The sequence below is a fragment of the Camellia sinensis genome, chromosome 5, assembly GCF_055761805.1.
Source record: "Camellia sinensis isolate YWXY chromosome 5, ASM5576180v1, whole genome shotgun sequence".
NCBI lineage: Eukaryota > Viridiplantae > Streptophyta > Magnoliopsida > Ericales > Theaceae > Camellia > Camellia sinensis.
In genome coordinates this window covers 209,799,298-209,870,113 of record NC_138965.1, presented here as the reverse complement: position 1 = coordinate 209,870,113, position 70,816 = coordinate 209,799,298, and the positions used below count along the sequence as shown (strand labels likewise).

The window sequence follows — 70,816 nt, the reverse complement described above, 5'->3', positions numbered from 1 at the left end:
AACCATACTTCTGACCAGTTAGCTATTTATAAAACTCAATACTATCAACATCTTGAGTTACATCAGAAATTAATACCCTTTGTTGAATGGTATAATACAGTCACCCAACCAAAAGTAACAGTTATTGAAGACCAGTACAAAGCCTGGACTAATGTCGAAGGCCAAGTTATTCATTCTTTACATCCACCAGCACAAGCCTTAGAACTTGTTCCTAATGGCGAAATCACAAAACAACCCTTATCAGCTACCGCTTATATTGATGCACAATCTACCAAATTTACCAAGGCTGAATCTTCTTTAGCCCGACAAAATAATTATACAAATCTTATCTGTCAAACCATCAGTAAACAGCTAACCCGAATTGAAGAAGCTGTTTCTACCTTTAAGGATAGAACTCTAGCTCCACCTGTAACTGGCGTTTCAGCCCTCCATCCTGTATCCATTAAACCATTTTTAGACATCACTAACTTTAAGTTAAAATCGTCTAATATTGAGTTTATGGACACTCTTCTTCAGAAAATGCAAACGCTTAATATTCGTCCTCCAGAACCTCCTAAGCCTCCCGGACAATCTAGCAGTGGTTCTATCCATATGCTACGAGCTGAATCTAGTCCTGACCAGGATATTTTATCACCAGAACAAATTCAAGAACTTCAAATAAATTTTCAGGAACCCTCATCTGTAAACAAGCTAAACTATTACAGTTCTGCCAAACTAGGATTTTTACCACATACCAGAAATTATTATTCCCGACCTACTCTTCCAGATATTCTTTATGAAGAAGCTTATCTGAATGAACAGAATAGTTACCATGGTAAAACCATTTATGAATGGAATATTGATGGTGAATCAGAATTTGGCATCTATAAGAAATTGCAACAAATGATGATGTATGCTACCGTTTGCCGCCAATACAGTAATAACGACCAAGCCATTGCTAAATTTATTATTAATGCTTTACCGGTATTCTCAAAGGTTGGTGGGATAATATCATCACTCCCATTCAACAAACCGAAGTTCTAACCGCTATTAAGCTTGAGCTTGATCCGACTACCAACCAACAGGTTCAACAGTCTGATGCTGTTTACACCCTTATTCAGACAATCATTTATCATTTTATTGGTACCAGTACTTCCTCTCAGGATCGCGGCCGAGAACTTCTCCAGAATTTGCGTTGTCCATCCTTAACCCATTTCCGATGGTATAAGGATGTTTTCCTTCTTAAGGTTACCCAACGCCCTGATGCTAACAGTACTCATTGGAAAGCCAAATTTATTGATGGCCTTCCTACCCTCTTCGCCGAACGCGTTAGGAAAAAACTTCGGGACCGCCATGACCGGATGTCTATTCCTTATGAGCAGTATACCTATGGACAATTGGTGTCCATTGTCACCGATGAAGGTCTTTCGTTATGTAATGACCTTAAACTCCAGTATCAAATGAAACAGCAAAACTTAACAGGACGAAAAGAATTAGGCGAATTCTGCGACCAATTTGCCTATGAGCCCGGTATTAAATACCCAGCCAAAACCAGAAAAATTGTTCATAAAAAATCCCCCAAACCTTACAGAAAGAAGTCTTATCCAAAGACTAATCATCCGAAACCTACCAGGAAGTTTTATCCAAAGAAATCAATTGGTAAAACAAAAGGAAAATCTAAATCAGAAGTTAAATGCTACAAATGTGGCCAAACAGGACACTATGCTAATAGATGCAGATCTAAAGCTAAATCCAAGGTCAATGAATTAAACCTTGATCCCGACATTAAAGATCAGTTAATCCAAGCCTTAGCAGCTGAAGAAATTTCAACAGAAGATGAAATCCCTTCTGATGATGAGCTTAATCAGTTATACTCTTCCTCCTCTGATGAAGATGATCCAGAAGAACCATGTCCCTGTAGTACCAATCAGGAACAAATATCAGAAATCAACTACTGGAAATCCATAGTAGAAATGAATGGTTTGAATATAGGAGAACCCAGTAGTATCAATGTTTTAACAGATACTCAAAAGGATATGCTTGCTGTTGCAGACCAAATCCAAGATCCAGAAATAAAAATAAAATATTTAAAAATGTGTTATGAACACCAACAGACTATAACAGAAGCCCCTCCTATCCCAGACTATTCTTATAATCTTCAAACAGTAATTAACAGAATTCAAACTAAATCTGTAGTGGAACAACCAACTACTCTTCAGGATTTAAAAATGGAAATTAATGTCCTAAAGACCGAAGTCAAACACTTGCAAACTGCTAGTGAAGCTGCCATCAAAGATATTAAATATCTCCATACACAAATTCCCAAACAGAAAGCCAAAGAAACTGAACAAAAACTTGATCTCAACAAGGAAGAACCTGAAGCCTCAACCCCTTATTTATTACTTGTTAATCAAGTTACTTTCCAGAAATGGTACATCAAAATTTCTTTTATGATCAAACGGGATTTTATCATTAAGGATGCCATTGCCTTAGTTGATAGTGGAGCAGATATGAACTGTATCCAAGAAGGTATAGTTCCAACCAGGTATTTTGAAAAAACTACCCAGAGTCTTACCAGTGCAAGTGGAAATTCTCTCCAAATCAGGTATAAAATTCCAGAAGCTTATATTTGTAATGAAGATCTTTGCCTTCCTACATCTTTTGTGTTAGTCAGAAATCTTGCTACAAATATTATTTTAGGCACACCTTTCCTTTGTCTTTTGATGCCTATTCAGAAAATTGATTCAACAGGTATTTATTCCCAATTACAAGGAAAAACAGTTAATTTTGAATTTATCACTCAACCGTATACTAAAGAACTAGATCAAATTCGTGATTTAATTTCTGTTAAACAAAACCAGATAAATTTAATTCAAAAAGAAGTTTCTTTTTTGACAACAGAACAGAGATTACAACAATCTTCTTTTCAACAGAAAATTAAATTAATTGAAAAAGAATTTCAATCAGAAGTCTGTGGTACTGTTCCCAATGCTTTTTGGAATCGTAAAAAATACATTGTTACATTGCCATATGAACCAGATTTTGATGAAAAATATATTCCAACTAGAGCTCGCCCAAGTCAAATGAAAAAGGAATATATGGAAATGTGTAAAACAGAAATTCAAGATCTTCTCATGAAGAAACTCATCCGTCCTAGTCACTCCCCGTGGAGTTGTACCGCCTTTTATGTGAATAAAAATGCAGAGTTAGAACGAGGTGTTCCTCGCCTTGTTATTAACTATAAACCGTTAAATGATAAATTGAAATGGATTCGATATCCTATTCCGAACAAAAAGGATCTTTTAGACCGTCTCCGGGATGCTATAATTTTTTCTAAATTTGATCTTAAATCAGGATATTGGCAAGTTGAAATTGCAGAACAGGATCGTTATAAGACAGCTTTTACAGTACCCTTTGGGCATTATGAATGGAATGTTATGCCTTTTGGCTTGAAAAATGCCCCTTCAGAATTTCAACATATCATGAATGATATTTTTAACCCATTTACAGAATTTACTCTCTCTTATATTGATGATGTTTTAATTTTCTCCTCATCAATTGACCAGCATGTCAAACATCTTAATATTTTTAAGAATGTTATTATCAGAAATGGTTTGGTTTTATCTGCCCCAAAGATGCAATTATTTCAGACCACTATCAGATATTTAGGACATAATATTTCCAATGGTAGTATTATTCCTATTAACAGAAGTATGGAGTTTGCCTCTAAATTTCCAGATGAAATTAAAGACAAAACTCAATTACAGAGATTTTTAGGTAGTCTAAATTATATCCGTGACTATTACCAGAACTTATCTGCAGATGCTAACATCTTGTATACCAGGTTGAAAAAGAATCCACCTCCATGGTCTCCAGAACATACTTTAGCCGTTCAGAAAATTAAAGCTAAAGTTCAACAGTTACCTTGTTTACATTTACCTAATCCTGAATGGAAGAAAATTGTTGAAACCGATGCCTCCAATGAAGGATTTGGTGGTATTTTAAAACAGTTTAATCCCAAAACTTAGAAAGAAGAACTTCTACGTTTTCATTCTGGGCATTGGAATCAAGCTGCTTTAAACTATCCGACTATTAAATAGGAATGTTTAGCCATTGTAAAATGTGTTATGAAATTCCAGGATGATTTATTAAACCAGCATTTTATCATCAGAGTTGATTGCTCTGCTGCTAGACAGATATTTAAACAGGATGTTAAAAATCTTGTTTCTAAACAGATATTCGTAAGCTGGCAAGGTTATTTATCCAATTTTGATTTTGATATTCAATATATTAAGGGAGAAACTAACTCTTTGCCTGACTTTTTGACCCGTGAATATTTGCAGAAATCAGCAAATGACCAGTAGAGGCCAAAGAGGTCGAGGTCGTGGCCAGGGTTCTAACCCTCGCTATGATCCATCCGAATATCCACCCCTCTCTCGCGGAGGTCAAACCAGTAATCCAACGGCTAAGGATGTTCTCCTTAGACCTGAAGATCCGTATACTCCAAACAGTCTTTCTGACGAAACTGTTCTTTGGATTGAACCATCTGATGAACAGTGGATGACAGATCCGTGGGAGATCAAACGCCGTTATCTCACCACTCAACAGTCACCCCCTCATTTTGATCAATATAGATATATTTACGAACAGATACTTGTTGAAACTGGCGCTGCTGAAATCAAGCATACTTTGCATGATGCCAACAAGACTGCCAGTCCTATCCAATTCAGTAAAATGGTCATCCGTAACATTATGCCCATTTCTACTTGGGGCATCCACCCGCATACTACCCGAGATATTGATCTACGGAACAAACAGACCAAATACTCTTACTGGGATTATATAGATGCCTTTACTCAGGTGTTCTACTACCAGAACCCCATCAAGAATCATTCTTGGTTTATCCGTATCACGTCCGATGTTCTCAAAACCGATGTCCCTTCTTGGTTCCTCGTTTGGTGGGATAAGTTCGGACTTTCTCTTGACATTTTACCAGTATCCGTAAGAACAGAATTTGATGAATGGCATGTTGCCTATTCCCGGGCCTATTCATATTTAAATAAAAACAGAGAATTATCAATCAGAAAAGCTATAGTCCATTTCTCTATCCGTTTTAGCATTCCATGGATTTGGAAATGGGACTTTGCTTGTGACTATCAGAATAAGATCCCCCGGCTAAAAAGAATTTATTTTATCAAATGGTGGGATAAAATGGATCTTAAAGATCTTCTTCCGAAAATTCAACAGCATACCAAGGCTTGTTGGGAGTCAGTTAAACAACCAGCCTTACCAGCACCCTCTTCTCCAGTTACCAATCCCTTTGTCCAGATGCAAAAGGAGTTAAAACAGAAGTTCCCTAACCTTTCAGATAATGAATTAATTCTTAAAAGCATGGATTATCTGAAAGAACAATTTCTTCAATCAGTTAATCCAGATGATGACACCTTCATGAGGTCAGGCACCAGTCATACCCAATCCGAATCAGAGGCTGACCCAACCGACCAAGTGTTAGCAGGAGAGTCTCAATCCGAAGATGAAACGGAACCCACTCTTGGTGATTGGTCTTCAATAACTGTTACTTTTGGTTGGGTGACTGTATTATACCATTCAACAAAGGGTATTAATTTCTGATGTAACTCAAGATGTTGATAGTATTGAGTTTTATAAATAGCTAACTGGTCAGAAGTATGGTTGGTAAAATACCAATCCCTAAATTCTTTGTATTGTTTCTGGTTAAATTCCTGGTTTAAAATTTTTCTATTTTCACTACCTGGTGTAAAATCCATTAAATATCAAAATTCATATCACTGGCTGTAGGGCTATCTGGAGATGGTGTTGAAACTGGGGGTGCAGTATAAACACCATGAGGAATACGATTTTGGGAAAGACGGATTCCTTGAATTTCTGATGTCATAGGATCTTCTTGTGGATCACTAGGTGGTCTACTAGGAGGCCTAGAGGGTATCTGTTGAAGAATATTTTCTATTTGTCTTCTGGTTGGTTGGTTGTCAACAGATTGACGGCTAGATTCTGGATAGTCCACTTGGTAGGGAGGGACATATCGGAAACTATTATTTGAAAAGCTTCTTGGTGCGGTTCTGAAACTAGCATTAGAAGAATTACTTCTGGTAAGCATGGGTTTCTGGAATTGGAGGTACACATTACCTCCTTGAGTCTGGATAACATCGTTGATGTTATGTTGAATCATAGGTTTGGGTGGTACAGCATTAGGAATTTCCCACCTATCTGGAAAAGTGATGTCTTTCCAAGCAATCATCTTGGGGACAGCAACTTGGCTACTGTAAAGGTTAGTCTCAATTAAGACTGTTTGACCTGTTTCAGTTTTCTTTTTTACATAAGGATTTAAAGTAGTTAAAGCCTTTATGTAGATTCGGGAATGTACAGAAAAGAGTGGAGTACCTGGTTTATAATTATATCCATGAGTGAGAACTCTGAGTTCTAAGACATTGGATAAATTAGCATCGCATAAAGCAACACTAAGATTTGGATAAATATCAAAATATACTGGTCCATGAGACAAACTTGTCTCAATAGCTCCCATAAGTGAAGCTCGCCAATCAAGGCAGCGTCCATCACGAAGGGTGCATTGGATACTGGTGTTTTGACCAAGAAGGGTCAAGGGTTTAAAAGCGATTTGTACTAATCCTATATGGATGTACTTATAATCTTTCAGAAAGGGGACAAAATCATTAACATGAATTAGTCTAATGATTTCATCATTATTCTGGATACAAGAGGCATGTTCAAATGTCTTGATAATTGTTCTACTGAGGAATTGGAATTTTCCTTTTCTGTATATGGTATATGGATCTACTGATGGTATGGTCCATTTATCTAGGGCCTGTTTAACATCCTGGTATGCAACTAATTCTGCAGCTTCGGCTAATGAGGAAACAGTATTTCCTACAGTTGTTACTGATTCAGTTCCTGGTATTTCTACGGTAGTTTCATTTTGTTCAGACATGGTTGTATTGTGATCATATATGTCTAATTTATTAAATTTATATTATTATTATATGTGCATTAAAACTTGGCTCTGATACCATGAAAGGTGCTCACTAAAGGTAAGATTAGCACGTCTGTCAACGGCTCACGGGCATCATACGGTCTAGCAAACTTTTATTGAGGAACTAAAATATTTTACAAGAGAGGGTTGGAAGAAGATAGATAGCAAATTCAGAAGAAATGAGAGGGTGAATACATTGAGTTTGGTGGAGCATAATAAAAGTAGGATGGCAATCACAACTGATATGCGGACTGCTAGCAATCAAAATAAAGGATTTATGGCTGTCACCGCACACTTTATTGATGGTTCATGGACATTGCAAAGTCAAATTTTGAGGTATATTTTCGTAAATTTACGAATCATTTAAAAATTCTATCTTATTCCGTTCAATTTGCATGTTATTAATACTTGTTTATGAATATCATATTTTAGGTTTATTTATGTTCCATGTCCACATACAAAAGAAGTTCTTTGTGATACTTTGCTTGAGTGTATGATGGACTGGAATATTGATAGAAAAATCTCTACTGTGACTATTGATAATTGCTCTACAAATGATGCCATGATTACCATGTTGATGGATAAGTTAAGTAATACATCACTTTTGTTGGGTGGTACTTTGTTTCATATGCGTTGTTGTGCGCATATTTTGAATTTGATAGTGAAAGATGGATTGGATGTCATACGAGTGGGTGTGGAGAAAATTCGAGAGAGTGTAGCTTATTGGACAACAACACCAAAAAGACTAGAAAAATTTGAAGAAATAGTCAACCAATTGCGTATTCCACATACTAAAAAATTAGGACTTGATTGTGCAACTAGGTGGAATTCAACCTACTTGATACTTCAGACAGCCTTGTTGTATAAGGATGTCTTTTCTAGGTTGAAAATTAGAGAGCCACAATATAAGACTGTGCCAACTGAGCAAGAATGAGAGTTTGCTAGAGAGATTAGTGGGAGGTTTAAGATTTTTTTTTCTATCACAGAGTTGTTTTCTGGTACAAAGTATCCCACAGCCAATGTTTGTTTCCCTACTTTATGTGAGATTAGGATGACATTGTCTCAATGGCTCTCTTGTGAAATTGAAGTGATTAGAACAATGGCATAAAAAATGGTAGAAAATTTTGATAAATATTGGTTAGTGATACATGGTGTTATTGGAGTTGCAGTTGTACTTGATCCTAGGTATAAGATGAGTGTATTGGAGTTTTATTTTGAAAAACTTTATGGAGACAAAGCTGAAGATGAAGTTGATAGGGTTCGTCAGATTTGTTGCAAGAGTATCAGCACCGAGTTGGTGTGGAGATGGATGTTATTGGTGACTCTTCTACTCATCCAGAAATTGTTACAGAGGCCCTTTCAGAATTTGATTTGTTTATTAGTAGAAAGAGAAGTAAAAAAATGAAGAACGTAAGATCAGAGTTGGACCATTATCTAGAAGATGATGTTTTGCCAAGAACTTCAGGTTTTGATGTTTTGAATTGGTGGAAAGCTAATGGACCAAAGTATCCGACTTTACAGGCAATAGCTAGGGACATTTTAGCTATTCCTGTATCCACTGTTACTTCTGAGTCAGCATTTAGTACTAGTGGAAGGTTGGTGAGTCCACATCGTAGTAGACTTCATCCAAACACATTAGAAGCATTAATGTGTGCACAAAGTTGGTTGTGGGTGCGGAGATGAAAGGTATTATTTCATCTAATTTACATATTATTATTTCACTTTTATTATTTATATTACCATGGAATAATTTCAATACTGAATTTATATTCTTTACTTTTTAGAAAATTCAACATTGGAATCGGTGGGCTATGCAACTATATACGATGATGATGAGATCGACTCGGAAGAGTCATGTGCCACTTTTGTGTTAGTTGTCATCTTTTTTGTTTAAATTGTTAACATTTTTTGCATTTTATTATTAGTATTAATTATTTGTTTCTTTCCTTTTGTTATTTAACAGGAATTCAAGTTGAAGGAGATGATGAAAGTAGTTGTGTGGTTTGTATGAGAATTGGAGAAACAATTCATTTGATTTTTTATGTTATAATGGAATTTTTTTTTTTAAATTTCAATTTTTGGGTAACCTATCCCTTGCGGGTTGTGCTTGGGACTAATTATTCTCTTTGCAACTTGTTGAATTTTCTTGTGTGGGGCTGCTAGACATCTGTTTTGTTGTTTGTGTTATTTTGTTGAATATGATGCTTTTCTCTCTGCTATGCTAAATGCTGCTGGACAGATTCTTTTGTTTAGAATACTGCTGGACAGATTCTTTTTTTTTTTGAGAACGGCTGGACAGATTTATTGATTTGTATATATTGATTTGAATAGGACTATTCTGCTAGACAGAGTTATTCATAGATGTTATTTTGTTCTTTACAGATACAAAATATGTTGACAAATATCATATTTGAAATATGTTTGAATTAGATGTTTATAGATTTTTTTAATTTGAAAATGTCACAAATATGTTTGAATAGGATTGTTTGAAGAGTTACAAATATATTTGAAAATATATTTCAGATTTACAAATATGAAAATATGCTGGACAGAGTTATAAATATGTTTACAGAAAATATGATGGACGGAGTTACAAATATGTTTGAAAATATATTTCAATAGGATTGTTTACAAATAAAAAATATATATATATATATATATCACCGGGGATTTTTCGGGATCGGGGATCCCCGATCCCGATCGGGGGTGGGGACGGGGGCGGGCTATGGGTCCCCATTGGGGATCGGGGGCGGGGACGGGGACGGGGAATATCTCACTTTCGGAGATCAGGGTCGGGGAGTGTGGTCCCCGGCCCCGCCCCCCCTCGTTGCCATTCCTAGTACGGTGGGCAGAGTAGTGTATAGGAGAAGTTTGCTTCCTTTTCGGACATTAAATTGGACGGTGCTATTCAGCCCGTGGGGGCCCACCATGGATCCCGTTTTGCTAATTGGAACCGTGCAATGTGTAGAACTCGTTGAGTACTATGTGCTTGTAAAATATCAGGTTAATCGAATATCGCTAGCTATCTGATCATATTAGTTTTTTTGTCAATTGTTAACTATAACACCATCCATTTTTATACAAAACTGATTTGATCATGCAGTTAGCGATATCTGATCAACGTGATTTTTTACAGGCATATATTAATCGACGAGTTCTACATATTGAACGGTTCAGATTGTACCGTCTTGTTTTCTTCTCCGCTTGTTCCCTTTGTACAAACGGTGGGCAGCTAAAGTACAACTCACGTGACATGTGAGTTGTATTTTTTTTTTTGTAAAATTAATTTTTTTATATTTTTTTTGGGTGAATAGTGATAACTTTTTAACCTTTTTAGTAAATTTTTGATTTTTTGACTTTTTTTGAGGTATGCCAAACCAGTCCTAAGTTAGATAGTGTGAAAATAAAAATGAACAAAGATAGAATATATATTTTGTGCCCATTTGGAAACCAAGATTAAGGGCTAGTTTGGCATATACTAAATAAGTCAAAAAGTCAAAAAGTCACTATCTTATTTAAGTCACATCATCTTATTTAAATCACATCACCTCTCTAACACATCACATCAAACCCAACCCAAACCCACCAATAAGTCAAAAAGTGCACTTTTTTAGGACATCCCAAACCAACCCTAAAAGTTGCGTTTTGCAGCTTGGTGGTAAAAAGTTAGATTGACTTTTTTAGCAAGAAGTCATTGGAAAGTCTAAAAAAGCTACATGTGAAATTACCGTTATACCCTTCATGTTGTTTAGGGTTATACATGCGTGAAAATGTAAATTTACTAAATTTGGTGGGGGTATTTTGGCCATTTGATTGTGATGTGACATCATAAACAAATATTAATTAAAAAAGCCAAAAGCAGTTTTTTACCAACTTCCCAAATCATTTTCTAAAAAAATTTAAAAAACTTGGTAAAAAATCAAAAGTAAACTTTTTATCATCTTTCCAAAACACCCTTTTATCGTGAGCCGCTTTTCGTTTGTTTTAGTCCAAATGTCGTGAGGTTGGACTAACAATCTAGTGATGACTTGTTTGGGAAGATTAATTTTTAGTTAAAAAGTTAAAAATTTATTATAAGTTATCATATTATTCTTTATATTTTTTTATACATTTTTTCATAAACTTTTTATAAAAAAAATATGTAATTTATATTTAATTCTTGTATGGTGGAGATTAATGCATTATTTTTCTTAATACTTTTTCAATATCAAATTTAGGGTAAGTTTGGGTACTTCCAAAAAAGTCAAAAAGCCAAAAAGTTACTCAAAAAGTTAAAAAGTTAACACTATTCACCAAAAGTCAACAATTACGGCTGCACAACTCCCAATTCAAATTTTTTCCTACAAATCAATTTTTACAATTTTTTATTACACATTTTTCAATAAAAAGTCAAAAAGTTAACCCAAACATCCATATTTTCAACCTCAATTTTTTAGTCCAAAAAGACAAAAAGTGCACTTTTTTAGTCTTCCCAAACTTGGCCTTATTTGTTTTTAACATTATTGTACAATATATATCATCATTTTTATTCACCCGCTACATGAAAAATGACTTAGACCCCAGTGGGGATGCTGAGAGTCTTTCCTGATTGGCCAAAAAAATTATTATTATTTTTTTTTTAATTTTAGCCAATAACCAACTGCCATGTGACACCGAGAGGTCACCGGGGGTCACCCCACTGGGGTCCCCAGCATTGTTGCCCGAATGCTACATATTTCTATGCTTTTTATTAGATCCTCATTCTCCACTCACCTCTTAAATGAGTGCAATGATAAAGACTTTATAAACATTCATTTTATATTACTGTAGTAACATATTTTATTAATATCAATTATAATTTATATTTTAAAAAATCAATAAAATTATGGTATTTTTTTAAGAGGATATGAATACCATAGTTTGTTATTATTATATAATTAACATCATGAATATTACAAGACTTAAATCTAAGAAAAAAAATAATCAAAACAAACAGTATTAAATAATAATACGTAACATAATAAAATATATATACATCAATTAGGCTTTTAAAATTGTATTGTTGTAAAAAATATATATTATCAGAAGAATCTGAAGGAGAATATATATTTTGGCCCTCTCAATTCAAAATCTTGATTTCCCCCCTAATCAAAGCTAAAATGACTAATTTGATAACTAATTTGGTAGAGATGAAATTTAGTGTTTTGTTCACTATTTTAGTTAAAAAAAATAAAAATAACCAGTTTGATGTTGATGTTCTGACAAAATAAATTTTTAATTTTTAATTTTATCAATTTAAATATATATTTTTTAATTTTTTTCAACATAAACCATCTATTTATTTTTGTTAAATAAAATTGATGAAAAATGAATATTTGAGCCATTAAACTTAATATAAAAATGCATAAAATATCTTAAATATCAATTTCAATGGATTTAATGACATTAATGACAAAAATATCAGTTTTTTGGGGATAATTTTACTCAATAAAAATAGATAAATAATTTAAATTAAAAATAAATTATAAGATTAAATTTTAAACTAATAAAATTTAAAATTAAATTTATTTTGTTACGAATGTTAAGGCCTGGTTTGGCATGTCTTGAAAAAGATAAAAAGTCAAAAAGTTACTTAAAAAGTTAAAAAGTTATTACTATTCACAAAAAAAAATATATATATATATATATACAAAAAAAATAAATTTACACATAAAAAAATACAACTCAACTTTTTGCTAAAGTATGGGTTGTTCGCGTGATTAGTCTGCTGTACTGGTCTAGAAATGATTGCCTCCTTTGCGAGCAGCCATTTGACTGTGCTGTTCGGCCTGTAGAGGCCACCACAGGTCACATTTTGATAATCTGAGTCGTTTAATGGGGGTGTTTGTTTCAGCTTTTCAGAGCCAACTTATGGCTTTTAACTTTGAAAAAGTTATTTTGGACTGTTTGGTTAAACTTATTTTAAACAGCTTCTGATTCTAACAGCTTATTTTAACTCAAAAAAGCTGATTCTGAGAAGTTGCTCACCCCTTGCTTCTGATTATCAGCTTCTGCTGTGGACATGTTAATTTATGGTTATACTCTTAAAATTTTTTATTTTTTATTTTTTTAAAAATAGAAAAGAACTCAAATGGACTATAGATTATTATTATTATTTTTTTATGAGAAATGTAGACAGACAAAAAATAAAAATTAATTGAAAAAGCTATTTCACAGCTTATTTAACAAACACTACTCAGCAACTTAAATCTATAATCCAACAGGTACACCAAACAGATTAACAACTTCTGATTAAAGTCATAATCTATAATTTGTTAAGTTATAATCTATAAGCTGTTTTAACAGTTACACCAAACGGGGCCAATATGTAGAACTCGTTGAGTACTATATGTTTGTAAAAAATCACGTTGATTGGATATCGCTAACTATATGATCAAATTAGTTTTGTATAAAAAAACAAATGGTGTTACAGTTAACTGGTAAACAAAAACTAATTCGATCAATTTGATTTCGATATCCGATTAATGTGATTTTTTATAAGTATATAGTACTCGACGAGTTTTACATATTAAAAAATTCAGATTATCAAAATGAAACTCTTGGTGGGCCCCACGGGCCAAACAGTACAGTTCAAATGGTTGCCCGTGAAGGCGGCAATCATGTCCTTATCCAAAAAAGGTGCTGTACAATCTATTACACTTAAATTTCTCCTATACACTTATTTATACAATTTTTTATTACACATTTTTTCGTAAAAAGGCAAAAAGTTAACCCAAACATCTATCTGTTTTTTCTTAATTTTTTAGGAGTGGTTTAAGATGATCTAAATAAGTGTATTTTTTGACTTTTTATGAAATATGAGTTGGATATGGGTTGAGTTTGAACTGATGTGTTAGAGAGGTGATATAACTTAAATAAGATGATGTGACTTAAATAAGATAGTGACTTTTTGACTTTTTTAGATGATGCCAAATAAGGCTTTAGTCCAAAAAGATAAAAAAGTACACTTATTTATGACACTCCAAACAATTCCTAAATTTTATATATTTTTTAAATTATAATTTATTCAAAAATTTATAAAATTTGTTTTAACATGAATATATTGTCAATATCAAGAAGTTTGGCCCCATTTGTAGAATGGAGGGGATTCATAGTGAGGAGATTAATAGTGAGGGGATTGTTAGTGAGGAGATTAAGTAAAATTGTGTTTGTTTTGATGATAGTTGCTAGTGTAGGAATTGTTAAATTATTTTTATATAAAATAATAAAACAAATAAAAAAATATAAAAAATTAAACATTAATATTTTAAAACAAATTCCCAATATATAAAAAATAAAATAAATAAAAAAATTTCTAATCTCCTCACTATTTTTTTAAGGGGTATTTTTTTTAAGGTCCTTGATATTATGATTTTATAGTATAAAGGACATCAACTATTTTCATGATGTCTAAGGTCCCTCAACATCAATCCAGAGAAATTTCGATCCAGAGAAAATTCAACCAGAGAAAATTCAATCCAGAGAAAATTCAACCAGAGAAAATTCAATCCAGAGAAATTCTCTTCCTCTCTTCAGTGCAATATTTTCATCTTAGACACCATCAAACCTGTGAAAACTCAATGAAACCTGTGAACTCAACGTTCTGACCTTTATGTTTTGTGTACTGCAACAAGAAAGGATAGTTATATTTATAGATTGGCGGTGTCGGTAGCATTTACAACTATTAATTCACGGATGAATGAAGAAGAAATTAAAAAACAAAACCAGCCAAGAAAATCAAGCCCAAACAATTGAAAAGAAGATCAATGAATTCAAAAAACACTGGGACACCAACTCAAAGAAGCTTCAACATCACCTGAAAAACCAAAAATTTCATGTTAGATATACCAAGCAACAGCATAAGAGAGAGAGTAATCAGAAAAATTGCCACTCTAGCCTAATTTTTATATGTATAATAGACAACAACCTTGCAGCTTCGGTAGAGTTGGATTAACAAGAGACAATTTAGAGTTGGACCCCCTTGCTCGCCTCAAAAGAAACCGGTCAAAATGAACCCAGAGAAATTTGAATTTTCTCTGGGTTGAATCCAAAGAAAATTCAAATTTCTCTGGGTTGAATCTAGAGAAATTTGAGCAATTCTTGGGGCATGAGCTCCAAGACAGACCACAACCTTGCAGCTTCGGTACAGTTGGATCCCAATTTGGATGTTGAAGCTTCGTTGCAGTCTGCCAAGTACTTTCCAGAAACGTTTTCAAGCCTCAGCTGACCTTCCCTAAACCTCCCACTGTAAATTTCTCTGCCCTCCTGGACTCAACACTCCAGAGAAATTTGAAAATTTCTCTGACTTCACTGGCCTTCCCACAAAATTACCTCTCCAGAGAAATTTAAAATTTCTCTGGCCTCCTTGGCCTTTCATGGACTCTCCAGAGAAATTTCAAATTTCTCTCCCTTCCATATGCTTCCACTGACACATTTTCTGCAACAATATCATAGCTCAGAACATTCAATATGAAATTTCATGAAACACATTAATACACACCAGTGGAAAAACCATTTTGCCACCCTAAACATTTCCAAGCAATGTAAGGCATGGAACCTTCCCAGAACCCCATCAAGCTTTGAAAGTTGAGCATAGACCACAACACTAGCACTCACCCTTGCCTATAGCAAATATACATGACATTAGTACATAGAAAACCAGAAAAAACAACAGCAAGCCACCAATTCAATAGACAAAAAGTGTTTTAAATTATGTAATTTTTTAAAAGCTTCATACCACCAGAGAACTTTGGTAAGTGGCAAATATGACCAGAGAATTTTCTGTCCAGAGAAACCTCCCAGAGAATTTCTCAGAGAAAATTTACACAGTGGCCAAAATCTCAGAGAATTTCTCTGGACAGAAATTCTCTACAAAGAAAATGGGTTGGCTCTCTCTCTCTCTCTCTCTCATGATTTAATGAGAGATTATTCAGGCCAAGTTCTATGTAATAGATTGAGTAGATGTAGGAGTTGATTCAATACACTGCACTTTTCGTTGCTTTTTATCTGAAATTTCCTAATCATGAATATATATTTCAGTCAACCTTTTTAATTCATAAATATATATTTCAGATAAACATCATGAATATAAAGCCTTTGCAAGCATTTGCTGGTAAAGTTCTTCAAAATGGGAAATATAGTAATTGAGCTTGATGAAGAACTATACAAGATATGGAATGAACCAGTTAATAGAGGAAGATGGAGATTGAGGATGAAGATATATATATATATATATATATAGAAAGAGAGAGAGAGAGATTGCAATCTTCCCCAAAACCTGCGTAGCATCTGTGTGTAGCTGAACATTCAATTCCTTGCAAATTTTCCCAATCTCGGTTGTAGATGGATTGAGAACTTTGTCCGTCGGTGATTGTGATTGTGCCGTGGAGCTTCTCTCCGTCGATCAAGCTCCGCGAGAACCTCCATAAGCCTCTCCACCGACACATCTTCTGGCGACATGGCTCTCTCTCTCTCTGTGCGTGTTTGATCGTGGTGACGAGTGAGAGTAGACAAAAGGAAGGGGGCTGAATTTCTCTGTGATAGATGGGAGGACCTTAGACATCAAAAAATAATTTTGTGGATCTCTTCCCTTACGAAAAGTGGGAGAGGGACCCTAGACCAATTTTCCCTTTTTTTAATACCATCTCTGCCTCTTCCTTCTCAATCCTCCTTTCAAGATCTTTACTAATATCAAAAGATTAGAATTCCTTTCTTAATCTCTCAAAATAAATATCTCATATAATAAACCCACCACAATATCAAACTTAATTCCCACCCTTAAGCCCAAACAAACGGGCCTTAGTCTATTTGAAGCTGCCCATCCCATCAGATTAGTGAATAATTATTTGGTAGGCGGCAGCGTAAATAGCAAGTCCGAATGGCATTGCACTGCGCCTTATCTCCTCTCCCCGTTGAGGGGTTAGGTGGCGATGATTTTTTTTTGTTGTTTTGTTTATGTTTGGTCAAAATGTGGAGAGAGATGCGTTTTGCGTTCTAAGCACACTTCGATCACAATACATATAGAGAGAGAGAGAGAGCGCGCGCGAGAGAGAGAGAGAGAGACAGTTGAGAGAAAAGGTTGAAAACGAGATCAATCACGAGAGAGAGAGAGAGAGAGAGAGAGAGAGAGAGAGAGAGAGAGAGTGATGGAGGTTGGAATGCAAGGAGGGCGATTGGTGGAGCCAGATTCGGAGATTGTGTCTCCAACGCTATCAGCAGATGAAGTGTCACACCTAGCTGTTGACATTGGAGGTGATCTCGAATTTTTACCGTTTCTTTTCTCACGATTCTTCTTCCAATTTCAAAATTTCAATATATGAATGTTGTTTTCTTGTTTGATTGATCTGTAATTGGAATTTTCGATTCGTCATTCTTGAGTTTGTGTGATCGCTGTAGTTAGGGCTGTGAAAAAACTTAAATAGCTTCAAATTGCGTTAAAACTTAGTTTGTTAGTTTTTGAGTTATCGAAACAAGTTTTTGTCGAGTCAGAGCTAAATTGATCCGAATTTGAGTCGAGCTTGTAAAATTAACGAGCTCCAATTACATGTTTAAGCTTGGAATGTTTACGTAATGAGTTAATATTGAATAAGTTCTAATGAACCAAACATGAGTTGAGTTGATTTTATGACTTAGTTATAGTGTGATCAATGATCATTATTTGCTTTTATCCATATTTCATTTCCAAGAACCGTGTGCTATTTATTCATTGCTTTTTATACACTTATCAACGGTCAGTTACGAGGTTAGAACACTGTCATCCAGCCATGAGCCAGTATTCCAGTCGTTGACTTTCTTGATAGCCTGTGTGGTGCGTACAAAAGTTGGAATTTATCTATTTGCTTTAGGCTCAGTTTGGTTAAAAAGAAAAACAAATGATGGGAAGTGAACGCACTAGGGACATGGAAGGAAAATGAAACTAAAGGTAAGTTTGAATATGTATTTGTTTGTGTAATAGTAATTTTTTTTATGTGCATTCGATTGGGTGGAAAGTTTGTCTAGAATTGTATAAGAAAATTACATTTTTTTGTTTGAATTAAATGACAGTTAAAAAATATTTTTAGTGCTCAAATTAACCTTACCCATATGAAGAAATAAAAGGGAATCTAGATAGTTAGAGACTCAGACCAACTTTCATTGGAAAAAAAAATCTATTGTGCTTTTTCTTAAGGAAACAGTAAGTAGTGTTTTCTAAAAAATAAGAAGTTACAACTTACACGTTTCCTATTTTTCTGCAAGAAAATTCCTTTTTTGCTAACCAAACTCCAAGAAAGTTTAGTGTTTTCCAAGAAAGTTGCAGTATTGCACTTATTTTTCATTTCATTCACTTTCTAGGACTCTCTCCGCCTAACCTAATTGGGGCCTTAATGTGTCATCACTCCTTCAAAAGTTCGGCTTCTTTGGTGGTGGTGCTCAGATTGTGTCTTATTGTTCGTGGCTCTACTTGGAATTTACATAAAAAGACAAGTTTATAAAGTTAATTCATTCAGCCTCTTTTTGCTCTTACTCCTTTGGCCCCTTAAAAAATCATAGTCTACTTGTAGCTGTGCATATAGAAAGCGAGCATATTCAAGTTTTCTCTTTGTGCTGCACCATTTTTTAGGTTGCCAATTTACGTTCGTACTCAATGAATTCTAAAGTTTTACTTTTCCATTGACAAATTGATTATGTAATTCTACCAGATTCCAGTGCATTTTTAAAGTGAAACTACTTCATGATGGCTTGTATACTCCAGTTGTGATGAGTTTTACGATGTAATGCTTACAAGATGACTTGTTGTGAGTTGTAAGCATGTTGGGTTATCATTTTCATCGTCCATACTTCCAACTAGAAGTTAAAGTTTTGACGAATTTTTTATTGAACTGACTTTTAAGTGTCTTCTCAGTGATCTTGATTGCGTGTTCAGTGTTCTAGATTGACTGTATATGGTAACTTGGGTTTTTGTTGGCAGGCTCTCTCATCAAATTGGTGTATTCCTCAATTAACCATAATAGTGGGATTGATGATAAGGAAAAGAAGTATTCAAAGGAATGTTCGGTAGTTCCCAATGGTAGTAGCAACTATCCAGTCATCTGTGGGAGGCTCCATTTTGCAAAGTTTGAGACAAACAAGATCAATGACTGTGTAGAATTTATTTTATCAAAGCAGCTTCACCACGGTGGTATGGTCTTTCTTGTTACCATTGCAACTTCAAATGGAATTGTTACAAATTTATAAACTGTGAGTGTACGATACATTTAAAACCACATTCGGGGAAGGTTGGTACCTACTCCCAAAAGTGCACATTTGTTTTTCATGGTCTTCTTTAGGCGTGACAACAAACTCACTAGCCAATTGCTAAGTTATCCATGCTTACTTTGGTTGAATCTGGATTGGTCTAGAGTACAAACTCAACTAGCTTGTTTAATCCTGGCGAGTTTATGTTTGTTTGAGTTCCAGCTTGTTCATTAGCTCCATGATCTGGTTAATTGGCCTATCCTACCATTCAGTTCTCTGTGACATCCATACCTTTGCTAATTGAAATTTTGTATCAGTAATATATTTCATGTATTATCTATAGCTTTATGATACCTGTAAATTTTATTTTGTCTTATTTAGGATATCTTTATGTATTTATTTTTTATGTCCTCCCCATATGGCAGGTTTCTTTGGGCAACAAAGTTGATGACTACCTCAACCATTTGATGATGTATAAAGTCAAGCATATTGTTTCTGAAAATTGGCTTTTCATGCAATTAAACTTCAAACTAGCTTGAGCTTAGCTTGTTTTAGAGCCATAACTGTTTCATAATTACTACGGAAATGATTTGTAGAAGACACAGATACAACCTGCTCCCTTATAAAAGTAAACAGATGTCTTTCTTAAAAGTTTTTGCTACAAAGTCTAAGCGCTGCATATCCATCTTCCCTTGCAGTATTCTTAAGAAAAACAAACCCAAACAAAGGGCATTGACTATACCAATTTTCGTGAATATTAATTATAAGTTAGAACACTTCATTTTAGACTAGATTGTCCTTTTATCTAATTCAAAAATTAGACCCTGTGAGGAAGTATCATGGTGTACGATATGTCATTGCAAAATGTCCAAAGAAGAACTAAGAAATGTAACAGCTGCCCAAAATGGGGCACTAGAGTTTGTTTTAGAGGTTGATGCTCTTTCTAAGGCCATGTTTGGGAAGTTGGCTATTTTAGCAGGCTATTTTAGTTTTTGGCTATTTTAGTAGGCTAAAATTTTAATGTTTTGGAAGATTGTTGGATTTTTTTAGTTGGATGTGATATTTGTGAGAGAAAAAGTAAAATGATTCTGGGTTTGATGTGATATTTTGTCTTATTAGCTATTTTAGCCTATTTTGTCTTTTTGTAGATTTTAGCCCAAAGTAGGCTAAAATAGCCTTGCCAAACAAGGCCTAAGTCATTATTGTTTTAGCATATTAAAAAAAAACTAAAAAAAAAGGTGTTCCAAATGGGGAATTAGAGTTATTTCAGAGTTCAATATTCTTTATAAGTCATTTTGAGGACCCACGTGAGGCTCATTGAATTCCTATTATAGGCGAGACTTGATAGAGTTTTTTTTTTGTAGTGTATTCCAGTTGTATTCTTAATTCTTGTATCTGATTGCTTATGGGTGAAAATGAATTCAGGTAGTTGGCATCATGAAACCTCTGGTAATGACAAGAAAGCAATAAAGGTAAAGCTATTTTTGAGGTTGCAGAATATGATTTTTTAGTTATCTTATCTTGTTCTTTTTCATAGCTCTGAGCTAGGTATCCTTGTCATCATATAGAGCTGGATTAAGTATGAAAAAAAAAAAAAAAATGGAAAGACAGGAAACTAATCCGTTTTTTCATTACTGTTCATGTTTGCTCTGGAGTTAAGCTTCTTTTTTAAATGCTAAACACCTTTGCTAGAATGATTTGATTAGGAATGGCGCAAATAAATTAAAGGTTAGGTAAGCTCCATTGCAGTCGCTGCCTTAATCTAGCCTTCTCGCATTTGTTCATAAAAATTCCTTCTGTCTCTGTGCTCTAATGCATGCTATTCTCAAGTTATTTAGCATCCTGAAATAGTTCCAGAAAATGGCATTAAGTTTTTCACCAGTTATGAATGTGTACTTCCAATGAGCTCCATTTTCTTGAGCTTTTAGTATAATTATGAGTTGCTGTACGGCTTTTCGTCGTGTACAAAAAGAAACCTAGGAGAGTCCCTTGAGGTGTCAAGATATCCGAAAGTTGAATTGACTTATTGGGCTTTATAGAATTTATGTCGAACATTTTGCAGACTTTGTACTGTAGCACAACCATCCACACAACTTTATAGCTAAAGTTATGATCAGAGTCCAACATTGATGTTGTACATCAATTGTTGTGGTGTTCTCAATGTTATGCAATGACCCTATTTGAGTTGATGAACTTCTTGAAATGCTATATGAAATACGGTGAAGCAACTCAATTTCCTTTGGAAGACGAAACTCACCCTTAGCATTAGTAATGCATATAAATGATGCATTTTCTGCCATGTTAAATTATCTTTGTGGTTCACACTTCAGAATTATAATGTTTGCAACTCAATTAACAAGCTATGATCTTTGTGAAGGCCACAGGTGGTGGGGCTTACAAGTTTGCAGATCTTTTCAAGGAGAAGCTTGGTGTTAGCCTTGACAAGGTGGACGAAATGGATTGTCTTGTGGCTGGATCAAATTTTCTGCTTAAGGTGAGATTCTGATACTATGTATATGTATCTTTTTTGTATCTATAATTTCTGTCTTTCTGCTATTTTAGGTTGATTGGCATAAAAGGGGATAGATTTAGAATAGGATTATGAAAAGTAAAAGTGAATTTGGAGTTCTGTGAGATTGTGAAATACTTGCCCAGCTAAAGGGGTTCAAAAGCTGAGTGTCGCAGAAATAAAGATGTTTTAGTAGAACGAAATGGAACAAGAGAGGAATGCATTTGTGTTCAGTAAGAAATGGCGCTGATTGAACATAAGGTAAGGTGAAGTTGTCAAAACTATTGCAGCACAGTGGTTACGTGTTGGTCCTATGCAATATAGAGTTTGCTCATAAACACCTAGATCAATTAAAACACCTATATATGGTTTGACTCATGTTGAATGTGCTAATAGGATAGGAGGAAGGTGAAAAATGGGTTGAGACTTGAGACTGTTATTAAAAAGTGATTTCTCTTGGATTTTAACCAGAGTATGGCTTTATATGGAGCAACCAGACACGATGGATTCATATAGTTGGTTGCGATTGATGTAACGCTCCCAAAATAATACAATAAATACAACCCATAATGTAAATAACAACTGCATAAATCAGAGTGTAAAGTCGTTTAATTTCATATCATTAATAGTACAAAAGAGTCTAATGTAAATAAATGCCTTTAGGGTTACACCTTTCCAAGTCTTGACTGGGTTACACCTTTCCAAGTCTTGACTTGGTTACAACAAAAGTGAGACTAGCTCGTACAAACTTAGCCCTAGGCTATACAAAAGAAACAAAACAAGAAGCTCTTGCTTCCCAAAAGGTCTCTCCAATGCTATTGCCTTGGTGGAGGTATGCCATCAATACCTGAAAATGTTTTTCCCAAGTAGGGTGAGCCACAGCCCAGTAGGAACAATCTAACACAGTATATGAGATTTAACAAAGATATTGGTGAAACGATCATATACAATGCTCGGGATAAAACATTCATACTTTTTTTTTGTCATAGAATACCAATTTCATACTCCTTTATACTTTCCTCCAATTCATTTCAAAATATATAAGTCAATTTCATTATTTCTCAATAACCCTAATGAGACTACAACTTAAAGGTTCATCAATTTCACAATTTACATACAAACACTTCCAACTGCCATTTTACGGATATTTTGTCTGCGGGATTGGCACCCATGTATAATTTTAATTTGTCATTTTACGGATATTTCATCCGCGGGATCGGCACCCATGTATACTTTTGGGACTTTCACCCAGGACACTCCGGCCAACTTAATTATGATGGAGTCCATCTCATTTCTCCTCCCAAACAATGGATTCCATCTCCTTTCTCCTCCCAAACAATCATATTTATATATATAATGTATTTAAACACATAATATATGGAGTACATTCCCTTTTTTCCCCCAAATAATCATACATATACAATGTATATATAACATGATCATATTCAATGATAATCAACCATGGACTAGTTTCAATTTACCTAATCCACATGCAATTTCTACGACAATCAAAGCTATCCTCTACTGATAGCCCAATACAGATATTTCTATGCAGATATACAATTTCAAGACAAATAATTTAATCAAAATTTCCAAGGATATGAAGCATTTCATATTCAATTCCACCATTCATTTCAATACTCGCTCAATTTCATGTTTACAACGCTAATTTCAACTATTTATATAAAATAGATATGATAGTCATTTTAGGGCAAAAATCTCCCTTTTCAAAATATCAGTCCAACTACCAAAAACACCCATTTTGACACAACAAGACTTCATTTTCAAACCCGAAGTTCATTTATTTCAGTTCCACTAAAAACCCCTCTTTTCCATTTACACCCAAACACTAGGTTTGTTCGAATTGCTCCCACAACCCACCATTGTTACACAACCACAAATAATTAAGTTAAAAATCATAACAAAGTATAAAAAATCCCTACCTCAAGCAAAGAAGACGAGCAAAGCAAAGGTAGAACTCCAAAAACGCTCAAACCCAACTTTATTCGGTTCAAAATGTAGATCTTGAGATGCTCCAACTTTTTCTCCAAGGTATTAGGGTGAAGAGATCAAAGGATCTAGGCCAAAAAGTAGAGAGAAGGTGAGTTTTAGAGAGAGAGGCTCTCAACTTTAGGGTTTAGGATGAAAAGATATGAAAAAGTGATGTAAAAAATCACTTTTGCGATCTGATATACGCACAGTCCGCTCAAGCGGAGAAGTTGACGCTCGAGCGTCAGACACAACATTTTGTTCCGCTCGAGCGCAAAAGTGGCCCGCTCAAGCGCATAGTACACACATCCAGAACTTCTGCAGACAACAGACAAACCGCTCGAGCGCAAGAAAGACCGCTCGAACGCCCGACCGCTCGAGCGTAGGAAACGCTGCTTGAGCGTGAAAAACACTCCTCTAGTACTTTTGCTGACGCGCAAAGTATTGAGAGTTTGCAATATCCGCTCGAGTGCAGCTTGAGTGCAAAAGGCCTGCTCGAGCGGAGGACCAAAATATTGGGCACCACAAAGTTTGAAAACTAAGCAATCAACCTGTTCCAAACGCACAACCACAACCGGATAACCAAATAAAGGGGAGGCAAGGGAAACAAGATATGAATCACCATTCGAAACCATACAAACCCGAGCCCGGAATACAACATGAGATGGGTCAAAACCGGGATCGTTATTACTGAGGTATGTTGGGCTTTGCTGTACATGTTGATTTGGGTGTAGTTAGACTGTCACTGTTTTCAATTGCTTTACTTGCTTCTTGTTGTACTACTTTCTCAATGGGAAGTAATGATGTACCTTGGATGCTGTACCATTTTGTGGACCAAGTGGAGATATAGTTTGTAAAAGTACAATTTGATTCATACAATTCTAATAAGTCTGGCATTTGCTAGAGCACAACCAAGTGTGGCTTCTGCTTGATTCTGGGAAACTATTAGGAGCTCAGGTGCTTTGACATAGAGAGCATGATGTTTATCAATGGGACCACATGACAGAAGGCAAGTCTTCTTTGTATCAGACTAGCTAAGGCATATAAGATCCATGAGAGCATAAAGAGGGGGTACAGGCATGTCATAACTCTCCTTTTGGGACATCATTGCATAAGGAGAAGGAAGTGCCTTCTGTATTTAGTAGTTTGTATGCTCGAACATGGCCAGGTGGCTGCCTCTGTTCAATTCCAGAAAACAGTTAGGAGTTCACTTGCTTTCATGTAGGGAGCATGACACATGTCCAGGGAATCACATGACAGAAGGTGAATCTTTTTTCTCTTATGACTGGCCAAGGCATGAAGTCCACAAGTGGGTAAATGCCTCGGCAAACTCTCAATTCTAATCATAGTCACATAACCCGATGGATCTTGGGGTGCTCATGTTGATTAAATGGGTCAAATGAGTAGCGCGTGATGAGCACTGTATGTATTGAGTTATGCAAGTTCTGCTCTTAGCCCAGGTCATAAGGGTAGAAAGAAGGATATGAAGAAGACAATGGGCATGGGCTTGTTCTGAGCAGTCTCCATGTCTAGGTCCAAGGACCAAGGCTCCAAGCGGATTTTCTCAATAATAGGACCAAGAATTTTATTTTTCAATTTTAATATTGTTTATGCTGCATATAGCCACATTGTTGGTTTAGTGATTTCCCAATTCTCATTAAGTGGTTATCATTTAGAATGCTTTATGATAAGTAAAGATATGTAAGTGTATCATCTTCAATGAGGCCTGTTTTCTCACACAACTAAAACATGACTGTGGGGGTGGGGGGTTGATAGCTCTCCTCTTTTCATATTGAGTGGGTCATGGAATAATAGGGCTTCTTACAACCATGTGTATAATTTCCACTTGCATTGAAAGTCCTTGGTGCTACTGTACCTCCAGAATTGATTTCAAAATTTTCCTTTTCTTTTATAAATTACATGCCTAAACTGTTCCTATTATATTTTACTTCTAATTTCTGGCGAGCCAATATTACTCCTTTTTTATTTCTCTACTTTGTAAATAATTTGGCTCACAATGTCGATGGTTATTCTACCTGTTGAGTAGGAAGTCCACCCTGAAGCTTTTACTTACATAGATGGCCGTGAAGAGTATGTGCAGATTGACATTAATGATTTGTACCCTTACCTTCTCGTGAATATTGGATCTGGTGTTAGCATGATAAAGGTTTTTCTCAACATATATCTTTCTTGAATAACTGATTGAATTTCATTCATCCAAATGTTTCAGTTATTTTAATTGATTCCCAGTTTCTTCTCATGTAGGTGGATGGAGATGGCAAGTTTGAGCGAGTTAGCGGAACAAGTGTTGGTGGTGGCACTTTTTGGGGTTTGGGAAAACTTTTAACGAAGTGCAAGAGGTAATCTTCTTTTATTTTATTTGATTTTTTCCAAAGTGCGGTATAATAATTAATTTTCTCATTTCAGTAGCCTTTTTATTGAAAGCGTTCAATTTTTATTTTATTTATTTTTTCAGTTTTGATGAATTGCTAGAGTTGAGCCACAAGGGAAATAATAGAGTTATAGACATGCTTGTTGGAGACATCTATGGTGGGACGGATTACACAAAGGTATTCATATATATATCTTTTTTAAATATAGTTGTTATATTTTCTTGCTTGCTGTTAAACACGTAATCTACTGGCAAAATAAATGCGTTACGAGATTGGAGAGTTGATTTTAGGGCATGCTATTTAAGTTGAAATTTTAATTAAAATAAATAAAGCCTTTTCATTTGTGCATGGACTGCATATAATTTAGGATATCATAACAAATATGAAAATCCATATAACCTCCAGGTTAGTCTTTATGTCAATGCATGTTTAAAGCAACAAAAAAAAAATAATTTGATTCTTATTTGGAAATTACTATATTGAAATCTCTTTTGTTTCAAGAGATGGAAATTCATGACTGTTCATTTAATATGGATTGGGTTGTTAGACCATGTGATTTGTGTCCCAGGTAACAATGTTGCTTTTGTTTTTGAGGGTGATGTCATGAGCATTTAAGATACTATCCTCTTGATTTCATTACAGTCAAAAGAGATGGCATATAAGGCATCTTAATTTTCCAATGGCTGATATCTGGGCATGTTTTGGTAGCAAGCTATCCATTTGGTAAGACCAAGAATTCCCACAGCTCTTGGTGCCGGTAACTAAGCAGTTGATATGAAGGGTGACAAGTTTCTTTTGTTCCGAATCCTTTATTTTTTTCCCATTATAGTCTTGTTTCCCAACAGAAAGTAGGTTGAATTCTTTTTTACTCTGTTGTCAATGAGTAGTAAAGAAGACAAATTGATAAATGTGAAAATTGATGCATAAATTTCGTAAAAGGTCATGCTCCAGGCCTCAAGCATACAGCTGGGTCTAGGAGAAGTAACACTTGAACCTGTGTCATAATGTTGGGGGTGGATAACTCTTGCCATTGCGCAAGGTAAAGACCTCTACGTATATGTTTCATAAACTTAATTAAAAAAAATGTGAGAATGAAAAGTTTTATAAAATTTCTGAAATTACCAAGCATTTACTTGGCAAATTTATTGTACTGTGAGTTAAGTTGCCATTTGTACTTCATGGGATGGAATTTATTGACAAAGTTTAAAGTTTTCAAAAGCTTTGAATGACTAAACTACTAAATAGGTATGAGTTAAAAACTTTAATATTTTTGGGTTAATGATGACTTATTAGGTTACTTACAAAATAATAGTTGTTTGATATGCATCATTTTTTTTTTAACCTAAATGTCATGGGGTGTATTATTTTTGTACTGTGTTGTCATATAGCATTTATTGCAGTGTGTTTAAATGGGAGTTGGATGCTTCAACACTAATAGCTTATGTTAGAGGCTTGAAATTTTGACATGCAGATGAAATATCTGGTTTAGATCCAAGAAGTAATCTCTTAATTATGTTGAAACTATGTCATATTGTTTGAACTTGTATTGCTCTCACATTGAAATGTCCATGTAAAGTTAGTAGTAGTTAATTAAGTTTATTCAATTCCTTGTTAATTTTTCTGACATCTTAGTTTTTCAACGGTGACAGATTGGCCTGTCATCAACAAACATTGCTTCTAGCTTTGGCAAGGCCATTTCTGAAAATAAAGAGCTCGAAGATTACGGACCTGAAGATATCTCCCGGTCCCTACTAAGAATGATCTCAAATAATATTGGGCAGGTAAATTGTTGTGAGCATTAAAAAAACATATATTGAAAAGCTGCTAACAATCATAAAATTTTATGATTTCTTTGAAATCCAAATATTTTAAAGCCATATATTAATATACATGAACTATGAAGTCATTTCCACTGTATCTATATATTTTCTTTCTTTTTTGTAAGCATACTTTTCTTGATTTGTAAAATTTTATTTATACTTAATTTAGTATTACCATTGTATTTATCCCTCATAAATTTCATTTTGAATGTTAATTTCTTATAATTTTTCTTTTGTACTACATTCATGTTCTTGACTGAAGTTATTACCCATGATGGAGTGGAATGGTGAAACAAAATTCATAAATTTGCACTTGCACAAATATACATTCATACATTATACATACCTATATATTTTTTGGAATTATTTCACCCAAGATGCTCCTTTTGTGTCATATGTTAAAGATAGTAAAACTTTTATTTTATTAGTCTCAGGGTTTTTATTTTAAGGTCCTAGAGATTCTGATATTGTTTTAACTTTTGGTTTCCCTCAGATCTCTTACTTGAATGCGCTTCGTTTTGGACTCAAGCGGATATTTTTTGGAGGCTTTTTCATTCGTGGTCATGCTTATACCATGGACACAATTTCTGTTGCAGTTAATTTCTGGTAATTATAATTCTTGTTTTTAGAGTAGCAGTATGATAATTTCATTATTGCAATCTTGAAGCCTAAGTTGGGCGTTTCACCTCTTTTTTTTTAACCATCCTTTTGTATGCAACTGAATACATAAAAGAACAATCAAAAGCAAAACTAGGAAAACAGCCTATGTGAACAAAGGCTCAAAAACTTTGCATCAATGAAGGTGCAATACACGTTGCCCTAAGGGACAAAGGCACCTCACAAAATATCAGTTCAATCATAATACACGTCGCACTAATTAAGATCACTTTGTTTCTTAGAATTCTGAAATGGCCTTTTGTGACACAAAAGTATGGACCAAGCTATAAGTAGAGTTCAGTGGGTTCAATTCTACTCCACTGAACTTTGAAATTTTTTAGGATTATATTATGTAAATTTTTTTGGGAGGTTTTCATAAATTGACACCTTTGAAATTGTTCAAAAATAAACATAATGGTGTCATTTTTTTTAATAAAAAAAAGTAGAACTTAGTTCAGAGCTACCCTTCTTTTTAACCACATGATACTTGGGTGTTTACAAGACTTTGTTTTTCCCTTGTGAAGACTCATTTTGTCTCTTCTCTGTCTCTTTGTTCGATCAACCGAAATTTGCAGTCTTATTCTCTTTAATTCTTTTGAAGCAATATTATATTAATGTTCATAAGTATTGTTGTACATGTAGGAAAACACCATTGAATGAAATTTCTCGCTACGCTGCATTGTCATTGTCGCTAACATCCTCAATCCTTATCAAATCATTGGGGGTGTTTGGCAAGAAAAAAAATATCCTAGTTTAGGCTAAAATTTACAAAAAGACAAAATAGGCTAAAATAGCTAATAAGACAAAATATCACATCAAACCCATAATCATTTCACTTTTTCTCTCACAAACATCACATCCAACCACAAAAAAATTCAATCATCTTCCCAAACACAAAAATTTTAGCCTACTAAAATAGTCAAAAACTAAAATAGCCTACTAAAATAGCAACTTTCCAAACGAAGCCATTATGTTCGTTGTTTGCATTTTATGCACCATGTTTTTTCATTCCTTTGTTTGTTTGTTTTGTCTTTCTCTTTTTACATCCAGTTACACCAACAGATTCCCATTGAGTTGATGTATATTTTTCATTATCAGGTCAAAAGGGGAGGCAAAGGCGATGTTTTTGCGGCATGAAGGGTTTCTGGGAGCGCTGGGCGCATTTAGGAGCTATGAAAGTCACGGTTTTGATGCTAACATGACCCATTAGTTGGTGAAGAAAGCCATTGTTACATTGTACACTAATGATTTGAATCACAAACGCAACTTGGGATTTGATCAATGACAATAAAAGCACAACCCCAATACGTGCTCTCCAAGCTCCTTGGTATGTATTGGTTTTTGTCTTTTTATAATTATTTTTAACTTGTTTTTGTTAGATGTTAAAGAAATGCAATTGAGGGGAAAAAAATATGTTCATGATGGTAACGGTGATTGGCGACCTCCAAGAGGTATATTGAATCTGTGCTATGTATTAAAATTTATAAGAAAAAGTGTGAGACATTAACTTTTGGCTTAATTTGTTTGTAGAATTTTTCATTTTCTAATTTATGAATGCCATATATGTCTCAAAGGTGTGTACATGCTACATTTATTTTACTTTATTTTTTTTGACTCGAGTTATTTGAAATGGTATCAACAAAGATTCATGATCCAAAGTTCAAACCATGCCTAGAACATTGATTCACATTTCACTGCCCAAACACTTCTTTATGTCTTCACACACACAATCAACAGTTTCCCATCTCCTCAATTTGTTCCTCCAATTGCTTCAAATGCTCTTCGCTGAAGGGATAGGCATTGGCACCATGGGCTTGTAAGAGTTGCCTGGCCTGTGTGGTGAGTGTTCGGCCATAGGGTCCAATAGCTACAACCGCAGGGATGCCTCTGATTTTGAACCTATGTCGAAGGAATTCGTTTCTCTCGTCGCCAAAAGGGAGGACTAACCACGGCATGCTTGAAAAGAAGTAATCAAAGGAGGATTGATCGCGATCAATTGAGATGAAAATTACTTCGAATGCATTGTCCTTGGCCTTTATCTCGTGGTATATTGCAATTAGTTTAGGATGAAAAGCTTGACAGGGAGGAAACCACTGGGCAGAGAAATAGAGGAGAATGTTCTTTCCTATGAGTTCAGACACCGGGACCTATCCAATAAAGAAACAAGGTAATATAATCAACATAGTTTTTTTGGAGGACGATAATCAACATAGTTTGAATATCCTAAAACATTGAGCCTGTTTGGTTGTATTTTCAATTTTTTGTTTTCTACTTTCATTTCTCGGAAAGCACAAAAACTTGTTTGATGAATTGTTTAGAACTTTTCATTGTTTTTGTATCAGTAATCATGAAAAACATTATTAAAAACGAAGAAAACATGAAAAATAAAAACAAAAGAGAAAATGCAAGCACAACCAAATTGGGGATATTATTTCTCAAGGAAAATTAAATCAACCCTGAATCTACAAGAGAAGGGAAAAATCTTACCTTGGAACCACATTTTTCAATCACGAAGTCTTTTTCACCAGAAACCAAAATTGATTCCAAAGTTTGCTCCTCGAGTTTCGCCTTCTCAGTCTCTGCAAGCTCGGCAAGCTTCTCTGGTGTAAAAGGGTAGGCTTCAACACCGTGTTCTTCAATAAGTTCTACAACATCTGAGTTCAAAGTCTTCCCATCTGGACTGATTATGACCAATGTTGGAACGTCTCTCAGGTCGAAGTATTGAGCAAGTTTTTGATAGTTCTTGTCCTTGAAAGGCAACGCTAACCATGGCATAGTCTTGAAACCTTGTTTGAAATACTCTTCTTCATTGTCTAGTGATATTAACACAATTTCAAAATTGTTGCCTTTGTTTTTGAGTTTGTTGTAAACCTCCACAAGTTTGGTGGTAAATTTATGGCATTCCGTATAAGCGGTTAGTGAGAAATACAGACCAATCATCTTCCCTTCAAGCTCCAGCACAGGAATCTAAATTTTAACATGTTAAAGATCATGATGAGTGCAAATGACATGGATGCTGACGCCCTCTGTTTGTTTCAATGAAATAATTTTTGTTTGTGTTTGTTTCAATGAAATAATTTTTTTTTTGTGCGCGCGCGCACGCATTTTCTTGGTGTTTTGGTATGACAAAAAAAAAGAAAGAAAGAATATCAATAAAAAAATCAGTATATTTGAATGGAAAATGTTTTTCATTTTTCCGACTAAAGTTTTATCAAAGCCACCACTCCACCACCTCACCACTCCCCTACAACACAATTGCTACGGCCACCACTACCTTACCAATATCACTATCACCGCCATCACCACCACTACTACTACCTCTACCGCTAACATCAGTGCCACCACTACTATATGAGAGTGTAAATGTAAAGCAAATCTTTGAAAAAATAAGAGTAAAATTATACCTTAACTCCATTGTTTGAAATCAAAAAATCGCGGGAGCTGGAAACCAAGATAGACTTCAAGGATTGTTCCTTCTTGAAGGCCTCTTCTTCCTCTTTCAAAACATTGACTCTTTCAGGCGTAAATGGGTACCCTCTCGCGCCATAGTCCTTAATGATCCTAACTCCTTCATCACTTGAAACCTTACCAGTTCCATCAAGGATCACAAGATAAGGGTTCCTCCTAACTTTGAACACTTCTTTAAGGTGCTTTAATGTCTTAGAATCAGAAAATGGAATGGCAAGACATGGCATTTTTGCAAAGTGAACATCAAATGCTTCGTCAACTCCATCAGATGAGATAAAGACAACTTCAAAGTCCCCCTTAGATGTGAGTTCTTGATAAACTTCCACCAAATTTGAGGTGAAACGAAGACATGGACCACACCATGAGCCAGAGAAATATAACCCAACTATCTTTCCAACCAAATTACAGATTTTAACCTGAAAATATCACATTGGCATCCTTTTTTTTTATCGGCGAAAGTTAGTTATTGGTTGTTAAATTAGTATTTGTTAGAGTTAGTTTCCTCACCTTTTGCAAAGCACCAAATGCTTGCCTTCTTTAACCTGAAAATATCACCTTGGCATCTTTTTTTTTTTTTTTGATTGGCGAAAGTCAATTGTTAGTTATTAAATTAGCGCCTATACACTACAACAAAATGCATCTTTGGCGACCAAAATTGGTGACTAAAAAAAATTTAGTCGCCAAAAGTTGTGGAATTGGCGACCAAAAACTTTTTTAGTCAGTAAAAGTACAATATTTAGCTATTAATTTTTTTTAGTTAGGGCATATTGGTTATTGGCGACTAAAAAAAATTCAGTTGCTAAAAATACTAGAATTGGCGACAAAAAAAATATTTTAGTCGTCGTATATTGAGTTTTGGCTATTAAAACCATTTAGTCGCCGAATGTAAAATAAAAAATTATTTTTTATTGGTCACCAAAAACATATTTTCAGCGACAAAAAATATTTTAGTCACCAAGAAACTAAAATATTTGGAGGGATACATTTCAAATTTTGGAGGGATTTATAAAATTAATTGGCGACAATCATCTAACAATAAAGCTACCAACCAAAAAATTTAGTCGGCAAAAATCTTCGACGACTAAAAATTTAGTCGCCAAAAGTGTATTTATTGTAGTGATAGGAATTAGTTTTTCCACCCTTCGCATCCATTTTTTTCTTCCTAGATTTTTTATTTTTTAACATAGTAAATTATAGCACCATAATTTAAAATCACAAGAGGTCTCTCAATGTGGTCACGTTTAAGTTTGAATATCTAACTTGTCATCGGAGGGGCTTCTTCGGCCTAATCCTATGAGCAGGTTGCAGTTATTGGATCACTATGTGTTTGGTCGTGGAGCTATGATTAAATATTATAATTGCTACATTTTAAATGAAGGCACTTTAGTTACCCCGTCTTAGAAGGACGGATACTTTTAAAAAGATGACGTATTTGTGTTATATTTGTGTCAAATATCGATACTTGTTGAATATTTTCCCGACACGTGTTCAACACTTATCTAAACGTGTCTTATTTTTTTAAAAAAAATTTAGATTCAGACACTCTTTAGACATTTGGAGCACACACGTCTTTATTGCTTAAACATATGTGTTCATTGATTAGACATATATGAAAATAATTATAAGTTTGAACAAAATAACTTATTATATGATGATAAAAGAAACATAATATCAATTTATAGAAATTAGTGTTATATTACGTTTATTTATTGTTTTAGAATGATATATTCATATATATATATATATATATATCATATAATAAATATATAAAATTATATATTCTATGTGTGTCCTCCATATATTGTGTCCTGCATTTTTTAAAAATTGTCGTGTCGGTATGTCCGTGTCGTATCATGTATCCACATTCGTGTATGTGCTTCTTAGGTCCCTGTAGTTTTAATTTGAACAATTTAATTCTTATATTTTCAATTTTCTTATAATGTGGTCCCTCTGTCACTTATCATTAGAATTTTGGACACCAAAGTGAAGATCAAAACAAATTAAAAGAACCACTGGTGTAAAATATTACACTAATGATCGCTATAGCTTGTTTTGGATTTTATATTGTTCCTCTAATTTTGCATATTATTTTTTGCTCTTTCAAAATGTTACTAACACATAACGGAGGGACCATATTGCAACAAAGTTGAAGGTGTAAGAACCAAATTGTTTAAATTAAAAGTATAAAAGATCAAAATAAAATTTCGCTCAATCCAGAGAACCAATGATATAATTTACCCGATTCTATTTGTGCAAAATTCACCCCCTCACAAGAACATAACCTAAATTTTTTATTAAAATGAATGTGAACCCACATGTTTCATTTCGCGCGAAAAGGTTATATTTATATAGATGGTAAAACAGAGAAAAACCCTAGAATTATTATTATTATTTGAAGTTTATAGATATGGGTTATATTATACCTGATCACCATTGTTGCAGATGAGGAAGTCCCTTTTTCTTGAAGAAAGAAGAGATGCAATATCATAAGTAACAACACTGTCATTGCTGTTAGCCATATCTGCTTTGAACCCTTACAACTGATTTACAGAATTATATATACCTTTATATATATAAAATGCCAATGCTTTCTTTGTTGTTGATATCTCCGTGATCAGATTGTTCTTTCTTTTATGTGTTTTCTAAGGAATGTACAATACAAAGACTGGGTTATGAAGGCAAGACAACGACTTGAGGGGTCAACATCGTACCATGACCAAGAACATTCTCTTAGGTTGTTTGCAGATTAGATTGGATGGGATTACGACCAAGGTGAAACTGAATGGGGAAATTACTAGTGCGGTGGTATTATGTTCAAGATGGAAGATAAATATATTGAAAAATATTAGAGATCCCAAAAGTTTTATTAATTTTTTTGCCAAATGTCTCCCGAGTGTGTGACCCACAATATATGTCTCATGTGAATTTTACACTCATGTGAGACATTTGATAAAACTTTTAAAATCTCTAGCATTACTCAAATATATTTGTTTGTATACTAGTATGGTGTTATTAATTGGTTGAGAATCTATTAATTTACGTGAAAATCCTCATTGTATAAAAATTAACTTTGTTGTTTTTGTTATGTTGGGACAGAATTATATTTTCACACCCAATCTGACCTCTCCTATAGGAAATCTAATCGCAGGTGGGGGATTTGTAGTCCCATGATGTACTACTAGCCTTATTGTATTTTTGTCAACCAAATATGAGTTACGTAGGGTTCACAGAATTACTAATCCAATCTCCCATCTATGGTGGGAGCCAAATAGACGTGGCCTATATCACAACACTTCTTTACAAAGTCATGTCTAACTGTGAAATGTTGAGGTTATATTTGGATCATGGATTTGAATATAAATTTAGAAAAGAAAAGAAAAATTTATGAGAAATATAAATGAACTATAGTTCATTTTTTTATTGCTTTTCAAATTTATAATCCAAACACACGGGAGAGTTTAAACCTTGTCCTTGCTCTTGTGATTAAACTTGTTTAAGACAAGACTATAAATGGTCGAATGTCAAGCAGTAGGTTATTTGAGTTTGGCTTGATAGCTTTATAAGTTTTAAAATATATTTAAATTTAACTTATTCTTATTTACTTTTTCAGTTGATCTTAGACAAATTTTAATTAAGCAAATAACGAGTTGAGGTCAAGTAACTTGACATTTTATAATGAATGTATAAGTTTCTCGAGCCTAACTTGTTTTAAGCATGATTTGAAAACTTTTTAACTTTAAACTATGTTCAAGCTTGATTTGTTGGAGCCGATTGCGAATGAGTTTTGAACGAGCTAAATACGAGTTGATCTTGAGTAATTTGATTTGTTTTACCGCCTTAATTATAGCACGTTTTAATATTCAATAATTCTATGGACACAGAATTGGCTACAAAAAATAATGGTGGTCATAAACATCAGACGATGGGGCCCATAACATTGAATAGGTTGCTCTACTCACGTTGTTTCACTTGTATTTTTGTGGTCAATTCTGTGTCATAGAATTATTGTTAAATATTTGCTTACTACTGATTTTCAATTTAACAAAAATTGCTTAAACAAGAGATCTCAAGTGGGGATCGGGATCTATTGCTGTTCTATGGACCTCGACAAATTTGGGGCAAATTCCAATGTTTCAACATTCAATTTTGCAATTTTGCTGTTTTTAGAAAGCTCGATCTCAATTAACTTTTAGAGTTCAAAAGTGTAAAGATGAGCCTGGATCGACCCATTTGCAGCCCTTGGGCAAATTTTCATCACCTTCTCATTTTGTAAGTTCCTCGCTGTCAGCAGATTATTATATTTGTTTCTTTGGAAATGTCCAACAAATTTCAGCATAATTACAGGCTTAATACTACACATAACCATTCTTATCAAACATGACTTTACAATTCCCTCAACTAACAGAAAATATGAAGAAGAAGCAGAAGAAAGAAATCAATGGCAAGAAAAGCTTAAACTGGATAGCATACCAACATTCATTATACATAAAAAACACACTGATTAAAGAAAGTAACATAGTTTTTTTTTTTCCTTTGAAAACAAAGCATCTTAAACTTTGTAGCAGACATCTCCATCACAAAGCCATCCTTCTTTGGGTTTTTTCCCCACCTTCACATCCTCTTTACTTTCCTTGTCTTCCTCAAGAGCACACTTTGGATGCATATCAAATTCACACTCATCACAATTGAATGCCAAAACCTTCCCAGCTTCATCACACCAGTCACATACATACTCCTCGCGCCTAGTTAGCACAAGCTCATGCTCGTGTAGCGCATGCTTCACCTTCTCGGGCCACCCCTTTGCCATCTCTTCAATCTCCGCCTCAATCTCCTTCAACCGCTCCTCGGTGAAGGGATATGCATCTGCTCCATGGTACGTAACAAGTTCTCTGGCTTCTGTTGTGATGGTTTTGCCAGTTGGCCCAAGGGCGACTAGCATAGGGATTCCATGGACCCTAAAAGTGCGTGCCAAAGATGCCTGCCTCTCATCTCCAAAGGGGAGTGCAAGCCATGGCATCTTTGAGAAGAATTCTTCAAAGGAGGGTTGATCCCTGTCACTGGAGATGAAAATTACTTCAAATGCGTCATCCTTCGCCATGATTTGGTGATATGCTTCGACAAGCTTTGGCAGAAAAGCTCGGCATGGAAAACACCAATGTGCTGAGAAGTACAGAAGGATGTTTTTCCCAACAAGATTGGAAACTGGAACCTGAAAACAGAGTTTCTTGTCAGTGATCACCAGTAGCAGGCCTGCAAAGGAACAAAATTTCTGCTTGTATTAACTATGCCTGTGTCATGCTCAGTGTTTTATCTTTTATACAACTGGTCCCAAGATTAAGGAACATTGTGTGTTAGGTAGCCTGCCAGCTAACACGTACAAATTCCCACCAAATTCTTTATGAACATGAATCCTATTTTGAATATGTATGGGCTAGGGCATGTATGAGCCTGGCTTCTGGCATTTTGGAAATTTGGCAAACGGTGTCATATCAGCTCTTGGGTGAGGTGACAAAGAGTAATGCTATACAAACATACTTTTCTTACAAGCTCAGTGGGTCAATTTCTAATTCCAATGCTTGGTTATTACGCTTTGTTTGTATAGCACTTGCCACTGAAAAATACTTTATGTGCATATATAGCCTTGATAGAGCAGAATGACAGAACTAAAAATCATGTAACCAACGTCATTTGAGTGGGATGCAATTCTTGGTTTTGTATCAACATAACAAGTGCCATTAAGCAATTCCTAACAAACTTACCTTGAGTCCATCTTTTCCAATGACAAAATTGAGATCTCCTGAAACCAAAATCGACTCCAATGTTTGTGTTTCCCTTTTTTTCTTCTCTATCTCCTCAAGCTCAGCAAACTTTTCTGGTGTAAAAGGGTATGCCAGAGTGCCATGTTCTTCAATGGTCTCAACAACATCACAATGAAGAGTCTTCCCATCTGGGCCTATAATAATCAATGCTGGTAGAGTTGAAAGCTCGTAGAACCGAGCCAGCTTCTTACAGGTCTTGTCTTTGAAGGGAAGTGAGAGCCATGGCATTCTTCTGATGGTTTGCTCGAAGGATTCCTCGTCTTCGTCGAGGGGTATCATCACAACCTCAAAGTTCTCTCCCTTCCTCTTCAACTTCTCATAAACTTCAATGAGTTTTGGAGTAAAATCTTGGCATTTCTTGTATGATGACAATGAGAAATACAGGCCAACAGTCTTGCCTTCAAGTTCAGAGATAGGTACCTTGTAGAAAACAAATATGCAAAGGATCATATTTTGGAGATGATATAAACAACAAATGATAGGAACTAACACTTGGAATGTTTTGGCAAAAAATATTTTATGAAAAACGTTTTTCATGTTTTCTAACATTTGGTAAGATGAAAAACGAAAGTTAGCAGAAAATATTTTCTGTAGCCAACAGAAAACAAGCTTATTTGAGTAGAAAATGTTTTTTACTTTTGAAAGGTGACAAACGTTTCTAAACCAAGTCGTGCCAATGCACCACCACCCAACCACTAATACAACTACTAGCACATACATACATGTTTCAAAGCAGTTCGAAAAAGTTTTCACTTGAAAAATGTTTTCTGTAAAACAAACAGAGCCTGGTATTGAAACTCACCTTCCTCCCATCAGCTGAGAACACAAAGTCACGAGAGCGTGCCGCTAAGATAGATTTCAAGGATTGTTCCCTCCTAGCTACTTGTTCTTGTTCCTTAATTTCTTCAACCCTGTCTGAGGTAAAAGGATATGCATCAACTCCATACTCACGGATGATCTGAACACCCTCCTCAGTTGCAACCATCCCACCTTCATCAAGAATCACAAGATGAGGAATCCCCATCACCTTAAACAATTCATCCAAGCGATCACGCGTGTCTGAATCAGAAAATGGGATAGCAAGCCACGGCATCTTGGAGAAATATGCCTTGAATGACTCTTCATCTTCATCTGCTGAAACAAATACAATCTCAAAATTTCCATTTGGGGATAATTCATTGTAGACTTCCACCAGAGTTGGGGTGAATTGGCGACACGGGCCACACCATGATGCTGAGAAATATAACCCAACTTTTTTATCAATCAAACTCTCGATTCCGACCTGTAAACATTCAGAATTTATCACATTAATTCCAATTGGAATATCCCAAATTTCAGCACAGTACTCTGGTGTAATCGTTTAGGCAAGAAAACGTTTCAATGCTAGAACCTCGATTCCCCCTCCTCTCCAATGTATTCAAAAAAGCAAAAAAAAAAAAAATAATAATAATAATTACTTTTGCTGCTAAATGCAGATTCAGCCAGTTCAATCTATTCCAACATGTAAAGGAAATGAAAATTTCGTACATATCATGAATAAAGTCCATTTGCAAATTTGGTTCACCTGCCCCAAATACCAAATTTGCAGCTAAAGTTTAAACATCTAAAATTAACTGAATATGTATTAACTTCCAGTCTAACTTCACTGATTTTATCCAATTTGACTAAAACCATCTACCAAAAATTTAAAATAAAAATAAAAATGCGTGAGATAAAACTTGCCGACTTTTATATTACTAGTGAACAAATAAAAATCTATGATAAAACTTGGCCAATGGTTCCTCCTTGTTAGATTTCCTCTTAAAGAACAAAATTCTCTGACAATGAAATTAATTTGGGAGAAGTTAATGTGACCCATTTGGTGGAAGAATAGAATATGGATGTACTGTACCATTAACAAATATGTATCTATATATATATGGAAGTGTTACTATAATTATACACCCAAAATTTCAGTTTCATAATTTTCACCAATTTTGATCGTAACCAAAAACGAAATCAACAATGATTGAGACTTTTTTTTTAAAACTCCCACATCCCCTTTGTATTTCAACCATTGATGGTGTGGGCCCACTATTCAAAGAGGCTTATGGAAGTTCCAAAAAAAAGGGGTTGAAACAAAACAGTTCATAACAAAAGCATCTGCCTCATAACTAAAGCTATTTTGCTTCATAACAAAACAAACACAAAAAACTCATAACTAAGACCACTTCAACTCATAATCAAATATCACATAGCTTCATAACCGAGCCAGTTTAAGACTCAAAATTGTATTGGGAGTATTTTCAAAAAGGATTGGGCTTCTCTCAAACTTGAGAGGATTTGAGAAGGTGTCGATTATTTGAACTATTTATTTTATAGCCCTCAGTATGTCATTTATAGAAAATATTAGGAGAAATTACCATTAAGTGGTAATTATAAATTTATTACAAATTCATGAAAATTTTTATTTTTAATTAATATCTATAAGGTTTATCACTTTTTGTAATTATTTTTCAAAATCCTAACTGAACTATAATTTCTCCAAAATATTAAGTCGATTTCATAATCACAACATTTTTATTTTATTTTATCGCAATTGCCTTAAAAAAATATAAAAAATATATTTAAATAGAGATGATTCATTTTTTTAAACAAACACAATAAAATAAAATAAAAAAGTTAGGATCGACTCGATCTAATTTTTTTTTTTTAATTTTATAAATGATAAAATGAACTGTTTTGGATCAGTTAGGTCGAGTGAGTGGCCGAGTAACATAGCTGTGGGTCCCACCCACAGTATGTTTGTTGATGGTTTGGAAGAGCTGCGTGATAGTCTGAGCGGCTTACTAATCCCCTTAGCAAGAGATTAGCTTGGTTAAGAAAAGCATATAGTATTAGGAAAATTTCCCTAAGTAAAGGGGTTAGCTGGGCTGAAAAAAACGTGATATTAAAAAAAAGAGTAATGCTAGAGACTCCAAATATTCTACTAAAAGTTTTATTAAATGTCTTATATGCATGTGAGACATTTGATAAAACTTTTAGTAGAATATTTGGAGTCTCTAATATTTTTGTTAAAAAAATAGTGAACGGATTAATCGGCCGACCGTCCCCTTTTTTTCGGTTCAATTGCAACCTATTAAAAAATATATATATTTGTTTTGAATTTTTTTAATAGAAATTATTTTTTTTAATTTTTTTTAAAAAATAATTTAATAATTCTATCGTTAACCACCATCAACGCTATATCACTCTCCGCAAGACAAAAGCGGCCTTAAGTCTGAGAAGCCCAATCTTTTGGAAAAAACAATATAAAATTGTGAAAACTAAGAAGGGAAACAAAAAAAAGTAGATGGAATTTGATTAGAAGAAGAAGATAGATACACCTTATCACCATTATTGCGAATGAGGAAGTCGGTCCCTGAGGAAGAGAAGAGAGAGGGGAGATCGTATGTTTCGCCGCGGTTGGGATCATCAATCTCCATTTTCTCAAACTCCATTTTCTCTCACTGTTGTTGTTGATCCAAATGCGAAAAGTGAGGTTTAGAGCTTGAATGGCGATGGATATATATAGAGCCGAGAAAATGGAAGATGATTTTCCGACATTTTCCATCAGATTTTCTTGGTGGGTAAGAAAGGGTTCAAATTCAAAGTCTGCGTAGAGACAACGTGGGGTTAGTCAAGACTCAAGAATTTATTCCTTGATGACTCTCTCCATTTACTGTCAGGCCCCGGTTGTTTGGGGATTGTTGAGCGGGCATTGAGATGGATAGTGAGGTGAATATTATATGGGGTGTTTGTTTTGAGAGTTATGAAGTAATTTTTTGGTAGCGCAGTGATTGAGGGCCCGACGTTTCGGGGCTCGAATGCCCCGAAATTCCGTTTAAGGTAAAAAAAAAAAAAAAAAAAAAGGGAAAAAAGAAAGAAAAAAAAAAACAGTTTCCAAAATTAGAAATTAGGGGCATTAGGGGCAAATTTTTTAGGGCCACCAATCATTTTTGTTTTTGGTATTAGTAAATGTCTTAGAAGGGAGATTGAGATGGAAGAGGTAGAGATGGTATTAGAAAAATAGTGACGGATTAGAAGTTTTTTTTATTTTTTTTATATTGAGAATTTTTTAAAAATATTAACATTTAATTTTTTATATTTTTTTATTTATTTTTTTATTTTATATAAAAATAATTTAACAATTCCTACACTAACAACTATCATCAAAATAAATATAATTTTAAATTTCTTTACAATTAATCTCCTCACTGTAAATTCTTTCCATTTTACCTCTAAAAATAAACAGGTGTCATGGTTTTGGTACTCTTCATTCGTCAAAAGAAAATGAATAGTCCAATCCAATGCTATTGTCTCCAAAATCCAACCAATTCCCTTTGTATTTTAAAAATTTTAGAAAAATTATATAGAAATTCACTTTTTAAATTTGTTTTTTTTTTAATTTAGTAATGTGTAAGTAATGTGCTAGTTTAATTTTTGAACTTATATAGTAATATCTAAAATTTTATTATGTATTTCTTATGCACAATTTAAGTGATGCTACAAAGTAACAGTTATTGATTTTAGATCATCTTCAATTCAACACCAAATATTTTATTAAATTTAAATTTGATGAAAAAACTCACCTATTGCTAACCCAACACGAAATTCATCAAATTGAGAATAAATGTATCTTTCATTAAATCACTATTCACAATTGTTGGAATTATAGGTCATTTTCACTATCGGATGACCAACCAATTGTCTCCCGGATAACCACCTCCTTGTAAAAATTTATAAAAAAATTACACTGGCTAATTGTTTGCTCAATCAATCAGTGTTTTGATGAAAGTTCAAAATTCTCTATTGGAACGCATGTTATCAAATGGAGTTTTTATTCAAATTTAATAAAAAAAAAAAGACACAACGTTCAAAATACTCTATATTTTAATTATTATGTATAATTTTAAATAGCTCAATTTTAATATTGAATTTATGATTCCGAACACAAAATCTAAAGACTCTTTGCCTTCCAATTCGGTTGACAAACTTTTGGCTCCTTATTAGCTGTTTCAACCTTTATTTTTTGTGAAATTTTATTTTCACACACCTAATTATCTCAGTGTAGACACTTAATGAAATATTATTTTAATAACAATTATACCCTAAACTAAAATGACTATAATGGACATATAGTACCCATAATATTATATGAAAATATTCTCTGTACACATTTTTTAAAAATAAAAAAATCTCAATATACACCTTTTAAGTTAAAGAAAAAAAAAAAACTCTAATTTTTCCATTATTGTTACTTTACTTGTTACACACTCTATACTTTTCTATTGTTTGCGAAGCAATATTTTCATAACAACTTTCATATTGTTTTAATCTCTAAATTATACTCTATTAGTGATGAAAATATTAATTTTTTTGTGCAGAACTTTTTTTTTTTTGGACGGTTTTCAATCGGACAATCAGCGCCGAATTATTTCATTATATTCGAATATTAACTGTCGAAATTTTTTTTTAAATTTTTTTTGGGAACAAATTTATCGAACTAATCACTTTTATTCAAGTTTCGAATTAAATGTATAATTTCAGAAAACCAGTGTCGAAATTCCCAAACATAAAACATAAATTTTGTTTTTTAAAAAAAATAAGAATTTTATGACAATGGAGTGCATAGAGATTTGAAAATGATAAATGTAATAATAAAATGTAATGATGCCTCATCTTCAACAATATTTTGGAGAGTTTTCAATGGTATTTTTAATGGAGGTTCAATAGAATTTTCATTGAAGGACTTTGTTTTCAGTTCACTTCACTTTACACTGTGGTTTTGAATGGTTTTCACGTGGGTCTATAATAGGTCTACAAATCTAAAAGTAGAGTCACTCAATAAGTGTATGGAAAGGAGGGTTGAGTGGTATGTGTACAATAATTATGAATGAATTATATAATTGTAACTTTTAGTATGTAAATTGAGAAATTAATTAATAATCAAATTAATAAGTGTGTATACTAAAAAAAGATATGCACTGAGATAATTAAAGTGTCTGAAAATGAAATTCCTCTTATGTTTCAGAGTTCCTTATGAAACATGATTCCAAAACTCTCTCCAATAATATTGGTAAAAAAATATGAGCAAGAAGAAGAATACGATTCTTCTTTATGAAGGAACATTAGCATTATATGTGCCCATAAAGGACTAGAGATGGGTGGTGCATATCGATATTCTTCTCATAAAGCTAGCAAATATTTTACTTTAAAAATAAAAAAACAAAAGAAAAGAAAAGAAAAGAAAAAGAAAGCATGAAGTACACAATAAATGTTTCAATAAAAACAAATAGTTTGAGAATGATATATAAAATAAAGGTTAAATTACATTTACACCCCTTGAGCTTTAGATTTAATACATATCACCCTTTAAAGTTTGGAAAATTATGCTAACTCCCTATCATTGTAATTATTTAGACGGAATGAAAATATTAAACTCATGTACTCTTTCTTTTTTTTGCTTTGCTTTACTTTTTCTTTTTTTTTTCCCCTTTACTTTACTTTTTTGTAAAAATATAATTTCTCCTGTTTTTCTACTGCGAGTTGTTACGTTTTATATAAGCAGAGGAGTTTGTGAGATGAAACTATTAACCACAAAAGTGAGAATGTAATTTCTAAAACGTCAGGGGATGGGTAGTAATTGGACCAAATCTCAAGGGGTGTCAATGTAATTTACCCTAAAATAAATTAGTAAGGAAATATTTACAAATATTAATAGAATTGTTTATTTTAATTTAGATAAGAAGGTAATAAGACATACTTCAAAAGCCTAACACCACAATCACTCCACAGTACAACAAAAACTCCATAAAAAGAAAAGAAATCAATAACTAAATTAATATTTCTAATAAGAAAGAAATAATCAATTGGTGTCTATTAATTCAGTACATAACTGATCACTTGAACTAATCCAATTAATTTTCTTTGAAAATAACATGTGTATCAATTTTTTTTAGATGTAACTCACTGGCCCACACCAAGTTTAAATTTTCATTACATAGTTCATTTTCAATATTATTATTATTTTTTTAGAATTCATCACATTTAAAATCATTATTCCTTTTTCTTCTTCTTCTTCTTCTTTTTTTTTTAAAAAAAAATATATATTCGCAATCATTTCATTTTTAAAAAAATTAAAATGTAATAATATTGATGAGGTGAATATTTTTAGACATCTGATATGTTCTAAATAAGTACACTTTTTAACTTTTCATAAAAAAAATATATATATAAAAAAATAGATAAAATATGTTGATTGATGTGATCTAAATAAATATACTTTTACAAAAAAAAAATATATTTATTTAATTTATGCCAAACCACCCAACGCAAGATTTTAGTTAAAATTAAGGTCATAGGCCTCAACCCCATCAAGTCCAAAAATCCCAAAATGCTTCTCACACTCTCCCCCATCTTTCTCATTCTCATCAAACAAATCAAACAAAAACACTTCTACTCCAAGCCCAGGCCTCTTTGGAGTCCCCACATCGTTCAAAGCTCTCCTCACCACATTCCCATTATAAGCCAATGCATTCTCACCACTCGCCGCCTCTCCGCCACCAGTCGGCCACCCCGTCTCAGCCACCACCACCGGAATCCCCTCAAACCCTTCTCTCTCCATCGCATACACAAACGCATCAATCGTCGCATCGAATAAATTATCATAAACCAAGTTCTGATCAATCTCTATGATCCTTCCCCGAAACAGAGCATAGTCTAGCGATACGAATTGTGGGTTGTTTGGGAAGCTGAAAAATGGGTACACATTGACCATCAATGGCGACCCAGTATCCTTCAAAAATTGCAGCAATGGACCCATTATTGATTGGTGATTTGGGTCGAAAGTTGAGGCCGAGGGAGGGTATGAATTCATCAAAATCGAAGCTGCGTGAGATGTTGAGAGCTTGATTGTGTCTGATAAACCCAAAGTTTGAAGAGCTATGTATAGATTGTTCATGGCAGGGACTAAATAGGGTGTGTAAAATGGGTCTTTGAGGAGGATTTCGTTGCCTACGGCAATGTACTTGATTTGGGTGGGGGAGATGTGGGAGAAGATGTTGGATTGGAGCCATTGGAGAGAGGGGTCTATGGTGGTGGTGGCGAGGGAAGGGAGGAGTTCGTTGGGGACTCCGATCATGAGGGAGATGCCGGTGCCGGAGAATGATGTGAGCGTATCGGGATCGGTGTTGAAGAGGCGGACGGTGGTGATTCCATTTGATTTGAGGAAGTTGACGGCGGTGGAGGGCGGAGGGAGGTTGTTGGCCAGTCGGCCATAGCAAATTCCAATAGGTGCAGCAGCTGCTGCAAAAACAGGGGAAGCAATACAAGAATTTATGTGAATTATAATTTATTTATTTTATTCCTTTATTTTCTTGCATTAATGTTATTTTTTAATGTTTTCTTTCATTTGATAACATGAGTTAAAAGAAACAGTTGCTACCTATTAATAAGTATATCAATTATTGTTATACTATTATTATTGATTCCATTTATTAATTAAATCACAAATATTTAAAATTTTTAAAATTATATTATATTATCGGTTAGTATATTAATTAGTACATATAATATTATTAAAAAAGAAATGGATAAAACATGCCGTCAAATTCGTCGTATGTCTCACATTTATATATAATTTCTGTGAGTTGCATTTGTGTTCTTTAATATTATTGATTCAAAAAAAAAAAGACAATTCAAATTTGACGCTAACACCTTAATCACACAGTAAACTATTTTGTTCTTTAATTTTTATCTAATTTCTAAAATTTCATTGAGAAACTGATGCAATTGTAATTATTAGTACTAAATTAACATAAAAGAGAAATTACAGAAACTCAGTGTAATTTATTCTAGGAACTTTGTCAGAACATAAATGTTGTGTATTCAAAAAACGTTATCAAATTTATTTTTATTGTACAAAATTAAACAGGGTATTTATTATATGTCACAGCAGGTAGTAGTGAAGAGATGCAATACTGTAATGGTAGAGGGAAGTGTTAGTGGATGAGATAGGCTTAAATTAACGTTGATTAACATTGTTAATAGAGATATGAATTTACTTAACTTGACTAACGAAATAACATTTGATAAGATCGCGTGAAGAAAAAGAATTCATGTAACTAATCCCATTTGATGGGATTTAAAACTTGGTTTGGTTTGATTTGGTTTATTTATTATATGTCACACTCAAAATATACATAACTGATTCACACATTTCAAATGTTTTCACAAATTTCGAATTGTAATGTCGTGACATTGGTGTTGTAAGAAACAGTAGAACTTAAAAAGAACAAAATGACAAAAATTCATTAAGAAAAAAGGGTATAGATGAAACCTGTTGAGTGTGGAAAGAGGACGAAGAGACAGAAGAGTGAGGTTAGAGACAGAAAGAGGGGTTGAATTTCCATCCTTGATAGCTAGCAACATACCAATATATACATATAGATTATACATAGATGATGTATATATATACTAGTGTATGCCCGTGTCTAAAGGCACGGTGTAAATAATAATAAAATCAAAATGTAATTGAATATAAAATTGTTGGGTTAAAATATAATTTATTCCATTTGTTGCTAAAAAATTAAAGTCAAAATATAAATCAAGGTCTGGTTAATTTTGAAAAGTTTTTTTTTTTTTTAAAAAACTTGAAAATAAACATTTCCTAATCAACTATTTAAAGTACGGCAAGTAACTCAATCATAAACATTTTGATTTTATTAACAAACTTTATGACTCTAAAACATAAACTTCATATCAACACAAAAATTAAAAATAAAAGCATCCTTACCAAGCAAGTCAAAAAAAAAAAAAAAAAAAAAAATTTATAGATACAAAATAAAACGCACAAACCAAAGATATTGTACATTTGTTAACACAATAATCCAAAAAAAATTACACCAACGAATGCTTGACAATTACAAAAAAAAAAAATCAAATTAAAATTGAATACCAAACAATGCATGCCAGCCAGTGCTCTATAATCTATAAAAAAATTAAAATTGAAATGCACACCAACCAATACTTTGTAATTTAAAAAAAATTAATTTTAAACACCAAGCAATGCACACTTGCTAGTGCTATTGCCACAACTCAACATTGTAATAGTTCTTTGCAAATTATAAACCCAAAACTACATGAGAAAAAATATAAGGGGAAAAAAAAAATTTAACTTGCCTACATGGTCACATGAGATTTTAAAAAATATATTCTCAGCACAATCTACACCACATGGAAATAAGAAAAAATCAAGTACAACAACTTACTAATGGTGCAGAGAGACCATATATATTTTGTTCAAACCATATGTAACACAACAGATATATAAAATCATGGAAACACCTATGTAAAGACTAAATACTACTGTAAATGTTTTGTAAGGTACATCCCTTTTCTAATCACTGATAAATGTGAATGCATACAGGAAAAGATTTCAACTGTTGAAGCAATTATGGATTTAACAATTATAATAGACCTCATCAGTCAGACAATAAGGTATAATAGACCCTAAAAATATATTATATATCTGTATATAAATCAAATAATAACAAAATTCCTTCCGCAACATGAGGAGTTTATTCCCAAAACCAACCAACAATACAAAGTTAATGAAATAAAGAACATCTGTAGGTGTGAAATCAATAATCTTCTGCACTTTTCAGTGTTTAAATAAACATCTAAAAATTTTTCATATACAAAATTGTAGAAAGCCTACTGTTTTAAGCATTCGCTTTAAGTGAATAAATCTTCCCTCTGTCGAGATGAACCTTGAGAGCAGTCTCAAAATGCAAAGCTAAAAAAATATTGTTTTTCCACTTCTCGTTGGTGCTGAAATGACCATATTTACATCGGATTGGAAACAGGCAGAAAAGCATTCACTCTGCAATGAGTTAAAGTACCTATACAACAAATACAAATGCATAAACAATACCAATTACACCATGTATAGCAACAGAACAATATTTTAGGCATTGTGGGTCAATTCCCTAAAGAAAATTTAGCATCATACATTGTTTGGGAGGCACGGTGTAAAGAAAATTTAGTGTATGCCCGTACCTAAAAGCATGGTGTAAAGAAAACAAATGGGAAAAAGGATACAAATGGGAAAAAGATTAACAAAAAAAAAAAAAAGTTTGGGAGGCATCCATTGCCACTGGTGGCGACATCATTAGCAGGGAATGAAGGGGATGCGGATGAGGCACATGTGAGGCGAACAGAGTCGGTGATGGCTTAGGGGTGAACGGCAGTGTTGTAGGTGTAGGGAAAGAAGAGAAAGAGTCAATAGAAGATAGCAGAGGTATGGTGAGAAAGAAGAGAGAAATGGAAATAGTGAGAGAGTGAAAAAAATCTCAACGCTTCACTTTTTAGTTGGGATTATCCAAACCATTCTAACCAAATATAAGAGAAATATTTTCAAAATTTGCTACAACTATAAACTGAACTAACTACACAAAAATCACATAAATGAACATCTATAAATCTAGAAACAATGAATCAAACGTAAAAGTTAAAAAAACCAACTCATCAATAATGAAAATTCAGTGTTTGATTTTTCCTTGGACTTGCAGTACCTTATTCACAAATCACAATAATATGTTTGAATATAGATATTAGACTTTTCTCAAGTGTACAAAGGTTCTAGAGTTCCAAATAGGAGACGTTGCACATGATAATACATATGTAAGCAAATGATCCTCTTAACTGAACCTTTTTATCAAGCATTACATATGCAACCAGTTGTGGCTAATACAAAACACATGAAAGGCCAACTCAATAAATAAAAATAATAATAAAAAACACAAACATATGGAAGAAAAAATTATTTGAAAACCAACAATGAACAAAAATGTGCTACCAAATAAACCTTGGAGTTTGAATCATATTTAAAATTTTTGAATGAAAAATGAAGAAACTTACGCACTTTAAAACACCATTGCACTGATGGAACACATACTTGGGTGTCCCAGTGGCATAAGTCTGTCTAATAAACCATCATCAGGAGAAGTGTTTTGCGCCCAGGCTTAGTTTCTCCCTGTATTCCAGTTAGTCAACTTCCTATCAGCGCTGTAATTTTGATTTCGAACATAATTCTTCATTTAGTTATCTAAAAAATAAAAAAGAGCTACATTGGTCTACCTTCTCATCATAATGTGTAAATCAAAGAGCTAGGAAACAAAATTAATGTAGCAGAGGCAGAAACAGGAGGGGAAAAGGAAAAACAAAGAATAATCAATATCTGGAGTTGTAGACATGTTTGAATTTCTACATATTTTAAACAGAATAGAGAACAAAAGGGCAACTTTAAAATTATAAATTTCACGAAGGGCAACAAAAGCTGAAAGAGAAAGAAGGAGAGGAGTGAAACAACAAAATTTGAGAGAAATAACTTACCGGAGTGAGCTCTGATGGGGGAAAGAAGGAAACAACAAAAGCTGAGAGAGAGAAAAGAGAGAGAGTTTTAAATTTGAAATCAAGAAACCTACGCACTTTAAAATACCATTGCACTAAAGAAATCAAGAAACCTGTTAATCACTTGAAGATACAAAGCAAGCAAGAGGGAAGAAGAAATTATTTGAAAACTAACAATGAACAACAATGTGCTACCAAATAAACCTTGGAGTTTGAATCATATTTAAAATTTTTGAATGAAAAATGAAGAAACTTACGCACTTTAAAACACCATTGCACTGATGGAACACATACTTGGGTGTCCCAGTGGCATAAGTCTATCTAATAAACCATCATCAGGAAAAGTGTTTTGCGCCCAGGCTTAGTTTCTCCCTGTATTCCAGTCAGTCAACTTCCTATCAGCGCTGTAATTTTGATTTCGAACATAATTCTTCATTTAGTTATCTAAAAAATAAAAAAGAGCTACATTGGTCTACCTTCTCATCATAATGTGTAAATCAAAGAGCTAGGAAACAAAATTAATGTAGCAGAGGCAGAAACGGGAGGGGAAAAGGAAAAACAAAGAATAATCAATATCTGGAGTTGTAGACATGTTTGAATTTCTACATATTTTAAACAGAATAGAGAACAAAAGGGCAACTTTAAAATTATAAATTTCACGGAGGGCAACAAAAGCTGAAAGAGAAAGAAGGAGAGGAGTGAAACAACAAAATCTGAGAGAAATAACTTACCGGAGTGAGCTTTGATAAGGGAAAGAAGGAAACAACAAAAACTGAGAGAGAGAAAAGAGAGAGAGTTTTAAATTTGAAATCAAGAAACCTACGCACTTTAAAATACCATTGCACTGAAGAAATCAAGAAACCTGTTAATCACTTGAAGATACAAAGCAAGCAAGAGAGATGTGATATAGGATTTATGGATACAATCATGGAATTAATTTTCTTAAATAAACCTGATGAAAAGTGCAATAAAATAGAAGCACAAATGACAATTCAATTAAAGAAGAATGCATGGATAGTTTTTTTTTTTTTTTAATTTAAGCTTTAAATTTTGGTTCCCCCATGACTAAAAGGATATATTATATTAGAAGTCCTATTGAAATTAAGTTGCCAAACTATAAAACAATATGTGCAACATATGGATTGTGTTGAGCCATGATATAAGATAAACAAATTTACTTATCACACTATTATTCGTTTGTAAATGGGCATTGGACGTTAAAAAAAAAAAAATTAATATAACGGTGATATCATATTAAAAAAAATTGATCATATCATTGAATTTTTATTTTGTGAATGATGCAGCCATTTTATTGTTCTTGGTTACATTGTTTTATCAAGAGTTGTGCCTCGTTTGGGAATTCAAACTCAAATTTGGAAGAATTGTTAAATACTCTGTTATCCTCAAATGCTGTACAATTCTATGAACCAAACATCTTTGAGGAAAACAAAAAAGAATAATGAAATTGTGAGTTAACATAGCTGAAAAACAACAAAGGAATTGGTGACTTGTTTCCTTTCTGTTTGAGTTGATTTTTTGCTAGATGTGCTGTTTCACATTTTTACATTAGATAATATTGTTACAAAATCTAGATCTTTAATATCAAACGCAGAAATTAACAATTTTTATACTGGAATGCAATATTTCAAATAAGATAAATTAGAAATCAAGAAATTTATTGAAATCAATGTATCAAATCTAAAAACTCTTTGGCGAAGACTCACTGTCTCGAGGATAAGAACTGAACCGAAACTTCACTGATACAATGATGCTTCCTCGACAATGTTGAAATTTCCTGTTAAAAATAAAGTAAAAATTGTCGAAATTTCGGAGGGAGGGTAACACCATAATAATTAAATCTCATTCTCCAAGCCAAGTCTGGCAATGGTAAGGAAGATCGAAGGTGTTGTGATTGTGTGAAACCACATTTATAAATTGAAGGCACTTTATGGGTACTTTTTTCCGGGAAAAAATTCGTACACATAATAACATGAATATAAACAACAGCAACAATAACATCCAATCAAATATAATCAAATTTCACAATGAACTCAAAAAAACCACTAAAATTAACCAAACAGCATCAGAAATCGCAATTATTCATATGTAGATACAATTAAAAAATAGACACAGCCCGTCAGAAAGAGAGAGAGAGGCAGGACACGATGAACTCAAAAAAAAAAAACCTAAAATTAACCAAACAGTATCAGAAATCGCAATAATAAAAAAAACACACAGCCCAACAGAGAGAGAAGGGGAGAAGTAGAAACCGAGGACTACCTTGCGAGCCGAGTTCGAGAGGCAGAAATCAAGGACTGGAGATTTCCTCACTATCAAGTGAACATCTTCATTTGCTCTATGGCCAGATCTGCATGTCAAGTTTATGTTTAAAAGATGACTATCTAGTCTTCAATCATTAATTAAGAAAAATAAATAAACGAAGATTGAGCACATTGATACATTTCTAGTATAACCATCATCAAAGTATCCAATTCAAATTAAAACCAAAATCAAAATTCGTTATAATCATAAGTATTTTGAAGTTCACCATTTATCATTTAGAAAGTCCAAACATAAATTTATGCCACAAAACAAAAACAAAAAAACAAAACAAATTTATACTATCTATCAAGTAAATCAACAACCAACATAAACAACAACCAACAAAACCAACTTTAATCTTCAGTAGCTGTCCCAGAACTATATGTTAATATTTTAAATAACAAATTTTAATTGATCTCTAAGTGAGTTACTCGAAGCTTTCCCTAGTCTTAAGTTTACAATCTCCTTTTCTAATGGATTTTCACCACCATATATGCACCATAAATACTATAATTTACATCTAGTGTAGCGTAACAAATCCCATATTTCTCATATTCAAATGCGGACATGCTGTAGATTTCCTCACTGTCAAGTGAACATCTTCATTTGCATTATGGCCAGGTCTGCGTGTCAAGTTTATGTTTCAAAGATCACTATTCAGCCTTCAATCATTAATTCAAAAAAACAAATAAATGAAGATAGAGCACATTGATACATTGCTAGTATAGCCATCAAAATATCCAATTCAAAAAATTAAATCTATTCAAGGTTGAAGAATATATGCCACTGTCAAAAGAAGCAAATAATACACTATCAACAATCCCTTGGTATAATATATGAAGTTTGTCCCAGTGAAGGAAGTGTAGGTAATACTGTAGGAGCTATAGAAGGCAAGGAATATATATATTAAGATTAAAATATATATATATATATATATATAATTGTGACAGGGTGCTTTTGTGGGAGAAAATTGAAAGGATGTAGCATGCAAAACAATACAATATGAAGTGGGTTTAAGTCAATTGAAATGTTTAAGTTTGACATCAGAACTTAATTACAAAATTAGCATGTAGAACAATACAGTAGATACTTAAAAAATCAAAAGAAAGAGAAAGGGTATGCAGTCACTGTCCCAAATTCGCATGTGCTTCCTTCCATGTAGGTTCAAACAAACACATACAATACACAACTCAAAATGTTCACTGTGATCTGATTCCCAATCCATAGTGTTGTAGCATACATTGTGTTGAGTCTGTATTGGATGTTTAAAACTTATTTAAAAAAATAGTAATAATACTGTACAAAAGTATGAGTTAGTGATTTGTTTGATAATATAAATATTTTTCGTATTTATAATTAGTTACTTATTGATTGAGAAATAAAAAAATAAAAAAAGTATGAATAGAGCTGTGGTCTATTTCAAAGTATTGAAGAATTTTACTTGAAGCTTTCCTTGAACACATTTTGTTTGAGCATGAAGTGGGTTTTGCATCAACAGCAGCAGTGGTGATGATGAGCAGCGGTGGTGGTGTTGCAACCATATAGACAAACCAGACATAGCCATAAACTGATCTACTGGAATGCAATAAACTGATCTACGAAATTAGAAATCAAGAAGTTTATTGAAATTAATTAAAAGAAGTAATAAACTGATCTACGAAAGGGGAGAGGCAGAAATCGAACCTTGCGAGTGCGAGTTCGAAGGGAGGGTGGTTGTCGATGCTGAAATTTTTATTCATACGAAACAAATTGATTGGAAAAAAAACCTAACTTGGATCATCGTCCGTATATCATCACCAACCTGAAAAAGTGAAACAAAGAGAAAAAAGATTCATCAAATACCACTTTCATTTTAAAAATAACACCTTTTTAAAAAATAACAGAGATTGCCCGTGCCTGAAGGCACTATCTAATAAAATTCTTATATTACAGTCTATGTGTTGCAAAAATGTTAACGATCATAAAAATGTTTTATGAAAAGTGTCTCAAAGTTGTGATCAAATAGCCAAAAATGTTCAGGATCAATCAATCGACCTACAAAGGTTAGATGATTTTTCATAAAAATACTTAAGAGAAATTATGTAGTATACCCAAACAAATATAGTCTTAAATAGTATATCAAAAAAAAAAAAAATTTAAATTAAATAGTGTGTGGTTTAACTCGGTTACAGTCGAATTCACATGTGAAGTGAATTTAAAACATACATTACTTTATTAACATTTGTTTTGTGTTTGAATTCTTGATCTATATATTATTTTTCTTAGTATTTTTTAACGTATGAAGTAGCTGACATTATTTGATAAGCCACTTTGTAGGTGAATCACCTCAATTTCTTAATTATTGTTCTTAAAAAGCAACTAATATGCTATTTCCAATATTTTTTATTTATCCATTAAATTAGAGCTACCCTTAATAAAATAAGGGGAGAAATGATGGGAAGTGGTCAATGTATACGTCCTAAAAAAAAAAAAAAAAACAAAACAAACAAACAAACAAACAAACAAAATAATAATAATTGGAAAAAGAATTCACACCAATAAAAAACAATCTCTTCTAATTTTATATGTAATGATATGACAAATTACATATTAACTTTTGATTTATTACAAATTCAATCATGTAACTCAACTCCATTGCGATGTCATTGCAAATGAATTGTAAATTCCAAAGTGCAAGTCTTTAACATTAATCTAGAAGAGTTACCCTCTATCTTTCGTAAACAAAATTCTTGTTCTTTCAATTAAAATTCGCCAAGAAATAGATAATTAAATGTGTTGCTAATAATAAATTTAAATATCTAAAATAAAACATCATTTTCTTATGGAGAGTTATATAATTGGAAAGATCCCAAAACTAAATTAAATACGACAGTAATTCCATGTACGCATAAAAATCAGAAAAACATGCATACAAAATCAATATGCAAATTGATTCTAGGTAATGTGAAGACTACAACCATAATGAATTTAAACCACATTAATTTTTCTATATATAAATTGTAGTGCTCTTACTGGTTCCATTTAGCAGAGAAACATTTGGGTCTAACCCCAAATAACACTTCAGCTACATAAATTGTAGTGCTCTTAATGGTTCCTTGCCGGTTCCTTGATGTTGTATTGGGATATTAAATTTGTGGAAAAATAAAAATAAAAATAAAGAATAAGTGAACAAAGTAAAAGCTCATTGCCAATCATGATACATTTCAGACCCAAAATTTTTTAAAAAATTAAATCCAAACCCATAAGCTACATAAAAAAATAAATAAATAAAAATTGGGATAAGAATGCACAAACAGAACACCAAAAACCCTCTTCCCTTATTATATAGATATATGTTTGATAATACAGATGTTTAGTAAGAAAACAAAATTTTAAATTTGGATGATTTTCACTTCTATTTCTTTACATTCAATAGAAGGGAAATAGGAGCTCAAACTCAGGAATCGCACCTGGCAAGAGAGCACCACAGGCCTTAGAAATTGAAAAAGCTAGAAAGATAACAATAATGTGACTTGGCAAAAGAATTTAAAATAGCAATGATATGATTAAAGTCAAATGAATAGAGGATAAAGTGGTGTAAAGGTAAAAAAGAAAATTACCAGCCAATGCCAACCACCAAGACCAACAGCCTTCTTGACGACACCTTGTTCTGTTGTTTCCTGTTACAATAACTTTGGTGTGCCTAGGAAGAACAGAAAGCTCTTCATCCCCGCTTTCTTCCCGAAAAGGTAAGAGAATCCGAGTAAAACATAAATTTCCCCTAAATTTCCCACTTGACAATTTTGAGCAACAAATAGAAATCAAACCCAGTTACTTCAAAAATAAGCAAAACACATCCGATTAAAATGCCTAAAACGTCTAAATTTAGTCGAAACCTTCCTTGTCATAAGCAGCTGATATTAAAAAAAAAAAAAAAAACCAAATTCATTAGAAGAACACCCATCAAAGCAAATTCGGTCTTCACTATTCAGTACCCAGAAGCAAAAATGTTGTATAACCTAGTATTCATATTGAATTGCAGACCCAGAAGAACCCATAAACTTCAATTCATAGAGTGTCTCTTGTTCTAATTTGTACTTGGACTATTCTCTTCACACATTTCAATTGAATGAAGCTATGATATTACTGAAGATGAAAATAATAAAGATTGAGGGTATGAGAGAGAGAGAGAGAGAGAGAGAGAGAGAGAGAGAGTTCTGTATTAATGTTGATTCTTCAAGGGGTCTGACACAAAATTTTGAAGGGAATGTTGAATGCGATGAGCCACAAAGTTCAATGGGCCTCTCAAATTCACGAATTTAGTTTGACAGCAATAAATAAGCAGCAAATTAAAAAAAAAAGAAAAAAAAGAAAAGTTTTACAAACTAAAAAATAAAATAAAATAAAATCATACTCGCTATCCTAAAAAAACCCAATTTACCTTTCAGCTTTCTCTCACTAATTCGAACAATTATCAGAAAAGTACACATACTGAAAAAGAAACTTGAATTCTTGAGGGGGTGAGTGTTGGCTGACTAAAACAGAAACCAAATAAGCCCTAGAATTTAGAAATTCAAGAAAAGGTCGCAAAACAGAAGCAGAGAAACAGAACATACCTGTTCACACGACTCCGAGAAAGTAACATAAGCAGAGAAACACCGAATGCGAGAGAGAGAGAGAGGCGAAACAGGGGTTTTCTTCGGCAAGAATTCGGAATTTGGGGTGGGATTGGAGTGGAACGCTACGGATCTGAAAGGAGAGGGAATCGAAGGTTTGAATTTGAAGGTGGGTATTTGAATTTGAAGGTGGGTATTTGAATTTGAAGGTGGGTATAAAAAGGTGTTATTTTTTAATGGATAAAGGGAAAGGAGATGTAATGAATCTTTAAACCCAATTTCCCATCTCTCTAAACACTCACTCCCACACCCCTAAGAAAAACCACCATTCTCCTGCTGCTGCTGATAGTTCAGAGGCCTCCTGAAGAGCATAGTGGACCCATCCTCGGCTCTGCTGCACCCCAAACGCACGCCGATCGTTCTGATACACAAAATCAAATATATGATACCATCAAATTGTTTAATATTGAAATTTGCATAAACAGTGCTCTAAAAATTATCAAAAGTGTTTCGGAAGTGAAATACTGGAATGTGAAATTATCAAATTTATGATACCATCAAAAGTGAAATGTGAAATATAAATTATGATACCATAAAAAATTATCAAATATATGATACCATCAAAAGTGTTTTGTTTTCTTTAAACTGATAAACTGATCAAATTTTCTCATAAACTGATCAAATTTTCTCATAAACTGATCTACTGGAATGTGAACAGGCGAAATTTAGATCGAACACATCTCAGCCAATTCTATTCCACAAAATTTCTACTGGAATGTGAACAGGCGAAATTTATCTCAGTAGAAAATTTCAAATGTGAAATAAAACCAAAATCAAGTAATTTGATTTATTTATCTCATATACCTAATGACAACACAGTGAGAAGGCGAAATTTCTATTCCACTCCATTTTTAAATAAAACCAAAATCAAATTTCTATTCCACTCCATTTTCTTTAAACCCTAGTTACTTACTTCAGAGAGAAGGCGATTCTTGGGAAGAAGTTTGGGGACTTCAGGAGGTAGAACCACATGTCTGCAAAATCAACAAATCAATAACCAAAGAAGTCGAAATTTCCAATTTTTTTTTTCCATCAATCCGATGTGGCAGCGCCGACGCCGGCAAGGCGAGAACTACTGAACGCCAGATCAACATAATTAAAAATAAGAGACAGCAGCACGTAATCAACATAATTATGTTGGGGTGTGCTAGATACCATTGCAGTATTGTTATATTGCATATTGAATCCATATCCCTGGGGTGGACCAGTTTGCCAGCCCGAAACTGGTACAGAAGATGGATAAGTTGCAGCGAATAAATTCTGCATATAAAATATAATTCATTGTAAGATACTTATCAAAAAAGAACAATAAATTGTAAGATGTGGAAAACCATGAACAAAACCAAAAGGAACACAAAAAGTAAGAGGATGGAGCAAATATGTAACTCCATCATCACCTCTGGAAGTTCTGTTCTCCCACTTGGTTTAACTTCCATGAAGAGGATTGTGAAGTGACGTCTGGGGCAGGTTTTGAAAAAGCCTGCGATATTTGTGCAGATGGTATACTCGAAGGACCTTGTGGATTTGAGGCAATAGACAAATTCCATGGCTGCAAAAATAGCATAGTGTATTAGGTAAAACTTAAAACTACTACAATAACCATAGCGGAGTTGTATAACTGGATGAAAGAAGATAAGCCATGAAGCACACCTGATTGTTTGAAGATCCACTAACTGGTGGAGTGAATGGCTGAGCAGTAGGCTGACTACCAGTAGCAGGAAATAAAGAAGGTTGATAAGGAAGCATGTTGGGCCACTGCCCTCCATCAGCAACTTTGACAAAAGAATTTGCACCGTTTGATGGCAATCCCGATGAAAATGTTGTCGATTTGTTTGCTGTTGCAGCTACTGGAGCACCAACCCCAAGGGGGGGACATGGATACATGCCCAACAGGTGTTGCCACTGGAGTATTAACAGGGGGAAAATTTGTCAAGTTGTCTACCGGCACAGCTGCTGAAGCATTATCACCAAAGAGTTCAATGTTTACTGGGTTAACCCCTGCCAACGCCTGGCGTGAAAACTCGTTGTCACACAGCCATGCAAATCTATCCCCTGCAAAATCGATAAATAATCAGATGCAAAGTGTTTCCGAAATTAAAACTCAAATTATCCTTTAATTAGAAGTGGTCTGAAACATGGGTGTGAAATCATACTGTGGATACCATTGCAGTGGTCTGATCGGAACGCCAGATCTCAACCTTCTTCCGAAGATCGATCAGATCAAGCCCTAGATCGAACACATCTCAGCCATGCTATACTGTAATGCTATCTGATCTCGACCTCCTTCCGTCCTTCAGCAATGCTATCTGATCTCAGATCGGTTGTGAAGCACAGTAGAGAGAGAGAGAGAGAGAGAGAGAGAGAGTTGAGGATAACGTTTGGGTAGAGGCAGGCGTGTTTGGTAGGCGTGGGAGAGAGAGCAGAGGCTGTTTGGGCGGGAATCAAACACATCCCAACCATTGATATATATTTGGAATTGATCTCAGCCATTGAATCAAAATGTATCTCACATACATTTTGATTCATTTTTCAAAAAGCTTTGTGCCTTATTATATAGATATAGATATATATATATATATATAGAGAGAGAGAGAGAGAGAGAGAGAGAGAGAGAGAGAAAGGTGTTAGGTTATGGGTACTGTACTGCTTTGATTTTGGTTTGAAATGGTTTTGTTTCTTTTTAGGTTTTTAGGTTCTTTGCTTGAGATGTGTTCCGTTAATAGCCGTTGTATGCTTTCAAATTGTCGGTGGTGGTGACTATCTGTTTTTTTTTGCAATTTTTTTTTTTAAACTGGATTCAGAAAAAGAGACTATATGACGCTTGTACGGGGAGGAAATAATTCTCCTCGTATAATCCTGTTGACCAAGTCCACGCTCCTCCGTACGACGTCGCTTTATCACCTGAAAACACAAACGTGAGCTAGCCGGCGGGTGTGTGCCGGAAACCTCTCCGATGCCTAAGTCAGTAAGCTTGACAAATAGACAAAGTTTTATGCTCTCAGAAAGAATTGTGTTCAATTACCTCCTCCAAGGTGGTGCTTGTGAGCTTTTATAGGTTTCGAGTGGCATAATCCTAGTAGGACTTTTATTTCTCCATACAGAGTCCTCCTAGGATTCATACTCCTGAGGATAATACTTATCCTTTTACACCCTCCCCCACTACTTAAACCAAGTGGGATGGTTTCCTCCATGGCCGAACTACCATTTAACCGAAATAAAAACTGGCTATGTAGAGCTACAGAGAAGGCCGAACTATCCTTAGCTCGGATTTCTCCTCCAACTCCTTATCTCAGCTTTCCCCTGTTCAACCATGGTGTGTTTAGATCAATCTTCCAAGTAGCAAGTTTGGACCGACCTAACCATAATACGTCACGACCAGACTAAATGCAAGGCCGAACTCACTTCAAACTGCCACCGGACCGGAGTTGCTTTGCACATTCTTGAACCGGAGTAACCACACCCCTCCTGGGCCGGAATAACTTTACTTCTCCTGGGCCGAAATAACATTACGGCTTCTTACCGATTCCTTCATACTCTGGGTCGCAGGGCCCAACTCACAGCTCGGCCCAATTCTTTCCCAAAAAATTACCCTCTCAATTGCCCCTTAATTTCATCTGCATAGCATGATTGAGATTACAGATCCTTCAACCGAGCTGAAGTTCTATAAGCCTTTCCAGCCGAGATAAAAACCCTTCAATGTATCCAGCCGAGCTAATTTTACTCCGAACTCTGCTTTATCCGGTCAAAACGTCTCTTCAATCGCGACTGTAACGCTTCCCTTTCCCTTGCCACGTGGCGGGCTCTGATAGGCCGTGAGCTGTCATCACGCCGCCTTCATACTTCGAACTTTTTGAACAGTCCCTCCCCTTTTTGCCGCGTTTTTCTCTCTCTTCTTTCACAAAACAACCCTTCTTTTTCTTGGATCATTCACCTTCCATTCTTCATCTCCTCTTTCTGTGTTCTTGCCGTTCGTGTTCTTCCTTTACTTTTGAGAACTGATTTTGCTGCCACTTTCCCATCATCAGATCCCACTTCTTCCACCTGGTAAGTAGACTTACTTTGCTTCCTTTATTTTGCTTTCGCATCTGTATATCTTGTTTTGTATGTTTTTTGCAAACATTTTCTTTCATTTTTGACGCTTCGCTTTTGTACTTTCACGAAAAAACAATAGCAGAGCTTATATATGCATGAACTCTTGTAAAAAACTTGCCTTAGATCCAAAACTAGGTAGCAACCGAACTAGGATCCTGTTTGCCCCAAATAGGTAGATCACTATAGTCAATAACCGGACTAGAACTTGAAAGTTTCAAAGGGTTTCCAGAGCTTGACTCACTTTAGCCGAAATAAGATCACCGAGTTTTGAATATATCAAACTAGGAACTTAGGTTTTCAACCGAACTAAGCTTTCGGGGCCAAGCCGGCTTTCTTAGTTCTTAAACCGAACTCAGAAAGCCGCCCCTAGAGGCTTAACCGAAGTAACTTTATTCACACCGCAACCTATTTAGGCCTTGGGGCTAAACCAGCTTTCTTAGTTTTTTTTAGACCGAACTCAGAAAGCTGCCCCTAGGCGTTAAACCGGTCTACCGAGCAAACTGCTCAAACCGAGCTACCAAACCTTTTGATGAACCGAGATAGAACCAGTTTCTTGAGGCCGAAGTAGGGCTCTTATACCTTGCTTTTAAATTGTAGCACGGTCCATTGATCAGTGCTTTAACCCCCTCTGTTTTTTACTTTGCAGACTTAGGTTACCCAGGCACTCCTGCGTGCGCTCAACCGAGCTACTGAGCACGATTTTTGCACCGATATAAATTATAAGTAAATTATTCATCAGATGGGTAAGTATAGGTATCTAGTTGAGACCCCTGGTGGCATGGCCGAATTTAGGAAAGATTGCTAAATTCCTGATGACGTCCATCTGACGCTGGCCAAAAAAGATGTTATTCCTTGGGAAAATGAAGGCTTCGTCCCTTTTACCCTTCAATCCATAATAGAAACCGGACTACGGTTTCCTGTCCAACCGTTGATCTGCGAATTTCTTAGGCAGACTAGGTTATGCCCTACCCAACTGTCCACCAATACATATCGCATCATAATGGGAATAGCCGCACTGAACCACCAAACCGGACTGAACCTCGGCCTGGCCGAAATTTTCCATCAATACTCCATCGGCTCAAAAGATGCTGGGTGGGTCTATTACCTTAGGATTCGCCGCCGCCGAGAGAAGATAGTTAAACACACACCGGACAAAGATCTTAACGACGATGATTTTTTCTGGGTCTCTGGGAACTTTGAGGATTTTCAAGCCCAAATTCCTGGCCGACCTATAAATTGGAAAAAGTGAGAGCCCGGTAATTTAACTTCGGTCTTCTTCCTTGTATGTTATTTCGGTTTTTTTAGTCTATTAGCCGAACTAACACTTCTCTTTTTGCAGATTTCGCCCACCTCCGTTCCCTATACAGCTATCCCAACCTTACGATTTTGCGAACCGCACTACGGTGTAGAGAAAGGAGTTGGGCCAAACTTCTAAACTTCGAACCGACCTACCGATATAGCGGTCGTCGGAAGGCTCGAGTGACCGATTTCCTTCTCGAGGAAGCACCAGAACCAGACCCAACCTTACCCGAAATACGACTTGTCCCATTAACTGCTGAAGAAGAGATGGCAAAGAAAAGCAGAGTTAGGGCCCTTCTGACCGCAACAACCAGGGCCGAAGTACCACCAACTACTGAGGCGCAGCTTGCCGTTGTGGCCCTCCCTTCTCAACGGCCTTCTTCATCTCGCCCTTCCAAACGCGCCCGATCTACATCGACCGAACAGCAACTTGTCGATGAGGTTGAATCCGTCCCCCAAAGTCCTCAACCTTCCCCCCAACCGGAGCAAACTGCTCGAGCTGAATCTCCGAAGTGGGTTCCGCCGCTGACTTTCAACGACCGAGACATCAAAACAACTGACTCGGTCGTGGCTGAAAAAGATCACCAATTGGCCTTTAACCTGGCCAAAAGTGTGTGCCTCCCCAAGGACATGGAGCACCACTTAAAGCAATTAAACACCGAAATGAAGTCAATCCGGTCCACATCGAAGTCCATGATCTTGGTAAGTAGCTCTGTCTGTTTTTTCTGCCTAAATTTTCCAACTTTTACTTCGGCTCAAAGGAAATCTTTGTTTTGCCAGGCCTTACAAAAGAACAATATTACTTACAAGAAAGTCCAAGAACTGAGAAAAACCACAAGGCAAGCAATGGCGGAAGCTGAGGCAAAGGCGGCCGAGCTAGAAGAAGCTGAAAAGAGAATGGCCGAGCTACAAGCGGAGAACGGCCGTCTTGCCGATCTGGTTAGTTCGGCGGAGGCAGAAAGGCAGAAAGCGGCCATTGCTATGAAGGACAAATATCTGCGAGAGTTGGTGAAGCTTGAGAAGAGAAAAGACACCGAAATAAGCGAACTAAAAAAGAGCGTGGAGGCAGCCGAAAAGGAGGGGTACAAGCGAGGTTATAAGGAGGCAGAAGACGCCTATGTCAAACAATGCGACGCCGCCAAGGAGCTGTTCTTCAAGTGCGGCTGGAGGGCGGCTGTGGAGAAGCTCGGTCATGATCAATAGACCGAGGTCTTCGACCCTCCAGCTTACTTTATACCGAAGTCCCTTGCGGAGTATGCAAACGCCTTGCAACAAGAGTTTCTGGAGGACTTAGACTCTGATGACTCCTCTGCTCCCGAAGACATTCCGGTTGTAAGTGCAGACCCGTCACTTCGGTTGGAGCCCATGGTGGATGACCTACCTATCGAACAGCCAAATGAAACCATGGTTCCAACCGAAAGCATTCTGGCAACCGAGAGTGAACTTCCTCTTGCAACCGGTCTTCAAGTTGCTGGTGACGCGGCTTTTGATGCCGAAATTGAAGAACTTTTTTCCTGATTTTTTCTCCTTTTTTTTGTTACCTTGTCTTTGTAACCGGGCTGTGCCCTTCTGTATTGACTTTTTAATGAATGAAAAATTTGCTTCAACTCTTATTCCGGTTCTGATATGTATGCCTGTACTTTGTAATGCCTTTTATTACACCAACTTCTATTTCGGTTCTGGCTTTTTAAACTTTGCTTACCAGCCAACCACTCCTTAGCCGATATAATCACTTCGGCTGAGGAGTACAAAGTGCTTAATCCAGTCAATCCAATTTCAGCCATACCCTTACTATGGCTGAAGGGTAACAAGTGTTGGTTTATTCCAGCCAACCACTCTTCAGCCTTGCACTTACTTCGGCTGAAGAGTAATAAGAGTTGGTTTATTCCAGCCAACCACTCTTCAGCCATGCACTTACTTCGGCTGAAGAGTAATAAAAGTTGGTTTATTCCAGCCAACCACTCTTCAGCTATGCACTTACTTCGGCTTGAAGAGTAACAAGAGTTGGTTTATTCCAGCCAACCACTTTTCAGCCTTGCACTTACTTCGGCTGAAGAGTAACAAGAGTTGGTTTATTCCAGCCAACCACTTTTCAGCCTTGCACTTACTTCGGCTGAAGAGTAACAAGAGTTGGTTTATTCCAGCCAACCACTCTTCAGTCTTGCACTTACTGATGCTGAAGAGTAACAGGTGTTGGTTTATTCCAGCCAACCACTCTTCAGCCTTGCACTTACTTCGACTGAAGAGTAACAGGTGTTGGTTTATTCCAGCCAACCACTCTTCAGCCTTGCACTTACTGATGCTGAAGAGTAACAGGTGTTGGTTTATTCCAGCCAACCACTCTTCAGCCTTGCACTTACTGATGCTGAAGAGTAACAGGTGTTGGTTTATTCCAGCCAACCACTCTTCAGCCTTGCACTTACTTCGGCTGAAGAGTAACAAGAGTTGGTTTATTCCAGCCAACCACTCTTCAGCCTTGTACTTACTTCGGCTGAAGAGTAACAAGAGTTGGTTTATTCCAGCCAACCATCGAAGTTAGTTTTTCCAGCTAACTTATAGTATTTGGTTATTCCGACCAAATGTCCTGCAGCCTGGATCCTTATCCTGGGCTTAGGAAGGGTGTTGGTTTAATCCAGCCAACCTCTAAGTTAGTTTTTCCCGCTAACTTAGAATAGAATGCTTGCAATATACTTAATCTTTACTAAAGCTAACTTCTACAAGGAACAACTTCTGCTAAAAAGAATTTCTCATTTTATTGAAGGAAGAGAAAATTACATGTGTTTGAAAAAGAAAAGCTAAAAGTAAAATAACTTGAGATTGGCTGTATTCCATGGCCTAGGGATTGCCTTGCCATCCTTGTCTTCTAGGTGGTATGCCCCTTTGCCTGCTAACCCAACCACCTTATAAGGACCTTCCCAATTTGGGCCTAACTTGCCGTCTCCTGGGATCAAGGTGTTTCCCATTACTTTGTGTAGTACCCAATCCCCAATCTTGAATTGTCTTGGATGAACCTTTTTGCTGTATTTTCAGATTAACTCTCGTTGGTATGAGGCGATGTGGACTAGTGCTCTTTCTCTTCTTTCTTCTGCAAGGTCGAGTTCTAAGGCTATGGCTTCTCCATTTAAGTTTGGATCAAAATTTTCGCTTCGAATTGTGGGGAGGCCAACTTCTAGTGGGATCACCGCTTCCATTCCATAAGCTAAGGAGAATGGTGTTTCTCCAGTTGATCGCCGGGGCGTGGTGCGGTAAGCCCATAAGACGTGTGGAAGTTCATCTGCCCACTTGCCTTTTGCTATCTCTAGCCTTTTCTTTAGTCCATCCAAGACGACTTTATTTGATGCTTCAGCTTGCCCATTTGCTTGAGGATATGCCGGTGTGGAATTGTAGAACTCTATCTTGTACTCTTCACAAAAGCTTCTGAAGATTCTGCCGTCGAACTGAGTACCATTGTCTGAGATTAGTGCTTTTGGTATGCCAAACCGAGTGATGATATTTTGCCATACAAACTTCTTCACATCTTTCTCTTTGATTGATGCCAACGCTTCTGCTTCCACCCACTTTGTGAAGTAGTCTATTGCTGCGAGAAAGAACTTCCTGCCCCCGGGCGCTATTGGAAGTGGTCCTACTATATCCAAGCCCCACATTGCGAAAGGCCATGGGCTAGTTAATGTAGGAGTTCTCTTGTTGGTTGATGTATTTGGTGCGCGATTTTTTGGCATTTCTCACACTTCTTCACATATTTTTCTGAGTCTGCTTGCATATATGGCCACCAATATCCTTGTGAAATAGCCCTGTAAGCGAGCGACCTTCCCCCTTGATGACTTCCACACACCCCTTCGTGTATTTCGAACAAGAATGCTTCTACTTTGCTGGGATGAACGCACTTGAGGTAAGGCCCAGAGAATGACTTCTTGTATAATGCTGAGGATGGAGATAGCCAAAATCGCTGCGACTTTGCCCTTATTTTGTTGGCTTCTTTTTTCTCTTCTGGTAGGATGCCGTCTTTCAGGAACAGGATGATGGGATCCATCCAAGAAGGGCCTAATTCTGTGCAACATACTTCTTCTGCTTCGGGGTCTTCTATGCTTGGTCTTGGTTAGAAGTCGATGAGTAATGGATGAGGGATTGATGTATCTGCCATTGAGGCCAGGCCTGCCAGTTCGTCCGCTCGGCAGTTTTCCTCCCTGCCAATTTGTTCTATTCTTACCACATCAAACTTCTTGATCTCTGTTCTGACTAACTCTTGGTACTTGGCCATTCTGTCGTCCTTTGCTTCGTATTCGCCAGAAATTTGGTTTACCACCAGCAGAGAGTCACTGTATACCATTAGTTCGGTTGCTTCCATGAAGTGTGCTGACTTGAGTCCTGCGAGAAGCGCCTCATACTCCGCTTCATTGTTGGATGCTGGGAAGCCAAGGTTGATTGCTTGCTCTATAACCAGGCCGTCTGGAGAGATGAGGACTATGCCAAGCCCTGCACCATGTCGGTTGGATGCTCCATCCACAAAGAGCTTCCACATCTCTCCAACGAATAGTTTCCAGCAAGTGGAAGGATCAGATGATGTCGTGAGGTCAAGAATGGTGTTTTCTTCAAGGTCCATGTTGGCTGTCTGTCCTTTGTCTTCTGTTTGAACTGCTGGTGAGCCTTTGTTTGTCTCTCCCTTGTTGTCCTTAGTATGGTCTTCCTTGGTGCTTGATTGACTACCTTCCACTAGGGGTTGCACTATTCCGGCGTCAACTTCCGTCCCTAGTTCGGTTGTGTCAGTTAGGTCGACTGGGCAGATATGATGACTTCCAGGAGTAAACTCTGCGACGAAGTCTGCCAAAGATTGGGCTTTTATTGCGGTCTTGGGTTGGAACTTGATGTCGAATTGTCCCAACTCTACTGCCCACTTCAAAATTCGCCCACTAAAGTTCGCCCTTTCAAACAGAGCTTTTAATGGAAAGGCTGTGAGGACGACTATGGTGTGGGCGTGAAAGTAGTGCGCCAACTTTCTGGATGCCATCATTAATGCTAATGCTAGTTTCTCCAGGGGCAAGTACCTTGTTTCGGCTCCCAATAATGTCTTGCTGACATAAAAGATGGGCAAGTGTTGTATTCCTTCTGCACGAACCAACACTGCGCTGACTGCGTGCTGAGAGACTGCCAGGTACAAAAAGAGTTCTTCACCAGGTACTGGAGTAACAAGTAGTGGTGGGGAAGACATGTACTCCTTCAAGCTTTCCAGAGCTCGGTCGCATTCTTCATCCCACTCAAACTTGGCCTTTAAAGCTTGGAAGAATGGTCGTAGTCTGTCTGATGACCTGCTTATGAACCGGTTGAGCGCAGCTGCCATACTAGTGAGATGCTGCACTTCTTTGACTGAGTTTGGTCTCTCCAACTCCTGGATTGCTTTGATCTGAGAGGGGTCTGCTTCTATACCTCGGTTGGTCACCAGGAAGCCCAAGAATTTGCCAGATCCAACTCCGAATGCGCATTTGGATGCATTGAGGTGCAACTTGTGTTTCTTCAGGATCTGGAACATCTCGCCTAGATCTTTAAGATGGTCATTCTCATCCTTGCTTTTGACCACCATGTCGTCGATGTAAGCCTCCATTGTTTTGCCTAACAATGGTTCAAACATCTTGGTGACCATCCGTTGGAATGTTGCCCCTGCGTTCTTTAGGCCAAAGGGCATGACCTTGTAGCAATATAACCCCTTGGTGTTGTGAAGGATGTGACCTCCTGGTCTGGTTCATACATGGCGATCTGGTGGTAGCCTCTGTATGCATCCAGAAAGCTAAGTCGGTTATGCCCTGCCGTTAGGTCCACCAGTTGATCTATCCTTGGTAGAGGAAAGCTATCTTTTGGGCACGCCTTGTTGACTGTTTTGTAGTCGACGCAGACACGCCATTTACCATTCTTTTTTGGCACTACGATTGTGTTGGAGATCCATCTTGGGTAGTGCACTTCCCTTATTGTTCCTGCCTCCAGCAGGTTGCCTACCTCTTCTGCCACTATTTCGGCGTGGTGGAGTGCCGATCTGCGTGTGCGTTGAATGACAGGTCTGGCGGATGGGTGGACATTGAGTTGGTGACTGATGAAGTTTGGATCAATGCCTGGCATGTCGTAAGGTGTCCAGGCAAACACTTCGATATTAGAGGTCAAGAATTCCAAGACCTCTAATCTCTCAGTGCTGGACAACGATGAGCCAAGCAAGAAGAACTTATCCGGGTTCTTCTCATCTATTTTTACCTCCACTAAGTCCTCCACCGCTTTCTGATCAGCCTCTTTGCCGACGTCCGCGAATAGTTCATTACTCTCTGGTTCTTCCACCGAATGAACGTATCCTTTGGCAGCTCGGCTTCCATTCGCTGTGGCGAAGCATTGTTTTGACATGATCTGATCGCCATAGACTTCTTCAATTATGCCGGTGTCATTGGGGAACCGCATTACCTGATGGTATGATGATGCTACCGAACGCATGGCATGCAGCCATGTTCTGCCCAAGATGATGTTGTATGTGGAGGGGACCTTCAATACCCAGAACTCCACTTGTTTTGTTACACTCCCTGCTCTGACTGGAAGAATTATTTTGCCGACAGACCACTCTGGCATGGAGTTGAATCCAATCAGGGGAGAAACTGCAGGCGCCAAGTCTTTGTCTTGCAGCTTCAGTTGTTTAAATGTGTCGTAGTACATGATCTCACATGAACTACCCTAGTCAATCAGAATCCGCTTGACGTCAAAATCTTTGACTCGGAGAGTGACAACCAGAGCATCATTGTGAGGACAGTATATTCGATCCAGGTCCTTATCTGAAAAAGACATGACGTTTGTTGCCTCTGTTTTCCCCTTCTTGATGGCAGGTTGGGCACTTAATACTTCCCTAAAGTGCTCAGCCTTCTTAATTGAACCTCTGAGCTCGCATACGCGCTCAGGTTCAAAAACTCCATGAATTACATTGATAATGCCTTGAGGTGGTGCATCGATTGGCATTCTGTTGGGATGGTCATTATGATCTTGGGGGGCCGGTTGCGCTCCTCCTTCAATATATTTGTCCAAGTGGCCTGCTGCCACCAATTCTTCCAAGTGCTGTCTCAGTGGCGTGCAATTCTCAGTTCGGTGCCCCTTTTCTTTGTGGAAGGTGCACCGTGATCTGTCGTCGTAATTTTTCTGAGCTTCCCCTAGCTTGGCCGGCCACTTGACAAAAGGCTCGTCTTTTATTTCGCTCAGAATTCGATATATTGGTTTTTTGAACACCGTTGTTATGGCAGTGCGGATTCTCAACCATCTTTTGTCTGGGTCTTCTCCGTTATCTCATCTGCCACGCCCGTTTCTATTCTGCCGATCTACTGCATTGACCTTTGCTGAGGTTTTCTTTTCTGGTACTGTGGTTGTACTAGATTTTGCTTTTGCACGCGCGCCATCCTCTTCTACCCTGATGTGCTGATGCACTCTTTCCATCAGGGCCTCCATGGTGAGGGGTGGCGTCATGGTAATCGAATCCCTTAGTCTGTTCCCTACTGGTAGGCCTCTTTCATATTGCGCAATGGCTAAATTGGTAGGGCAGTCTCCAATCTGGTTGAATGTCTCCCAGTAGCGACTGTTGTAAGATCTGAGGGTCTCTTTTTCACCCATGTCGATGGAGAGTAACTGGTCTATCTCCACCGGTGTTTTAGTATTTGTCCGAAACCTCGTTACGAACGCTTCTGCCAATTAGGCCCAGGAGGCTATGCTGCCCTCTGGGAGCTTTTCGAACCAAGTCAAGCCTAGGTCGCCAAGACTTGACGGGAAAAGTATGCACATTAAGGCCTCGTTTCGCCTGTACACAGCCATGACTTGGCGAAAGTGGCTCAGGTGTGAATACGGGTCCGTCTTCCCTTCATATGTATTGAATTTCGGCTGAAGGAAGCCTGATGGTAGGGGCGCGTTTTCGATCGCTGGGACAAACGGCGAAGTCTGTAGTCTTGCCAATGCCTTGTCCGTTGGTTCGTAGGCCGGTCGTGGTATTGGCATTCCAACCTCGACGCTTCCATGCGTCCGAGGAGCCAACCGTTGTAAGGCCGAAACTCGGTGTGGATCCCTTGCCCTGGCATCCTCCTTGCATCGTGCTTTTTCTTCGAGCACGGTTCGTAAGTCGGA

At 35.6% G+C, this 70,816-nt stretch overlaps 5 protein-coding genes and 2 long non-coding RNA genes across 11 annotated transcripts; 1 reads left to right on the top strand and 6 right to left on the bottom strand.

Moving 5' to 3' along the window:
• Positions 1–16,857: 16,857 nt before the first annotated feature.
• Positions 16,858–30,178, top strand: PANK1 (pantothenate kinase 1). Of its 4 annotated transcripts, none has more exons than XM_028244791.2 (10): positions 16,858–17,275; positions 18,972–19,181; positions 20,663–20,709; positions 21,615–21,731; positions 25,783–25,902; positions 26,001–26,095; positions 26,212–26,305; positions 27,778–27,909; positions 28,442–28,554; positions 29,704–30,178. In XM_028244791.2, the coding sequence occupies exons 1-10, from the start codon at positions 17,170–17,172 to the stop codon at positions 29,813–29,815; spliced, it is 1,146 nt and encodes a 381-aa protein (XP_028100592.1). In that variant the 5' UTR covers positions 16,858–17,169; the 3' UTR covers positions 29,816–30,178. The 4 variants fall into 4 exon arrangements, with proteins under 4 accessions (XP_028100592.1, XP_082724008.1, XP_082724009.1 ...); XM_082867882.1 differs by having other exon boundaries at positions 16,860–17,275; positions 18,972–19,178; XM_082867883.1 differs by lacking the exon at positions 25,783–25,902 and having other exon boundaries at positions 16,860–17,275; positions 18,972–19,178.
• Positions 30,062–34,650, bottom strand: LOC114299958 (putative nucleoredoxin 1). Its single transcript, XM_028244790.2, has 4 exons — positions 34,497–34,650; positions 32,010–32,489; positions 31,093–31,572; positions 30,062–30,752 (listed from the first exon to the last, which is right to left on the bottom strand). The coding sequence occupies exons 1-4, from the start codon at positions 34,590–34,592 to the stop codon at positions 30,336–30,338; spliced, it is 1,473 nt and encodes a 490-aa protein (XP_028100591.2). The 5' UTR covers positions 34,593–34,650; the 3' UTR covers positions 30,062–30,335.
• A 1,862-nt stretch (positions 34,651–36,512) lies between these two features.
• Positions 36,513–41,612, bottom strand: LOC114299942 (putative nucleoredoxin 1). Its single transcript, XM_028244773.2, has 4 exons — positions 41,258–41,612; positions 38,695–39,174; positions 37,833–38,312; positions 36,513–37,282 (listed from the first exon to the last, which is right to left on the bottom strand). Exons 1-4 carry the CDS (start codon positions 41,369–41,371, stop codon positions 36,623–36,625), a joined length of 1,734 nt encoding a protein of 577 aa, XP_028100574.2. The 5' UTR covers positions 41,372–41,612; the 3' UTR covers positions 36,513–36,622.
• A 3,635-nt stretch (positions 41,613–45,247) lies between these two features.
• Positions 45,248–47,387, bottom strand: LOC114299949 (glucan endo-1,3-beta-glucosidase-like). Its single transcript, XM_028244778.2, has 2 exons — positions 47,251–47,387; positions 45,248–46,217 (listed from the first exon to the last, which is right to left on the bottom strand). Exons 1-2 carry the CDS (start codon positions 47,321–47,323, stop codon positions 45,253–45,255), a joined length of 1,038 nt encoding a protein of 345 aa, XP_028100579.2. The 5' UTR covers positions 47,324–47,387; the 3' UTR covers positions 45,248–45,252.
• A 2,216-nt stretch (positions 47,388–49,603) lies between these two features.
• On the bottom strand, positions 49,604–53,013 carry LOC145790344 (uncharacterized). The gene is made up of 4 exons (XR_014329030.1): positions 52,605–53,013; positions 52,049–52,119; positions 50,307–50,347; positions 49,604–49,979 (listed from the first exon to the last, which is right to left on the bottom strand). It is a non-coding gene; the product is annotated as an uncharacterized LOC145790344 (long non-coding RNA).
• Positions 53,014–54,087: 1,074 nt separating this feature from the next.
• Positions 54,088–56,778, bottom strand: LOC114299950 (uncharacterized). 2 transcript variants are annotated; one of them, XR_014329029.1, is made up of 3 exons: positions 56,246–56,778; positions 54,330–54,447; positions 54,088–54,218 (listed from the first exon to the last, which is right to left on the bottom strand). It is a non-coding gene; the product is annotated as an uncharacterized LOC114299950 (long non-coding RNA). The 2 variants fall into 2 exon arrangements; XR_014329028.1 differs by having other exon boundaries at positions 54,104–54,221.
• Positions 56,779–57,539: 761 nt separating this feature from the next.
• On the bottom strand, positions 57,540–59,499 carry LOC145792060 (uncharacterized). The gene is made up of 6 exons (XM_082872542.1): positions 59,455–59,499; positions 58,952–59,353; positions 58,699–58,850; positions 58,430–58,561; positions 58,215–58,275; positions 57,540–57,662 (listed from the first exon to the last, which is right to left on the bottom strand). Exons 2-6 carry the CDS (start codon positions 59,183–59,185, stop codon positions 57,540–57,542), a joined length of 702 nt encoding a protein of 233 aa, XP_082728668.1. The 5' UTR covers positions 59,186–59,353; positions 59,455–59,499.
• Positions 59,500–70,816: the final 11,317 nt, after the last annotated feature.

What these genes read in the sequence shown, in the direction of transcription:
- PANK1 (XM_028244791.2), top strand. Translation starts at nt 17,170, where the DNA reads ATGGAGGTTGGAATGCAAGGAGGGCGATTGGTGGAGCCAGATTCGGAG. An exon ending in AAAGCAGCTTCACCACGGTG is followed by an intron (nt 19,182 to 20,662) that starts GTATGGTCTTTC and finishes AAATGAATTCAG; the next exon opens with GTAGTTGGCATCATGAAACC. An exon ending in GATCAAATTTTCTGCTTAAG is followed by an intron (nt 21,732 to 25,782) that starts GTGAGATTCTGA and finishes CCTGTTGAGTAG; the next exon opens with GAAGTCCACCCTGAAGCTTT.
- LOC114299949 (XM_028244778.2), bottom strand. Translation starts at nt 47,323, where the DNA reads ATGGAAATTCAACCCCTCTTTCTGTCTCTAACCTCACTCTTCTGTCTC. An exon ending in CCTCTTTCCACACTCAACAG is followed by an intron (nt 46,218 to 47,250) that starts GTTTCATCTATA and finishes CTGTTTTTGCAG; the next exon opens with CAGCTGCTGCACCTATTGGA.
- LOC114299958 (XM_028244790.2), bottom strand. Translation starts at nt 34,592, where the DNA reads ATGGCTAACAGCAATGACAGTGTTGTTACTTATGATATTGCATCTCTT. An exon ending in TCTGCAACAATGGTGATCAG is followed by an intron (nt 32,490 to 34,496) that starts GTATAATATAAC and finishes TGATATTTTCAG; the next exon opens with GTTAAAATCTGTAATTTGGT. An exon ending in TTTCAAACAATGGAGTTAAG is followed by an intron (nt 31,573 to 32,009) that starts GTATAATTTTAC and finishes GTTAAAATTTAG; the next exon opens with ATTCCTGTGCTGGAGCTTGA.
- LOC145792060 (XM_082872542.1), bottom strand. Translation starts at nt 59,185, where the DNA reads ATGTATCCATGTCCCCCCCTTGGGGTTGGTGCTCCAGTAGCTGCAACA. An exon ending in GTGGATCTTCAAACAATCAG is followed by an intron (nt 58,851 to 58,951) that starts GTGTGCTTCATG and finishes CTATTTTTGCAG; the next exon opens with CCATGGAATTTGTCTATTGC. An exon ending in GCACACCCCAACATAATTAT is followed by an intron (nt 58,276 to 58,429) that starts GTTGATTACGTG and finishes TTGATTTTGCAG; the next exon opens with ACATGTGGTTCTACCTCCTG.
- LOC114299942 (XM_028244773.2), bottom strand. Translation starts at nt 41,371, where the DNA reads ATGGAGTTTGAGAAAATGGAGATTGATGATCCCAACCGCGGCGAAACA. An exon ending in TTCGCAATAATGGTGATAAG is followed by an intron (nt 39,175 to 41,257) that starts GTGTATCTATCT and finishes GAATGTTTACAG; the next exon opens with GTCGGAATCGAGAGTTTGAT. An exon ending in TCTCAGCTGATGGGAGGAAG is followed by an intron (nt 38,313 to 38,694) that starts GTGAGTTTCAAT and finishes GTTTTCTACAAG; the next exon opens with GTACCTATCTCTGAACTTGA.